This window comes from Vigna radiata, chromosome 4 (assembly GCF_000741045.1).
Source record: "Vigna radiata var. radiata cultivar VC1973A chromosome 4, Vradiata_ver6, whole genome shotgun sequence".
In the NCBI taxonomy this organism is placed as follows: Eukaryota; Viridiplantae; Streptophyta; class Magnoliopsida; order Fabales; family Fabaceae; genus Vigna; species Vigna radiata.
This window is the reverse complement of record NC_028354.1, coordinates 20,739,812-20,810,132: the sequence shown is the minus strand read 5'-3', so window position 1 is coordinate 20,810,132 and position 70,321 is coordinate 20,739,812. Positions and strand designations below refer to the sequence as shown.

Here is a 70,321-nt window from a genome sequence, read left to right as displayed (position 1 = left end):
TTGTATTTTAATATTTTAATTATTTTTATAAATGATTTTATTATTTTAATGTGATATTTTCTCATTCGTAATTATGAATACCGATAAAAATAATACACTAATACGTAAACTTGTTGGGCGTCGGATGAAAAGGAGAAAATGATATGGAAGATTTAAATAGTCATAGGAGCTAGACTTTTTTTCAGCCCAAAACTTGTTGGACCCAAAATATTTAATCCTAAGTTTTTGAAAAACATATCACAGCTTTATTGACTTATGCGGTTTAATTAAGATAGCTTCACGGTTCTCTGGTCTTCATAGAAGTAATCATCATTGGTTAAGCATTTCTTAAAAANCTTTCGGTTCTTCTTTTGGAGATGAATCTTTGAAGAAAACTTATCTTACCCATCAAAGGTCGAACTTGTTTCTTATTATGAGGAACTCCCCAACATATATCATAACTTTTTGCTTTCAACACTAGGAANAAATTACGTGATATCAACACCTTCGTAACTAAAATATTAGTTGATAAAAAAATAATCTAATAAATGACAATCAATGTACCACAAACATGATTATAAACAAGTGGTGGGGAAGAAATTCATGGCAAGACAAAAAATAAATAAATGTAACAAATTCTATCACTAGGCTCCAAAGACCAATTATCTCATCATCTTCCACAGCTAAAGATTCCAATAAATGTCATACCATTAGTTTGAATTTGTTGCGAACATTGGTGGAGCTTAAAGATATTTTCAAATTAAATTCAGGTCTCATCACAATATTAAATAGCTAAATTACTGATGAAGTGTCAAGTAAAATGAAGGGCATCTAACATTGTGAAATCCACCGAATAACTGAACAAAAGTCTTATGATTTTGTCATTGACTTCTCCATTAAAAACTTCTCTATCAACCATATATATACGGAGGATAAGAGCATTTTAATGTTCAAGTTTATTCAAATAAAATTATGAATAGTAAGTAAGGTTCCTGCGTTTCAAGACATCTTCAATCAACTATTTTCTTCAATCAACTATTTTCACTCAAACCATAAATGCATAGGACCCAAAGTAAAATGGAAATACACATAAAAAGAAAGGTAAGGTGAAATGGCATGGAATATTCAAACATGACCAGACACTGAAAAATAACTTTTGTATTTAAGTATTGTCAAATNATAGACNGAAGAAAACCAATCTAAGAGTCAATAACAACCATACAATAATTCCTCTAGTGAAAATTCTCGTGTGGCAAACTTTAATGGGCTCCAAAATGTAGATAGGAATTCGATCTGCATGACTAGTAACCTGGATTCTTCCAATTCAATCCACACGTCATTTTTTTTTCTTTGTTTCTTCTTTTCTTTACCTTGGTTGACTACGGGAAAAAAACAATACAATTTTCAAGAATTGGAAAAATGGTGTTACTTTGCAAGCAGAGTTGGACATTTTTGAAAGTAAACGTTATATATATGTTTGTCACAAGGGGTGCTTTCCTTCCATGAAATCACTAACCAAACTTTTTACGTAAGAAATTATCAAAAGAATCNAAGCCACCAAAGAAGTGGATACATGTGAAAGCAAAGAGCAAGCAACCATTCTACCTCCGCAACACCTTGCAAATTTCCCTCGTATATACTACAAATGACCATAAGGAAAGCCCTGCTGAAATGTAAAGCAAGACAACACCAGATCCTACCAAAATGGCAGGTCCTCCACGACTGAGAAAGTATGAAACGGAAACAGGATCAGTAGTTTTTCTTTTGATTGCAAATAAAACAGTTTCCTTGAAATGCAAGGAAAATAAATACCTGCAGTCCCGCGTAGCAAGGAGGATAATTAACGCCAACATCTGTGTGGCTGTTTTCCATTTCCCCAGATTATTAACTGCAACAACCTGTAAATTTTGCTTAATTATACAAGCTCATAACTTGGGATGTAGAGCAAGCAATTGATTCAAGAGAATAGGTAATAAAACAAACCTCTAGAAGCTTGCTACCCTGGGAAGCAGCCCATTCCCTCAGTGCCGACATGGTTATCTATTTGCATGTTACAAGAAGAAATTGTAAAACATTTGTTCCCAAATCACTGATTATAGCAGACAAGGCATGATGACTTGAAAGGAAAATCAAATGGAAGATGAAAAGGAAAACACAAGTACTATACAAAACTAGAATCGTATATAAACAAATACGTCTGCATACATGCAAGCTAACATGCACAGACTCAAGGGATCTAGAATAATTACCCCTCCATCTTGGATAAGCAATAGCCCCCAGATGTAAGAGCGCTATCTGGACTATTCATGATTACGAGTCTTAATTTTATCCTGAACTCAGGTCTGGGGTCTATACATGTGTTGCAATTCTACACCCGAGCAAAAAACAATCATACTAACTTTCCTGGTAAGGTGAAATGGGAGTACATATACACACAGAGTAACACCTAAGTTGATATTTCCTTCTATTCTCACGTTGAAGAATGGATCTGAAAGTCAGAGACAGGTTTGGTGGCTTTTGGATAATGATTTAAATCATCAACACAAATATTAAAGATATTTTGCACACTACAGAAAGAAGATGGGATACATTATCACAACATCATTGATTCTGTCCTCCGGAGNTTCAAGTAGTCTCAATGGTCATACCATGAGAGCGAGAACACGGCAACCATAAGTGAAGCGAAATTTACAGACTCAGAATTATGCTATTGATAAATAAAGCAATAGATTTGCCTGATATTCACGCACAGAATTTGACCAAACCTATGTTTTAGCGCATTCTAGTGTGATAAAATAACCATTAATAATTCAGATTCCATGGCAAGTAGTAGAAACTGGTTTGAGGCTAATTTAATAACAAAGAATCACATTATACAGTAAACAAGATAGAATAATTTAAGGAAATACAATAGAATTAAGATCTATAAATTTCATTGCCTGAAAGGTTCCACAAGTAATCAATGTCTTGAAATTGCATATACGAGATATGCAAGCATTACCTCTCTACCAATTATGGTGATTGAAGGTATGATCAATAACCATGGTAATTGTCCAAACACGGCAACTTCCAAAGGTCTAGTACATAATAAGACCAATGTGGCAGAAACCATGAGCTGCATTCAGTTTCAGCAAAAATTAAATTCACATATTGGTGAGAGAAATTTGGAGCTAAAGAAAATTACCTTATCAGCTACTGGATCTAAAAAGGCACCAAATGTAGATTTCATTTTCATCTGCATTGCAAGTAAGAGACATTGTTTTAATAAATTAGTAAGTTGAAAACCGAAAATGCTTCCTACGTTAGGTGTAACAAAAGGGAGGAGAGAGAGTATGAAAAATTAAGAGTAGGTACCTTACGAGCAATATAACCATCAAGCCAATCTGTAACTGCTGCAGCGGTGAAGATACTTGTAGTAACAACTGTTCCTCGCCAACCATCCATGAAGAAGGCTAAGCAAAATATAAGGGAAAAATTTGATTTGATCACATGAAATCGGTGCACAATATAGCATTGTAACAAGTCATTGAATCAAGAAGACGGAAGCACGTGCAATTTGGGAAAAAAAATTAGGAAGAAACAGTTTGAATAGCATCGTTTCGAGGTAGGCAAAAATTCAATTATAACAAGCAAAATAGAAAACCAAACGTACTGGCGACAAAAAGAGGTATTGAGGCGACACGGCCAAGAGTCAAGATGGTGGGCAAAGTAAGGAATTTGGAATTGGCAATGGCAGGCATTGAAGTACGGTCATTCTTAGATATGGACAATTCACGGACATTCATCTCGGCAACCATGTTTTTCTGTGATGCCGACCCGCACCGACAACCCAACTAACCCGATTTCGCACTCACAATAACAGACAGAGTACAGACGCTGCGCAGGCGAAAGACGCAGGTAGTGTTGGCTACCAAAACCAAACCCTTGTGATTTTGTTTTCACAAATAACTACGTGCATTTCTAATTTCTAATTTCTAATTTCTAATTTCTAATTTCTAACTCTAAGGATGTTTGTTCATCACTTATCGAATCTCACTGTACGGTTAGATGTCCTTTTTTGTGGCTTTCACTAATCGCAATAGTTTGGATGTATGTATTTTAAAAATAGATTCACCTACATTTTAAGTCATCTGAATTTCATCCAATTTTCTATATTATTTTTAAATAATTAATATCAATAATTACAATTTTTAATTTAATTACTATTTTATATGTCTTAAGTTTATCTAAATATCACCCTAGTTAAATTTAATTCCTTAAAAGAAATAATTCAGAACTCTTATATTTGTAGTGTATTTTTTATTTATCTTTAATTAAAATTGTTTAACACTAAACATAACATAACACAAATAAAAATAGTATTTTAAAAACAAGACAATTAACAATTATTTACAGAAACGCAATTTTATTAATTAATGCAATTAATTATTTTGGAAGAAGAATATTCGTATATTTATTTTTTAATTATAAATATAAATAAATAAATTTGCAGTACTCTTATTTAATAATAATTACCTTTTTTCATAAAATATTATTTCAAATTTTCATTGCATATATTATTTAATTTTATATTACGTTATATATTATAATTTTATGCGTAAAGAATTATCACCAGCAAAATGTATTTAGAATATTGTAAAAATATATTAGATTGTCATTACATAAATAAGTAATTTTAAGATCAAAAAAATATGTAAAAATTAAATTATTATTGTATATCCCTTTTAATCAATAAAATTTCATGAGTAAAATATTTAATACAAAAGAATAATTTCAAATCAATGAATGTTATGTGTAATTATATTCCTTAAACAATATTTTTGTGAAAAAAATGAGTAATTGTTTCTCGAAAATAATTTAAGCCTTAGTGTTCGTAATATATAAAAATTAAAATATATATATATATATATATATATATATATATATATATTAGTTTTTATTTTTTTTAAAAATACACCTCCTCTTGACTCACATTTCTGAAAAATAAAATAATTTAAAATTATGTTAGTGTTTTATTATTTTGGTTATCGTAATTAATGCTTTTCATTTCAACATTAAAGTAGTTGTGTTGGTTAGAATAAGGACTTAAAAGGAAAAAAAAAAATATTAAGATAATTGGAAAATTTTAACTTACAATCTATCGTGTTTTCACACAATAAACTTTTACTAAATTTGCCTATATACACTCAGTACTTTAACTTTGAATGTTCTCTTAATTGTTTTTTTTTACTTGATTGTATATTGTAGTTTTGTGTCCTTCTTTATAGACTTGTCATTCATTTTATAATAATTAAAATGATAGAGGTTAGAAATTCTAAAATCCAATCTATTTTATTTGTCATTAATATTTTTCATTATATTCTCTTTATTTTTTTTATAAAGAATAACGTGATTGCTCTTTTCATATACTTTATTCTTAGTTCTTATATTTGTATTTTCAACTCATTTAATATTTATTGTTTTCATCATAACTTTTCTATAAATATTGTTTTTTTCTAATTCATGTTGTATAGGATTTTAAATTCTCAAGACATCAAAATAAATACATGGAGTACTAGATTTCTACTTTTGTGCTATTTTCTAAGACTTTTAAAAGATGAGACAAATTTACTGTAATTTTGTGAAAGAACTCTAAAGATTAACTTTTCCTTTTATTATCTTACCATTTGTAATTGACCTTATGAAACTGATTTCAATTTATGATTAGACCCAAAAATGTTTCAGCTTTTTAGAGTCTGTATATATAAGACGTAATTTTTCTTATGTCTAAAAAAGAAATTATTTACCAACTTTCAAGAGTTTTAGTTTTTCTTATTTTTCTCTTTTATTTTCTTTTTATCCTTTTCATCTTCACTTTTATCATGCAATTTTTGTGCTTGAATAATAGAGAACTAAATTTCTTATTATCAATTCACGGAATTAAAATAAATCAACATAAAATGACATTTGCACTAGTTATTCTTTGTTCGAGTTGTTCTTTTCTTCCATAAATTCAATTTTTCTCTTTAAGATATTAATTTGTGTTTCTAAAATTATAATTCAAACCAATTGAACAGTGATTTGATAGTTAAATACAAATTAAATTGAATGATATTGAGATTTAATTTGTATAAATTGATTAACTTGATTAGAAAACTAAGTTGTTCAAACTTGACGTGAATCTTTGAAGAACTATGATTTTCATATTGTTTGTAATTGTGGAGTGATTCATTTTCCTTTTTTTGATTTTTCTTTTAATCTTTCAATTTTTGTTTCATGTTTTTCAATCCCTAAACCCCAAATTAATCTGTACAAGAACAATAATGAAGATTGAATAATATTTAACATGTATCTTATGTGACTCAACCTAGGTTGTCTTCTTGCAAAAAGTTAAAGAAACATAGTATCTTTGATTTCATTTGAGAGAAAACATCACATAAGCCCAATTAAAAAGTTTTTAAGCTAATAAAAAGAGAATTGGACATGTATGAATTCATTTACAAAATTTCAACAAATTTCTCTCAACTTCAAAACATCATAAAAAAATAGCAATTAAGTTCAAACCTAGATAATGTGTCTATGTTCTTGAAAATGTAGAACTCAATGCTACTTAAACTAGTCATAACTAATATATAGAAAAGCTATAACTAAAATAATAAACAAATGTCATATTAGCTGAAAATAAAAAATTAAAACAAATATATACAATGAACCAAATTATTAATATTAAAAATCACCACAAAAAATTATTAAATAATAAATAATTTAAAGAAAAAAATAAATCATTATATTAAAATTTAAATTAGTTATTAACATTAGTTATCAAACTATTTATATTAAATTTTAAAGAAGCTAATTTAGAATATAACTGACAAGATCGTGGACTCAATATACTTCTGAGGATAGAGAGAATGTTCTAAAGATTTAACTAATTTTTATTATTATTAAATAATTAGATTCTAAATTAATCTAGTAAACAAATGAAGACTCGTCCCTGGACGATTTTGGTCATAAAGTAATCTAAAATAAAAAATAGAACTACATATGAACTCAGAGGTTGAATCTCTCGGGAGCAGATAGAATATTTTAAGCAGGAACAGTAAGCATGTTTGATTTGAATGTTTTGCGTGATTATGATGAGTTGGGTCGGTTATTGAAAGATTTCAAAAAATATAAAAAAATAAAATAATATATAAAATTAAAGATTTATTAATTTATTGTCTTAAAATTTTGAATAAAAATTAATATTAATTTTCTATGTAATTAAATTTAAATTGTATTGGTATTATATTTTTCTAAAAATTCTTTGTTGATAGATCGAACCAGTGATACCAAAGTATAATTTGACTGAGATGATTGATATTGTATCTTCTGAATAAACTTCCCTTTTAACAAAGCCAACGGTGGGTGTGTAATGTGGTGAGGAGAAAGGAAGCAATGGAGTTGGGTCGCCTTCAAGAGATATAAGCGGATCAATGGCGAATCTTGAGAATAGGGTAGCTATAACATGGGACAAGACCCAATTAAGAATGATATGTGCGGAAGCTATAACACACAAGACGAAGCAAAGCAAGGGTTATGTTATGCCCCGTGATTACGTTTTTCCTTTTAACCAACATTTGTGAGGAAGTAGCTATAGCTAGCAGCATATAATGAATGAGCAGCAGCCTGAGGCTGAGGTTGACGGTGCCATTTGTCTTTGACCAACTGAACTATTGATATAAAGTAAATAAAAACATTTCCTTTTCTCCATCTATCTCTTTCTATCTCTGCACAACACTGCTGCCACTGTCACCACAGCCTCTATCCATAGATTCCCCACTGTTGTATAAAAGAAAAGATTCCTTTGTTTTCTCAGACTCCAGCTATGCCTATGAGACACACCCACAGTCCTGTCCTTTTGGACCTCCCTTCATCTGCATTCTAATTCATTTCGAATCTTTCCCACCCGCGGGCCTCCCTACACAAGTACAAATATTAATTAATACATATTATTAAATAAATAAAACAACACAAACCTTCTGAGAAATTTCTCCCATTTATGAAATAGGCTTAAATGTTTTCTCTCTCATAAATTACTATGCCTAGATTTCTTTCACCATCACATTTACATAATCTATTCGATTTATTCGCTTATTATTAACAACTCTGATTAAATTCCACAAGTTTAACGTCTTTGGACGCTTACTTACTTATTACTTCACTTTCATTGTTCCTCATTATTTCTCACCATCAAATTTTCCAATTTTAAATTAACACTGATCACTGTAGGTCACAGTTACTATGTCTCTGCATTGTAAGGCCCAATGACCTGGCGGTCGAAAAATAAAGTAATTACACTTTTTAATATGATCATATGCTACTTATTATTTTATTAGTTTGTGCTTAAGTATTTATTATCATTAAAAGTGGAAGATTGCTGAGATTTATGTTAAAAAGTGAATTTTTAAAATTTATTATATTTATTTATATATTTTAAATAAACACAAACATAGACGAAGGTTTAAAAATATAGAAAAAATATTTATATATCGTAATTTTATAAAAATAAATTTTAATTATTAAAAGTCTATTTATAGTTTAAATTTTCTATTATTAAAATATTATGGCATTTTATTATTTTGAAACCATCAACTTTTAGATTTCTTCTACAGGTTCTTACATTTTTTCTAATAAAAAAAACATCGAAAATTTATTCATTAGAAAAAGATTATGATAAATAGGTCTCTATTTTAATTATTTCTAATTTGTCCTTCTAAAAAACTACTTACACAACTCTGCATTTATAATTTTTAATAAAAAATTTCTTTGTAATACTACGTCTCATTAATATAAACTTTGTCCATGTCACATAACTAACAATTAAATGGCCGTTTGTCTAATTTGACGGCAGACCCTTGATTGTTTCAATTTTACAAAAAAAAAAAAAAGACTCAATTGAGACGTTGAAAAGAAAGGAACTATTTGAAATTCCAAACCAAAATACGTACCTACAAATACATTAAACCTAAAACTATCTATATCTCTTCTAATTCCCATAACAAAAGTATCACATTATTTAAATACTAAACCGGTAAAAATGAATATATTTTCCCTAGAGACTTACGTAATACTAAATAATCATACAATTAATAACTAATATAAATTAAAGAACAATTCTATAATTTGAGATTATGTGCAATAAAGTAAATTTATGTATAAAGGGTAAAGATGAACTTTGGAAGTTACAGATACTTAGAAATGAAAAAAGGCTATAAATAGTATAGATTGATATTCTCGAGACTAGATTTCATCGACTTCACTCTCATGCATATAAAAACTCGCATCCTCAACATTAATATACTAATGTCAATCCACAAGTCTACTCAAACCCTGATTCCTCAAAAGAACGAGCATAAGTTTCTTTATTATGAGTCAATCCTTTGAACTCCTAATAAGCAAACTGGCTTTATGAATTGGAATTTAAGACAACTAATGGGTTAAGTTTCATCCCTAGATACAAACTCCTTTAGGTATCTTGTTCCAAGTTTATGTTTCAAAAGATATTTTTCAATACCCAATGAACCAAGCATCAAGCTATGAATGGTCATATCAAAGCAAACATTAAGTACAAAAGAAGAGTACTAGCATTTAATGGAAAAGGCATAAATATATTCAAAGCATTTGCAAAATACAAAAGAGTTTAATGGTTACATCTACCCCTGACAAAAAAAGGTTTAGCTCTCCATTGTCATGGAGAGCCCAAGCTTGCAAAATGGAAGAAGATGAAGATACAAATATGAAAAATAGATTGTTTCCACAAGTTCTAACAGTTCTCCAAGTTCTCCAAAGGTGTGTTTTTGCATATCCAACAACCCAAAATGCAGTTTCCTTCGACCCACAAGAAGAAATAAGGCAAACTTGCTACATCAGCATAAGTGTTGTTGAGTGCAACCTTTAGACTGCTCAATGCCACAATGTGCAAACCGAATAACTCTCAACGTTAGCTACTTGGCGCTAAACGTGACTTTTGCCAACAGAATTACGCTCAACATTGTGGTTCTATTGCTCATTGGTGGATGTTGAATTTCTAGGGTTGGTCTCTGTAATGTTGGCACTTAACGATAAGGAGGTGGTGCTCAACAACAAGAAGGTGGCACTTAGCGACAAGGAGGTGGCACTTAACGTCAAGTGAACTTCATTTTTTGTTATTCATCTTATTTCTCCTTGGCTGTTAATTCTTTGGTTTGGTACAAAAGCTTCTTGTAACTGAATTAGATACAAAAATTGGGGATTAGGTATATAAATGAATTAGTGTAACCCAAAATGTATTTATTTACAAAAACAAGATAAGTGAAGGATAAAAAAGGTTAAAAGTTAAAAAAAAACATGATTTTGTTAATAAAATAAGACTGAGATAATGGTAAAAATTAACATTATAACCCTCTGAAACTTAGAATCTTGTTTGTCCTCAAGAAAAAGGTAACTTAGTCTTGAAAACATTTAATTTATAATGGTTTGGCAACTCAGTAAAACAATTTCAAACAATCACAATAAATATCAATCATGCTTGCTCCTCTTAAAAAAAGTCTAGAGAAATTGTGTTTCTTTTGACAAATCAAGCTTCAACTATGGTGTTCACAAGCAAAATTGACTAAGCAAATGTAAGAGTTTTATGAGGGGTCAACAATCATGGCAAAATATTTTCCTTAATCACATGGAACCATTCCTTACTCAAAGAAGTGTTTCACTAAAGCACACTGGTGTATAAGTATGTGTGCCATTATCTCTACCGTCATAATTTCACACAATTCAACTTTTCTCTTTGTTTCAGCAATGCTAAACATATTCACAAGCATGTTATCATCACAAAGGCTTTTAAAACTTGTATTGTGATTGAGCTAAGAAGGAGATTTTGTTTTTCTGGATAAAAAAAACACCTTTATCTAATAAAGCAAACATAAGTTTTAATTTCCAAAATGAATAATATCTCAGTTAAAGTGATTAACTTATCTCTACAAACTTGAGGTCAGAGAGAACTTTCAACTGAAGAGCTTGTTCTAATACATATAATAATTGTACTTTATTTGAGAGTTAAAGTCAATAATAATTTAAATACATTTTTCTTCTTTTATTCTCAAATATGTCTTTTTAAAAATAAAATCATAATAAAAAAATTTTAAACACACATATTAGTATAGATTTTTTTTTTTGGTATGCTTTACATAAAAAAAAATTAGTGTGATTTGCATAATTGATAGATTAAATTATTTAATATGTGGATTTAGGAAACTAATAATATTTAGAACTCAAGTAAATAGTATAAAATTTTATATTTAAAGTTTCAATTAAAATATTTAATATATTTAAAATTATTATTTATTATTTATAATATATTGTATTGTAAATGATGTGGACAAATATTCAAAAAATAAAAATTTGGAAAAACTACATCATGACCAGGATTAAATATCACATACAAAATTTATTGTTTTATATTTTGCTATACAATTTAGTGTTCAATGTACTTTTAATTTAAATTTAAACTTTCTTATTTAGATGTAAGTCGAAGTTAAACTTTATTTTTGTATACTTGAATATATTTCGTATCATATTCTAACAGGTATTTTTTTTTTTTGGTTTGCAAGTCTATCCATGTATACAACTTTTGCACTTTCAAGAGAAATGAGGTTCACTAAAATATGAACTACACAAATTATTTTAGTGTATCCACCTTTATAAATGTTTCTTTAAGAGCATTTTAATATGACTTGTTCAAAATATGTGTTTATAAATATACTTTTTCATTTTAATATGAATTATTAAAAACAAAAATTTTACTGTTCAAGTGATATTCTTTAATTTTAAATAACTTATATTTACCTATACTAAAACAATATTTTAATTAATAAAAAAATATGGTAAACAACTAAAGAAGTTATGATACAATGGGCATTTATCACTTTGGTAACTAATTTTGTTTTATGCAGAGTTGCATGTACTACATAATTTTGTTTTTATTAAAACGTGTACTAATTTTTTATAGATTAAATATGTTTTGTAATTTTTAAACTTGATTATGTAAAATTAAAATTTGTTTTTATTATAAAATTTGATATATTTTAATTTTAAATTATAATTTATTTATTATTTAAAAAATTTTAAACATTATACATAGTAATTATACAAGAGAATATTATTTAGTTGGTGTTCATATTAGGTTGTAGTTGTTTTTTTCTAATGAAAATAATATATTTTGAGATGTTTTATATCATTTAAATTTATATAAAGTGAATGATAGTAATTATATAATAAAGTTAAGATTCATAATGGTTAGACATTTAAAGTTAAAGACACTTTAAATTTGTATTTAAATTTTCTTATATTATTGTACTAGATTTAAAAATAATTCAATAGTTTAAAAGACCTAAATCAAACTTAAGAATAAGTTTTTTATTTAAAATTTTTTTGTCAACTTTTTTTGCCAAATTATATATTAAACTATCGTAACTAATTTAATTTTCATCTTTCAATTACAATTATTGTTCATGGTATATTTTACTAAATATTTGGTTTCCATTATCTACCAAAAGACTAAAAATTAACTTTTAGTTCATAATTCTGTAATTCAATCTAAACAAAAATTTCAATTCTTCATCAAAATATATGAAAAAAAAAAAACTCAAAATATCCATAAATCGAAAAGTTAAAAAAAAAAAATCAGACAAAAGAAATGCTTTCTGATCCTAATACAAATTCAGTAAATAAAAAAAAAACAATAACACATACAAAGAAAAACACACTAACAAAAAATAAAAATAAAAAAAATTGATACACATTAACAATATGAAATTAAAAAATGACATTTGTCAAAATTCTTAAAAAGAATGTTTATAGAATACACATTAACAATATGAAATTCAAGAATGACATTTGTCAAAACTCTTAAAAAGAATGTTTATAGAATAGAAAAAGTAAATAGAGAAAAAAAATGAAATCAATAGATGAAAAGTTACATAAAGATAAAGAAAGAAAATAGAAATCAAAATTTATTATAAGATAATAAAAAAAACTAATCATTCTCTTTTATCTAAAAAAAATGTTTTAACTTGTTAAATATTATTTGAATACCAATACAAAATTAACAAATTAAATTTTATTATTAATATAAAATTATAATTAGTTTAATAGAAGTATATTAATGCTAACAAAACTTAAGACTTTTTTTCTTAAACATAATTTTATGATTAATTTATATTAATACTAAAAGAAATTTGAAGATATTTTTCTTTAAATAAAAATTTATAATTAATTTTATAAAAGAATATTAATACTAAAAAGGAATTTCAGAGACATTTTTTTTAAGGTTTAAAGTAAGTGTATGTTTCACTCTTAATCTAACTCTGAATTGAGTGTTATGAAATTTGAATTAAATTCTTATTTTAAAGAGTGTTAGTGTATTTGGAATCAAAACACATAAGAAGTTTTCTATATATTATAAAAAATAATAATTATATAATATTATTAAAAGGATAATTCTGGAAGTAAAGACGTTTGTAACACACACACACATATATATATATATATATATATATATATATATATATTATCAATTTTTTGTCTTGAAGCAAAATAGGAAGATACGAATTTGTTGAGGAAGCTTATTGGTAGAGATGAAAGGAAAATATTGCATTTGTTTTGTGGTTGTCTTGGGCAGTGAAAATGTGATATGTTTGATTGGGGCATTCATGGAAGTAGTGATTGCATGTTTAAGATGGCTTGGAAAATCAACATATCCCTTTTCTTTTACAGGACTAGCCCGATATCCTATGACCAATACTTAAAACCTCTCCTCAAAAAGGAAAAATGTCGGAAAAAATGTAGAAAACGAAAATATAGCCCCAATAATGTATGTAGCTGGCCATGGATAATTGAACAAAAAAATCAGAAATCAGAAATGGTTTCAAATATTCATAGATATTAAGTTATTTTAATATTAACCGATAATTGATTATTATAACTATTATTAATGGATTGTGGTTAGAATTAATATTATTTGGAATAAAAGAAATTTTTTATATAATAAAATAATGAAAACATGTTGAAGAAAAACGTAATAAATTATAAAATTGAAAATTCAAAAAGGTTTATTTTAAAAAACATAAATTTCATTCGAATTCCCAAATATTTAGGTTTTAATATAATAAATTTTTTCAACAATAAAAACAGCTGAAAAGTATATTTCTAAGTTTCCTCAAACATGCTATAAATATATAATAAGGGATTATCCTTGATATTTCACAACATCGTAAGATTTTTACATAATAAAGTAAAAAGGAAAATTTTCATACTTAAAACAATTTATGTACGATGAGAAATTTACCTTGGAAGTTATTTTTATTTATATACATGAAATAAATTTACCCGTAATCAAATGTTGAACAATATATAAGTTTAATTATTGAAGACGGTGTTATGTGGCAAGCTTTGTTGAAATAATAACACACTTTTATGTCATATAAGATAAAATAATCATAAAATAATTTATATATATATATATATATATATATATACATACATACATATATATATATATATATATATATATTAAAAAGAAGAATAAAAAATAGGAAAAAATAATAGTAAATAAATCCGAAAAAAATAATGTATGTGAAAGTATATACTTTTTTGTTGTTCTTAATTTCGTAGTGGGCAATGATTGAATCACACCAACTCACGACTCAGCCACCACCATCGCGAACCCTCCTTATGTTAATCTTCTTCTCCTACTTTTTTATTCAGAAAGTTCTGTCAAACACGCCTAAGCAGTTGACCAGAGCGAACCCTTACTTTACCAAAAACTTAACTTTAAACAATGCCACTTTCATAAACGGCGACTTTGATCTAACGTGTATCCTATCAATCACATTCCAAAATAATCCCTGTAATTAGAATACATACATTTGAATTTAAATCAAACCCTGCTCATTCGGCGAGAATATCGAATATGAGTGGAAAAAACTTGCTTTGTTAGGTCAAATGTTACCAATTCTAAATCTCTCTACTCTATTTTGTTGAGATAACTTATTTTATTCACCAAAAAGAATGTTTCAAAATCCTTTCAAACTAAGTGCACGTGTTAAGCATAAACGTTCTTTTTTTTTAATATTATGACTTTTTCTTTCTTTTTATTTAATTTCACTCTCGAGTTACCCTGTTAAAAATATTAAATAATACAACGATAAAATAAATAATTCTCTTAAAAATATTTTGAATCATGCATATGATATATAATAATAACAAAAATGATATAATAAACTAATGGCGCTAAATAACTAAGGTGGACCTAGACGGTAAAACAAAAATCTACAAGAGACAATACATTGATTTAATTTTTTCTAAAAGTAATATAAGAAAAGGCACGAACGCTACACGTCGCAATCATTACAAATATTATTCTTTCGTTCTTCTAAAACTGACCTTACTGCCAGCACTGTAGATATTGACCGAATATATGTCATTTTATTTATTGAGGACCGAGAGAAACACAAAATGTTAAAGTAATAACAGTAATTAATAAAAAAAAGAAAAAGAAAACCTATGGTGAAGATCGAAGTGCAGAAGGGTCTCTTAGTTGAAAAGATTGAAAATTTCATCTAAAAATAATAAACAAAAAAGAGAAAGAACTATAGTTTCACACTGATAAGAGGAGAGAAAAAGACAAGGAGAAGGAGAGGGGGAAGGGTGGAATTGGAACAAAAAAGAGAAGTGGAAATCATGGAGAGCCATTTTCGGATCGATCGAAGTGGAGGAGTTGACCACTACATTTGGGGCAGTCTTCAACCTGCTTGGGCACCATGAAATACATGAGACAGCCCTTGCACCCAGCCACCACCAAAACATTCTGTTTCTCTAACGAACCCTGATAGTTCTCCTTGGATGAAGAAGGACATGACTCCGATGAAGACTCTTCGCTGTCGTACCAGCTCTCTTCTTCGGATTCACAATCCCTACTTACACTATACTCTGCCACTGCTGCTCTTGGATCCTCCTTTGCTTTCATTCCGTTCCTCCAGTTAATGTAATAAATTTCCCCCGTCTGTTCCATATATATGTTAACTCATCAATTACTCATTCACATACACTCACAAATTCAGAACGTACAACCTTCTTTTCACCAAATAACAAATTCAAAACAAACAAATGAACCAACCCAAGGAATCACGGAAATAGAAAACAAAAATAATAACACACCCCTCTTACCCGGATCAGAATTACAAATAGCTAGGATCAAAAAGATATATTAAAGGAAAAATCATACTGTTTCCCCTGGTCCTTCTCTTCTCCAAGGCTAATGACTAGAGAACATACATACATGGCTCTCTCTCTCTCTCTCTCTATATATATATATATACACACACACACCTGGTATACGTATTCACAAATTAAATTCCCCAATAACAGAAAAGAAGAAATAAATACTGTCTATGACTTGAGGATGGTCTAACTCGGAAAAGTTGCATCTTGCTTCCCTAATAGAGAGAAAAAGAAGGAAATGAAAAAAAAAAAAATCGTTTTTCTAGGGTTTTGGTGGTAAACATGTGGAAAACTGTTGTCTTGGAAAGAAGGGCACGGTATACACAACAACAACAACAACGTAGACAGGCTCCAAACCTTGAGCTAGAGGCAAGATCCAGTTTCATGCAGGGAGTATAGGTTTTATGATTTGTTAAAGAGAAGAGAAGAGAAGAAAAAAATAATAAATGGGGAGGGGAAAAAGAGAAAGAGGAAAGGGGGATTGAACCTTTAAATCTAGGCATTGTTCCCAGTGATAAGGGAGTGAGATGTGAGAGTTGAGCTCTAAGGTGGTGTCGGAGTTAGAGTTATGATTATTATCCGTGTCCGGGACATGGTCCGAGGTGGATGAGATTCCTAAGCCTGGTGGCACTGCTGCATCTGCGGCTGACCCGTTTTCCCTCCTGCTCTGGTGGTTATCGTTGTTTAAAGAACAGTTTTGAAGAGACCTCTCTAAGGAAGCAGTGATCGCCTCCATATTTTTGGATTGGAGCTGTCATTGTTGCCAACAACAATTAATGGAAACCACAACACAAAGCTAGCCACCACCATATATATATATACATACTTATATATATAAATTAATTAATTTATCTGATCGGATAAGATGCGCCGTTATTACCTGCGACTGCGAAGCTCGCCAGCCAGCCAGCCAGCAAAATCAAATGAACAGCTGCACCAAAACTAGTTGTACTGAACAACGCACATACCCCCCACAGAGAGATTTTGGAAGCAATACAAATGAGAACTAACTGGCTACGGAGGGAGGCTTGAGATATTGACATTGTTGTTCATTTAAGGGTAGAAATACATACATCTCACACGCTCTCCCCGTGCGCGTGTCCGACGCTCATCTTCACGATGTGGGGTAGCAGCTGTCAGCTCCAGGGAACCACTGTGGGTTGCATTTTGTCTCGCTTCGCTGCTTTCGCTGCAAACTTCACGCGCTTTTCCACCTCCCTTTAACTATCATATATAATACTCCCATACCATTCCATTTTTATTTATTTATCTATTTATTAATCTAACAACTCTACTTCATAATATCTCCATCCATTTCCACAACTCAAACCTCATCTTTTGTGTGCAAATCTTACTTCACTATAATTCACTACATCATCAAAATCACAAAAATTACCCGTAATAATGTTGAGGGGATTGGGAAACATTGAGATTGTCCAAGAACTGAACATATATAATACTGATAATAAAATAACATAAAGTGGAACTAGAATCGTGGTTACCCATAAGAATGCCGGCACTTTCTTGAAACCGTTTATAATCTTTCTTAATAATTTCTTTCAACATTTGAATTCTTTAATATTTTCCTAGTTTTCATTTGAATTGAATTTTATTTAATTCATGTATTTGAACAGAACAGAATTCCAATCATGTTAAGTATTAAAAATAAATCATTTTCATAAAACTATTTTGCAAATATCGTTTTTTATATCTCACAGTATAATTAAACTCATTTTCTTAATATATATTGTAGAAATTAATTGGTGAGAAATAATAGTTAAATTATATGATTCCCACTTTAAGTGTGAATTTAAAATAGTTTTTTAAAACTAAAATCTTTTTGTATAGGATAATTTGTAATTAAATAAGACTATAAAAATATTAATTATTTGAAATAAATATATGACTTTTGATATTTTGTTATCACATTGTTTCTCTGATTTTATATCTTTTCATTAATTTATTTTAAAGTAAAGTATATGTTCTTCCATGATGACTTTTTACTAAAGCGGAACTAAAAAGTTGAGGTTTTAATTAGGAATCCGGGGCTAACAGCTTTTGTTGAGAGTTGTTCTTATATTTGTTTTAGTATAGTAGAAAAAAAGTGATAAAAAGAGTAAAATTTGTGATAGAAGTGAGTTGGGTTAGAGTTGCAATGGTGGAAATAAAAAAAAAAGAAAGAGAGAGAAGAGAATTTTGGGAGTGTGAGAATAAGAAAGTGCAAGAGTGGGACGCACAGAAACGGACAGGAGCATGGCCGAATGTATCGGGGCTGGTGCTGGTGTGGGTGGTGGCAACTAATAGGTAAACTTGAGAAACACACAAGAGAAGAAGAAAAGTGAGAGAGAAAATACATGGGACAATTAGGATAGGATTAGGATAGGTGGGAAAATTATTCATAAACATCTGTACTGTTAAAAGGAAAATAAAGATTGGATTGGAGCCGTTGGATTAGTGAGAAAATGCTAATGCGTGGCGGAGAGGCCCAATGCACATCCGTCTGCACTTATTCTGTTTGTGGAATCTGTTCTGAACTATTGCGGGTCATCTGACAACAATGCCTCTGTAATGCCCCCACTCTTCTTTCTCTCGACCCACTTTTTTTTACAGTTACTCTCTCTTCAAAACTTTTTTCATTAACACTTCTTCTATTCAAATCACTCATAAACATATCGCAATACATTATTTTCGAATTAATCGATTCAAATTCACATTTTTCCTTTTTAATAGTTACTTTTTAAGTTTAGAGAGAAATAACATCGATCATGGTTGTATTTTTGAAAATATATTCAGTTCAAAGAATTTTACATTTTTCGTATCATTGTGTTGATAATTTAATCAGTTTATTCTTAATTCATAGATAACTATAGAAATAGTTTAATATTTTATTTTTTAGATTTTATTTATAATAAGTATAGTTATATATATATATATATATTATTTTTAATCATTTAGATACATGTATAAGGAAAAATCAAATTTAACCAATAAATTTGTTTATTAAAGTTAGACTATATTTATATATATAATAGGTAGTATATGACTCATCCTGATCAAAATGTACGGGTAAAATACCTAGTTGAAACCGTCTTCAATCAGCAAGTATCTACATTAATAGAAATGGTCTGAACTTAATAATTGATGTGTTAGCATTAATAAGAACAAAAAAAATAAATTAACAAATGTTAATTATTCTGTGTCAGTGCAAATTTTAATTTTGTCCATTTTTTCATATAAAAATTTAATTTTCCAAGTCACATCAAAGGTAACAACACAAAATTAAAGGACTATTCTTATTGAATAAATTATAAATAAAGTTCTATCGAGGGGTTAACTTACAAGTAAGTTTGATCAAATGATTAAAAAATAAAAAAATTAACAAAATAAATACACCTTTAAGCTCGGTGAAATGGTCAAACAATATAAGAGTTTAACCAAACAACCAATTTACCTGCAAACTTAACCGAATAATTGTAAGTTCGACCGAATGGTTTGTAAACTTAGCCAAATTGTTGAAAAGATATATAAGTTTGGTCAAATAACTAATCTCACTTAAAACTCTACTTAGTCTAAAAAAATATATAATGATATTTAGACAACATTTTTTGAAAATATTTGAATATTGATTACGTGTTAATTTGTGATTGATAAAAAATTATTCGACAATAATTTTATGATTATTACTATTATTAATTGTGGAATAATTTTTTACCAATCACATATTAACACGTAATCAATGTTCAATTGAAAAAGAATATTATCTAAATATCATTATCCAATAAAAAAATGGTTACAACATGGAGTCTAATTTAAACTTATGATTAAAAAGTTTATATGCATAACCAACCCAAATATTTTAGATAACGGACTCAATAAGAAACTATTACTAAAATCTCAACAATTTTATTATATTATTTAAGAATTCATTAAATATCTTTTAATAGTATATTTTTAATAAATATATTTTTAATTTACATCACATAAAATAATATAGGATGATAAATCACACATGATCCTTGACATAGACCCAATGTCCTATAATATATATGTATTTCATGGTGAAAGACATCCTGAGACTCGTAATTACTTTTAGTTTCTGTCAAGTTTTTTTTTTTTTTTTTTAAACAAGGTTTCACAATTTTCATCACCATAAACATCTTCTTTCGGGTTAACAAAAGAAGAATGTTATCTGGAAAAAAGAAGCAATTTCTTGGTATTTTCCTCTTCTATGCTTACCCATGAGAATTTGTGGTGCGCTGAATTTTCATTTGACGGAATTAAGTTACTAGTATAATACAAATGACCGGTGTTTATTTTATATAATTAAAATGTACATTAAATAAACATTTTTAAATATATAAATATATTATGTTTAAATATAAAATATTGAAATAAATACTATTTAAATATAAAAGTTGTATTTTATATCTGTGATAAATAACTATACCAAAAAATAATGTCATTTTTCACAATGTATTATAATTCTACTTTAACTTTTCAGCTGTGATTTTTATTATTCTATTTTTTTCAATCTTAGTTTCCATGTTTTTAAGAATTCGTAATTTTAATTTACTATTTAATCTTACATACATTTAAATGTTTTAATTTTTAATTAATTAAATTGATTTTATAACAAATTAAGTAAATAATTTGATTTTAACATTTAATTGGAAAGATAAAATAAAAATTAAAGATTTGATGAAATTTACAACTTATTTTTGAAATTGTGAAAGCTTAAATTACGAAAGAAAATAAATTTTATAAATCAGGAGTTAAAGCACAAGTATCATTAACTTAATTTTAATCATTGATAATTTTGAAAATATTTCATTTAACTTAAACTAAATATAAAATAAATTTATAAAAGATTAATAACATTTGAACTTTTGGCGTGCCGGACAGGTATTTGTTCTAGAAAGAGGAAAAAACGCGTTGGAATAATCCCATTATTATTTATTTATATAGATATAAATTTCCATAACATTTTTGGTGTATATTTTTATATGGTTTAATATTTACTCTTGGCACATTTTGGTAGAAGAGAATGGAGAAAAAGGATGAAGTGGTGGTTGGTGTGCCGGTGTATGAAAACGAATACCAGAGGGGGGTGATTCCTCCTAACGCGGTGGTCGGAGATCCCAAGGGCATCCCCATCCACCAGACCATTTACAGAGACACTCCTGCTCCGTTCAACTGCCCTTACTGTGGTGCCACCGCTCTCACTACCGTCAGGTATGCTATTCTCTTCTCTTCAATTTCCGATCAAATCAAATTTGTTCTCTATTACCCGATCAAATTAGAATTTCACGAAACAATTATGATCTTGTTACTTATGCTTAGGTTGGTGTTGTCTACTCATCCAATCTCGTTTGAATATTTGTTTTTGATTTTTAGATTTTAGGTTTCGAACTAACTTCACATTGACTTCACTGCCAATTACTCAATTTGGGATTTGATAATTTCGGTTTCATCTTAGAACGATTTTCTAACTTCTGTTCATTCCCAACATTCACAAATTTTTACATACATCACTTATTGTTCTGAATTTTGCTCCCAAAAATAGATCGAAGCCCAGTCTGGCTGCATTTGTTGGATGCTTGATGCCGATGATGCTTGGAGTTTGCTTTCTTTGCCCCTCAATGGACTGCCTTTGGCATAAATATCACTACTGTCCTAACTGTCAAGAAAAGGTACCTACCTCTATTGGATTCTCTGTCTCTGGCCTTAAAATCAATTGATACCATTCTTCCAAATGCACGTTTGCAACTCCATATCTTTACTGGAAATGTTCATCTGTAGGTCGCTGACTTTGAGAAATCAGATCCCTGTGCTGTCATGGATCCACCACACTGGACTCAGGAGAGCTTTGCATTGGCTGGGTAGGATCATATTCTGCTTCTGCCTTTTGTGCTTGCATTTTCTGCAACCTGTAACATAGTCATATCTTAAGAATTGGACAAAAAATGAATACTTGTTACTTACCGTTCTCGAATTTCATCGAAATTAGAATTATCTACTTGTACGTCTTTTGTTGCACAGCTATAATAAACTCATGTTTTGTTAATATTATACTTCAAGGAGAATTGCTGGCATCCATGATCCTGCATGCTTTGTTTTCGCCTATTTAAGAAAATATATAGTTGAACTCAGTTGCTTGGTGATGAGGAGATTGAACCGCATGCTTATAATAAAGCTGTGGCCATGTTATGTAACAATCCAAGTGCTCATGTTCTTTTGTATACCTAAAAGCAATTTATATCTCAGCAACTACTACCCTGAAATACCAAGCTATAAAATATTCCATTTGTTCATTTTAGTCCAGTTAGATAGCAACAAAATAACTAAAAATCATATGATTTTTTTTTTGTCTCCTTTTTTAAATTCATCATTAAGAAATAATAAACTATTTTTTCTTGAAAAATGATTTGTTTGGCTATGATAGACAACTTTTATTTCACAGCCCTTTGTTTCCAACATTGTTCCAGATACATCTGTTTTGGAATTAGTATACTGAAATAACCACTACTGCTATAGGAGGTACTTTAAGTTCAAAACGTGTTTCAAATGTATGCCTAATTTCGTGGAGCAGTTCTGGCATTTCCTCTTGTTATTATGGAAAGCTTAAGTTTTCAATTTCAGCCCGTTTGCCAATTAGAATAACTTGGAGATATGTAATGAAACTGTTTGTAAAATCATACATAGCCAGAGATCCCTTAAATTTTCTGTTCTTAACCCACCTTGCTTTCCTTTTTTTTTTTATTTTGTTTGAATATTCCTAACTCCAAGAAAACTTCATCAAAATGGATCTTGAAACTTAAGATCTTCCACGGTAAGCTCAAGAATCAAGATAAAAACAAGTAATGAAGGATTAATCTTATAAGATTAATAATGGGATTAATCTTATAATCATCCATGACAATGAATAATAGAAGAGAAAATGCAAAGTCAAAAAAATTAAAAAGTAAAAAAATGAGTGAAACTTATGATATATATCTATATAAAGGAATTATGATGTCTCGATTAATTCCTTAGTAACTAACAAATACTACCAAGATTTGTACCAACATTTTTTTGGGCTCAAAGGCCCACCTATAGAGCTCCTGATATAAAACTGAACTATAAAGAAATCTTGTGTTAAGGCCCGTTCAAAGAGTTAATCTCTTTTATTTGCCAATAATTGAAACTCAATGTCTATGAGAGCACATGACGATGATATTAAAATCCCTAAATTGCATAGCCATTGATAACGAACAAAAAGTCGGTTTCGAAAAGATGTTGGATTGAATTTGATTTGAAGAGATCAATGGCGGGAATTGGGGTCCATTGATGTGAACATGCATGACAAGCGTTTATTCCATCGTATACAAATACCTTAAAATATAATGACATATTTTTACGTACAAGAATAAAGTAGTCTAAAAAAAAATATTTTTTTGTATTTTAAAAAAAAAATAATAAAAAATTTATGTGTAAAAGTATCACTTTTCTAATACTTTTGCATCCTAAAATCAATATTAACAATCTTCCTTTGTTACTCCTAACCAAATGTTCACAGTACATAATAGAAAAATAATTCATTTGATATTATTTTTTTTTTACTTTTTAATCTCTTTTTCCATGAAAAAAATATAAAAATTCATTCATTTATCACCATTTTATCCTTATAATATATATCAAAAGAATGTAAAAATGTATCATTCTGTCATTAACTTACATAATATTACAGAATAAAGGTTTTAATTACTTTCTAGTTCAAAATTTTGTTCCCTCCCTTTCCCCTTTCTTGAGCATAAAAAGAAAATTGGTGGGGCATAATATTACATCTTTCTAAATGTGGTGGTCAATGGTCAAAAGACCATTATAATTTCTTTTACACGTGAGGTGTTGATTATACACTCAACCATAATTATGCGTATGGAAAGCTTTTATCGTTTGGCCGAAGAAAGAGAGACTAAGTAGAGAGGGCTTTTTGTTTCGTACAGTAATACTATAATAACTTTTTCCCAAGCTTATGGTTGGTGAGTGTGAGAATGAAAAGGAGTTAACATGATGCGGTCTAAGTCTGAAATCTCCAAGTCACTTCTTTTAATGAGGAGATCATTGCATTATCTGTCTAAGATCACACAAAGGAACTCTTTCATGCTTTTGTGTCCCTCCCACTATCAAAAAAGAAGATACAAAGTACAGTAACTTCAAACAGAACAAACCATGCTGTCAACCAATTCAACCCATTGAGCCGTCCCAAGTCAAAACTATAGTGTTGGATTTGGACCCATTAACATAAAATGCATTAAAAGACGAGTATTTCATTTGCATCTATAATCTTTCTATTCACTTTCTTCATTCCTAGCTAGTGCCTTACTTTTACGTGTCCAATCACAAAGCTTACTATGATGCTTCCAGTTAACTAATTTGCCATCATGGTTGACTAATCAAAAACCAATTTAACTTTATCATCTTTATCATTTTATTACTTACAGTTTTCAATACCATTATTAATATTCCTTGCTGCTTTGTGTCAGAGATAATTTTTTCTAATAAAAGAAAACAGAATGAATAATTATTCTCCTTCTTTGAAATCACACCATCCATCATCGAATCTAAAGTATACATTTTTGTTTATTTTGTTTTCAAATACAAGCACACAAGAGGAAGAACAACGATTTAGTTTAGTCTGTGTAATTGCGTAAAACATTCTTTGTATTGCTACTGCGATAGCCTTAGGCTCTATTGCTTGAATACTGAATAATCTAATTGATATCGTACAGTTTATCTTTACCTTTATCGTATTTTTTTTAATCCTTTTCTCGTATACATGCATTCCAGAAATGCTCCTTTAAATTACAAAAATAATAATAATGAACATATCTCACTTTTAAATGCACGTAAATATTTTCCTTACTAAAAATTCAAATAGTGTATATAGACTTTGACCTAACTAAATATATCGAGAATAACAATTTTAATTATCTTTTGAAAAAGAGTAATGATATTTACACGTACGACTACATTACTAGTTGAGTGTGAATAGACAAACTAAAGAGGTAGCATCTCATATCCATTTACGGGCACTATAAAATTCTCCATATATCTGTGATTCCATTCCAAAAGCATAATTGCATTAAAGAAAGAGGAAGATTTGGTCTCTATTACATGTTTTTGTTATTAGTATTATTACTATTAGGCGCACTTCGACTACAAATAGAACCATCTATTGGTGTCAGCCGGTGTGAGGGGTGAGGCTCTAAAATCTCTACTCCAGTTAAGTCTCTCTCTACCAACTTTCAGGGCTGCTACTTCATGGAGAGGAGCATGAGGGTACCTTTTTACGTTCTTGCCATTTTTCTTCTCCTATCAGACCCTTTTGCTGTTATAAATGCAAACTCTGAAGGTAAACCCACCCTTTTGTATATATGCGTTCCATATGTATCCAGCCACAAATTTTGAAGAATCTTGTCACAATAGTATATTCTGCTTTTTTGAACTTGAAAACGAACAGGTGATGCTCTGTTCGCGTTCAGAAGAGCTGTGAAAGACCCAAATAACGTTCTGCAGAGCTGGGATCCAACTTTGGTGGATCCTTGTACATGGTTCCATGTTACCTGTGATGATGATAAGAGAGTAACCCGACTGTAATTAACTCCATCTTGTCTTTACATTTTCTCACGTTTTTATTTGGAATATATTCTTTGTATTTTTATTTTATTATGTATTCTTTGTAACATGTTTGTTTGATAAGTGTTGATTATTTCACTGGGTTGGGTTAAGTCTGATAATTGCGTACTCATGCAGGGACCTCGGACACGCAAAACTGTCTGGTCATTTGGTTCCAGAACTAGGGAGGCTCCAGCGCCTTCAGTTTCTGTAAGCCCCGTAGCGAAGTTTGCATTTATCTATTTTCTGAAAATGTCTGACAGACATCACTAAAGATCAAATATGAGGGTTTATTTCTCCAAAGTTCCTTTTTGAATGTGTTATGCAAAAACAGAACGTAAGATTTGGTTTGCCAATGTGCAGAGAACTGTACAAAAATGATTTGAAGGGTCCAATACCAAAGGAACTTGGAGACCTCAAGAACCTGGTTAGCTTGGGTCTCTACCAGAATAACCTCACTGGCTCCATTCCCGCCAGCCTGTCCAACCTCTCCCACATCAAATTCTTGTAAGTTAATTAAAATAAATAGCAAGTGGACCGTTCATCAAGCCTAAGCCTTTTATGATACAATATTACAGGCGGCTCAACAGCAACATGCTCACTGGAAGAATACCGAGGGAACTCACTAAGTTGGAAAACCTCAAGATCTTGTGAGTCTCTCTGTCCTACACTTTTCAATATCACACCTCTTTTCATTCTTCTCCGTCAATTCTAATTTCTCACGTTTAAATTCGTTTTTCTTATGTTATGCAGAGACCTATCAAATAATGATCTGTGTGGTACTTTCCCTACATCCGGCTCTTTTTCCAAGTTCTCTGAACAAAGGTGAGTCCATCTAAAACTTATTAATCTGAGTACTTCACAAGGTCGACTTCGTTACTACTTGCACAAATTTTGTCATAGATTCTGTAAATAAGTTTAAGCCGCTATATCTGCTGGGTGATAACAGTAATAATAACAGATGACTTGAACTCAAATCATTGGTGACAAGAAATTATATAAATACCACCAAAATAGGAAAATGGCGATTATAATTTACTTTTTACTTTTCGATGCTGATCATTTGTAGAATTTAGCTATTACTTATATAACATTGATAATGACATTCCCCTGTTATGATTTCATGCTTCTCTTACCTCTAGATCCATGCTCGAGTAGTTGATTTCAATGTGTGAGAGCATGAGCTAATAGTTTATATTCCTGCAGTTTCAAGAATAACACAAGACTTAAAGGACCAGAATTAATGGGATTCGTCAGATATGATACTGGAGAAAGCTGCAAATGAAAGACTATATCTACCAAATAACGAGGAGGAAGCCAATCTCTATCGTCCAAACAGCGCACATCGGAAATGTCTATTTTCCTTGCACCGTTCCAAATTACCAATATTATGCATTGCATTCGAATTAGGACATCGGCAATTCTTTTCTTGGTTTCCAAATCTGTACAGATAGTACGGATGGTTTGTGATGTCCATTTGTAATATATAGATAGATATAGATTAATTATAATGATAATGACAGAAGCCGGTTAAATTTGGGTATTTGGATTTGGCATACATGTTCTAAACAAAATTACCCCAATAAGTCCACAACAAGAGTACCCATTTGTCTGACTTAAACCAACTCTACCAGTTCATAGAAAATGCCACGGTACCTAGCTAGTGATTAGCAACTTCTAGAGTGGTTTCACACCTGCTAGAGCATAATTGCACGAAGGTCCACTTCACTTCTCCCTTTTTTATTATTGCAACGTGAACGTTTTATTAACCAAATAATGGTTCAACAACAAAAGCGACATTGTTACATTACATGAATTCTATTCTCTCTTCTCGTCCTGCTCCACCAGATTGCAGACAAATCAAAAGCATGATTTATGAATGCCAATCCAGAAATGAATCGAATTCTCCGAGAATTGATTTCATGTGTTCATAGAAATGTTTAGTTAAGAAAACATATGAAAGCAAATTGCACTTACTGAAAGGTACACAGCTTAATTACACAGTTGGATTGCTCGTAAAGGGGAGGCGTGATTGATTGGCTACCGTCATTGCATAAATGCATATCTCAACAATAAAGCCAATGGGCATTTATTTCGAAATAAGAAAACAAAAAGCCCATAAGGTTGAAATAACAATGATTATGACAGACAAACGAATATTAGGTAAAACGAATATATACATCTTTGCAACTAAGCAAAATTTAACCTAAGTTTTCTTGGCCCTAAGCTTCATTTGCCAGGCCGTAAAGGCTAACTTCAAACGTAAGTAGAATTAGTCTGCACAAGTATCCATTGACTATACCTGGGTTCATCGCATAACATTAGACAAAACATGCACATACACATCCCTGAAAAATAGAAAATGAAAATTAAATCATATGTAAGTTAAACTAAACTTTCTAACAGTATTGGTAGTAGGAAGAAGGAACAATAATAAAGCAATTTCTAAATCTCACAATGGTAATATCAATTAGTTTGGAATTTAAATTTCTCCAATGTATTATAAAAACTGGCCTATCATGTCGTAAATTATTCATCCCATCAATTATAAACACTTCCACCTATTGCACTGCTATTTTAAGGAGAAGATGAAAAAAATAGCTATGAAGTGAGTTTCTGCATGTGTGACCTCATTGTAAAGTACTTGTACATAATAAAATGTTAAGTCCATTTAAAATAGATGATGCTTGCACCAAAAATATTCTCTATCCCAACGTGCATTTCCAGTAGAGTATTTTGTATGAAGATTACATAGTTTATTTTGTCATATGCCAAACTATTCCAAAAGTTTAAACGGTTAGATGAAAACAAAATTTAGAACGCATCCCTTCACCCAAATGCCCTTTGGGTAGCATGGATAGTACATAGGTCCACATGCCTTGTGATTAAATTCGACACTTTATTAGAAGAATGGGAGTAGCTAAGAGAGATTAAGGTATTGCCGGAGGAAAAGGAGAGAATAAAAACCGAACATTATGACATTAGAATTGACTTCATATGATATGAAATATCATGTTGCAATCGCAATACATAGAGCACTAACCCTTATTTATCCTAATATTTTATCATAATCCTAATTAATTAAGTCTAAAGTGATAAACTCACATACTCCAAATTACACTAAAGATACAATAAAAAGTATTAGATATTTTTCATTTGACAATTGTATTCCACAAGGGGGAATCGGAAATCATTTATATATTGCAAGAACTTTGAAGATAGAACTCGCTCAATAATAGGTGTCCTATACACAGGCTCTTACAGGTTCTTGATGTCATAGAAGTACGTACTAACCATCTCCATTTTATCCCATTCCAAACCAGGCAAATGTAGACAGAGGTTTTGCCATCTATAAATGAAATTTCAACACTTTCTACGTTGTCTAAATTTCACAGTTAAAAAAAAGTTCAAATAAATCCAGGAAAACAAAAATAATAGAAAAAAAGAAGAAAAAAGTAAACAAAAGGCCCTGGTTTAAAAAAATACCTCTGGTCTAAATATCTAGACAACAGCCTCAGCAATCTGATGATGGCTGACTACTAGATAATGCTAGTGGTATCAGAGGAGAAGCAATAGTCTCAGATATAGATGATCCATGAGAAGAATCTAGAGTTCTAGGAACATGTAATGCTGCAACTCTAGCCCCACTAGAAGGTATGGAGAAACTACGAGCCATGGCCTGAGGTGGCATTGGTAATGGAGATGCAGCAGTTGATGCAGCCAAATTATTTGCAGAGGAAACCTTTTGACCTCCAGACAACAAAGGACCAGAATGACCCACCAAACCTAAAAGCCTTGAATTGGATGGGAAATTGGTTGGAGGCCTAGGAAGTTCATGAAGCTCACTTATTTTGGGTGAAGACACTAGAGTGGGAGAAGCAGTGGGAGATACTTTTGGAGATGATGACCGAGGCTGAGGGATTGAACTTGGCAAAAGAGGTCCAGAGAACAGTTGAACACTTTCTAACAAAACCGGCCTGGTAGGCCCAGGATTACTTGTCAATGGGCCAGAAAAGGCATATCTTTTAATCTTTTTAGAGTGAGCGGAAATGTAATCACGGTTCGAGGATAAAAGATTATCTGCTAGAGGAAGAGGCAATCTCGTGGAGGCAGTATTACTGTTACTTTCCTTGTGTACCGACTGAGCACTTCTGACAATAGAACCAGAAAATTCATCACCGCTATCTTTTTCATGTTTCTTTTGTTCTAAGGGGGATGAATGCCACAAGTTCTTTGTAGGTTCACTTAGATTTGCCTGCACTTTGGATGGTTTTGGATTATTTGAACTTGAAGAGATTGAACTCTTAGCATCAACGGGTGTGGGTAGCACATATGAACTAAACTTCCGAGATAAAGATGGGCGCATCTGCCTCAGTTTTTCAATTGCATCAGGTTTATCAGCAAAAAGCGGGGCAGATTGGCTCCCTGTCCTAACCCTAAAGGAAAACAAATTCCTTTGAAGTTTGTCTAAGTTTTCCTGCAAACAGAGCAAAAGATTCATTGTGCATGCCCTTACGTACTTCAAATTTAGAGGCTCAAAAATAAAACTGAAGATAATAGATGTCTTTTTTACCTTGGCAGTTTCGGATGTAAAACCTCCAGGAGCTGTAACTTCCACTTGATCCAGCTGAAAAGAGGTGAACACGGATAAGCACCATGTCATCAAGATGAGTAATATAAGCTAATTGTAGTGTTTTATAAACTTTGAAAACTAAAACTATATATATTGTTCAGAACCAAAATCTTCAAAATCAGAAGTTCATTACTGAAAACTTCCATAGCATTTTCATGCATTAATCAAAGAAGTTAAAAACCCGTAGTTTACTTGAAGAGGTTCTTGCTCAATCGTCCATCTAGCGGCATTCTAATTAAACTGTATTACTCGTGTGCATAGAGCAGTTAGTCACAATTAAATAAACAAATATGCAAAACTTTTGAGCTTAAGACCGTAAAAACAACTTTTCCCACAACATAATCTCTCTCCACGAATGTAGTCATTCACTCATTAATTTTGATTTCACACATATACAGCATGCAGTAGGATTCAAACCCTTCAACGACCACCACATGAGTGCATAATCATTCACCTGTTCCCTTTTGCGTGTTAGTAGATGTAATTTTCCAGCCTTCACTAGACAACCATTTCTAAATAAATTCAAAACATATAAGAGAAGAAAAAAATTGAAGATCCTAGTTACTTAAGGTAGTCACCTCCATGGAGTTTCGTGACGTAGAAACATCTCGGTCTTGTTCAGTTTGTCCATAGTCAAAACTCAGCTCACCATCATCATTGTCATCATAACCACCACCACCATCATCTCCATCGTCACCTTCATACCCATCCTCCTCTTCAAGACCACTGAACTGGTAATCAATGTGCTGCTGTTCAGTTACAGATTTTACATGTGGTTCTACTGTCTCAAGGGACTTGACTGCTTTCTTGAAAAAACACAACTGTTTGGGCACAAAAGAAAGCAATGGTAATAATATAAAAAAAAAAAAAAGGAAACTCCAATTCTTACAAGGAAACAGGGGAATGTGAAGAACCTGAGAAGCATGGTGACGCGTTGCCTGTGTTAGAAGACTACGCGATTGTCCTTGCTTCAGAGATTTCAATCGGAAAACAAACAAAGTAGCCTCTTCATCATATTCATCATGAGCAGTTTGCAACTGCTGCAAAGAAAAAGTTTCCCCTTTCCCGCCTTTAGACCTGCCTCCTTCTCTGTATCTTGCTACCATATAGTCATATACGTCTCTGCATATCATATGACACAACAACAAGAAGTATATCAGTGTGACAGTCAAAGATAATACCAGATCAAAAACATCATTTCAAACCTTTTCTCATCACATTGCCGCTTCATCTCCTGGTCCAGTATTAAAACAAAAAGAAAAAAAATGATTAAAATTAAAAAAAGGTCATCCATGTAGAATATAAAAATAAAGGTATTCTCAGGTTACTGCAATAAGAAAAAGTTGAATCTGAAAGTTGAAGGAGAGTGATGCATGACTAGGTTTATGTAAGAGCAATAGATAGAGATATAAAAAAGATTAGAATTAGAAACCTCAACAATTCGAAGTTCATTCAAGAGAGATTCCGAGGGAACGGTAATTGTCTGGATTATATGAGAACGCTGGAAAGGGAAAGAAAAGAGTGATGAAAAGCATAGAAAATAATTAGTAAAGATAAAATGGAAATAGAGAAAAGATTAGGAAGTGACGTAGTCATCAATTAGTTTGTGGAGTTTGAACTGAATTTTGCCAAGCGTGAGGAGAAGTTTTCCTGCAATAACAGAATGGAAAAGAACAACGGAAGGGGTTAGGGAAGAGAAAAAATGAAAAAGGTGATGAAGTGCGTGCAGAAGTGGAAGAAGAAGAAGTAAAAGAAGAGTAGAGTGCCAGTTTCATCTGCGTGGTCATTTAAAGCGGTCTTCTCGAGGAGACAAGAGCCCATGTCTCGCAAGGACTCAGAGAATTCTGTAAGAAGAGAATAATAGACGATATGAAAAGCATGAAAGGATGAAGAAAAGAAAGAAAGAATGAATGAACGATATTCCAACGTCCCAACCCTACCATAGGCACTGCTGGCGGTTGCAGCAGCGGCGGAAAGCAAGGTGTCATAGCAGTCCCTCATGTCTTGCATATCCTGAAGAGCAATTCCAAATCAATTCCATCCGTCAAACCCTAAAAGTAGAGATGTATTGTATGATAGGGTAGGATATGTTGAAGAAACAGAGATGGAAAGAGAAATGCGAATGTGGAGGCGTGCGTGCCTGGGTGGCCCGAGCAAGCTCGTCAAGCTGGCCCAAAGGCTGAATGGAGTTGGAGGAGTCATCCTTGCGAGTGCGGTTGTGGTTGTGATTGTGAAGCGCCAGACCTCGCAATTTCTTCAGAGAGCTCTTCATCGATGTCTTGCAATCGTTTGTTCTAATAACTTTTGCTTTGTTTGTTCGTAACAATGAAGGATTAGAGTGAAGAATAGCAAATGGAAATCGCCGCCAACAACGACAACGAGGAGGTGGTCAAATCCCCTTCCCCATCCCAATCAGACCATTTCTTTCTTCAACCGCTTCCTCTGCTTACGCCACCAACTCCTCCCACGCAAATTCCACCACCCCCAACCTTTCATTATTTCTATTATTATTATTATTATAATTACTACTATTATTTATTTTTAATAATATTGTATTTCTATTTACCATTACTATTATCCCTAACCTTCTCCTATCATCACTTCTTCTTCCTCCCTCTCTCAATTCTCTGCTTCTAATCATTGAATTATACTATAAAACTATTCACTAAAAATACTTTCGTTCACTTGTCAAAAGTCAAGGCCACACCTTCCATGCATACAAATTTTTCGATTTCTTTTTTCTCCAAACAAGAATCAATACAAAATGTAAGCTTTTCGACTTTGACTTTTAAAATAACTGCCAAACTATTTTCAAAAATTATGCTCCCTAACTAAAACAAAGACACTTTTTTAAAATTAAAATACTTCGGACACAGAAGATATAAAAAGGGATACCGAAGCTTCTAAAATACCATTTGTCTGCAAAATCAACTATTTATCACATTTTAACTCCACTCCAAGAATAATGTAATCGAATTTGATATCATAGCTTGCTTTGCGAAAGTAAAGTCAACTTCATATATAGAAAATAATGGTTTACATTTCAGAGCATATTTTGCATGTAATTCTCGGCTATTTTCTAATCAGATTTTATTTATAATTCCCCAATTTTACTTTCAGGAAATTTTGTGCTTTCTGAGATTTTGTTCTAAAAAAGTATTGGAAACAAATAACATGCAAAATGAACTAAGATAACATATTTTGGAATTTATGAAAGATTTTTATGACCATATCATCCACCTTAAATTTTTGTTGTGAACCTAATTACATACATTACAATCAGCATATGTGAATTGATGTATTCTTCACTTTAAATTTTAAAATTCTTTTATCGTCATGTCTTTAAATACATAAAAAAGTTAAAAGAAAAAATATATTTAAATGATCATTCATGCAAACTCTTAAATGATTTAAGATTATTTAATATAATAAAACAAATGTTAGTTGAGGTCTTAAGGATCCGAGCGTTTATATTTGAAACTACTTTTTTCAAGTTAAGGGCTAAGAAAAGCAGAATTTGTGTTCGAAATAACGATTTCATACTCACATACAGCATTAATATTCTAGTAAAGCAAAAATAAGAACTGAACATTTTATCATGTCAAAACAGCAAACAAAATAAAACTGAAAAGTTATGGATGAAAATAAAAGGAAAGAAAACATTTCATTTTCAAATTCAGAAAATAACTTAACAAACAAAAAAAAAACAAAGTATTAATATACTTTCCTTCCATTTTAAATATTTATCCAATTATATAATATTTTGTACGACTTACAAAATCAACACAATCTTTTGTCCTTCAAAACGACCTCTCAAATATGATTTACTATTGTCAGTAACATAATTTAGAGCATATAATTAGGTTTACGACATCAAATTTGCCAAATTATCTTTGTTAATACATTGACATGATACTAAATGAAGTTGACAAACAATTATATCAAAAATCAACGTCCAAGTGCTTTCTCAACACATGATTCACGGTGAAATTTCCCCATAGATAAAAGTTAAACTCGTTTAAGCAAATGGAGAAATTTCTTCGACTGACATTAACAGGAGACAATATGATTTCGTGGGTATTGCTAACCGAAGTTATATAAGTAATTTTAGGGAGTTCACGGTGACTAAGACCAAGCACAATCCACAACACCAAGTACCCATAGCCTTATTCTCCCCGAGGATACGGACCTCGTATCAAATCAAATATCTCTAGCCTGCCAAGTAACAAACAGTAAATGGGATTGAATTAAATAAGTAAGCTAGATCTTGCATAGAACTGGCCCACTGGAAAGAAACTCGATAATGTATTCAAAAAATTGACTACTTAGTTATTGCCAATCAGAAACCAAAGCACAGAAGACTTCCGCCCTGTGTTATTGTTTTCCAAGTTATTAAACTTAACTTCCTCCCATATATATGCTGGCTGAGAATGGGGAAAAAAATGTATGGCATCTGTGAGTCCTGAAAATTAGGAATATACAACAGAATTTTTTAACCAAAGCCCAGCATAACCCACGAGTTAAAACCAGCATTCTTTGGTTGTAATTTCTTCCTGCTGTTTTATGGTGGAAATTTGGGGGAAAATTGTTTTTGGTACATCAAGGATTACCAAAGAACTAATCAGGACATGAAAGTTTTCCAGAACTTTCAAGCAGCTGCAGCCAAAGGCACCGATCTGTGGCATGCTCTCTTCGCAGCTCGAACAATATCTTCAATCTGTCCATCCACATATACCAGAAAACAATCAGATTTAAATTCTCAATACACTTGTACCAAAACCTTGAACAAATTAGCATCAATACTCGTGTCACACAAGACCATCATGTCCAGGCTATCACTACTCCCATTCAAAATAAAAGTACATTTCTGGATCAAAATAAAGATAACAAATCTTCCAAAACAAGTTGACATATTCAGAACAAACACATAATATTCTACAATCATTACCTGTGGAACAGCCAATCTCTCCAGGTTAGCTGCGTATGGCATAGGAACATCAGCCCCAGCAATTCTCTCAACAGGTGCGTCAAGATAACCAAAACTCTCCTCAATGACAGATGTGCTGCTCAAGAGAAGTATACACTCACATAATTGGCAAAATTTAACCAGAAAGATACAGAGAAAGTCAATGCAAAGAGACAAACCAGATTTCAGCCCCAACACCATGCTGAGGAAACCCTTCTTCAACTGTCACTAGCCTGTTGGTTTTCCTGACAGAAGCATTAATTGTTGATCGATCCAATGGTCGGATTGAACGCAAATTAATAACCTATGTGGATAAACGTCATTAACCATTATCATAACCCAAATGAAGTTTTGGAGAAAGAGGGGAAAGTTCATTACTAACTCTTGCAAATCTTACCTCGGCACTGATTCCTTCTTTAGCCAGTGTCTCAGCAGCCTAAAACACCAAGAGATATTTAAGAATGTTGTCTACTTTGGTAGTACAGAAGGGGTTAGAGATTTTTAACTTTTTAGAACAGCAAAATATTCATATCTACACCACAAAAGGATCTCACGGTAAACAAACCTTGAGAGCATAGCCAACCATTTTTGAATAAGCTGTAATAGTTACATCTTTTCCTTCCCTCTCAATCTGTTAGTGATAAAATGCGTGAAGCAAACATGGATTCAGTGAGAATGCATTATTGTGTAGTAAATAACTAAATATGGCTCTAGAAACAAGGATTCGTACACTACAGATAATTAACTACCTTTGCTTTTCCTATGGGAAGGCAAAAACTGGAATCAAGAGCTTCAGCCGAAACAGGGAATGACTCACCATATCTAGGGGACATAGTGTACAAATTAAATATTTTTCGGAATAATAATAATAATAACTGGTGTTAAAACTATGGCAACTTATTTCTCGGGCAGGGGGTTGTGTGTGGGTGAGAATAAAGCAGCAAAACTTACAGTAACTCATTTTCAAGAAAAACAACAGGATCGGGGTCCCTTATAGCAGCTTTAAGCAAACCACGTGCATCTTCAGATGAATACGGAGACAGGACTTTCAACCCAGGGCATGAAGCATACCAAGATGCATAACACTGCATAAAAGCAAAGTTGTAGATACATAGATGAAATCTGAAGTATTTATCAGTTCTCCACACCTCTAAAGCAGAGTAAATTCAAGGCAGAATTTAACGAAATAGTGAAATAAAGTTTGTACATAAAAGAAAGCAGCTTTGAGAACCATACTTGAGAATGCTGGGCACCAACCCCAGCGGCAGCACCATTGGGTCCTCTAAAAACAATAGGTACAGATATTTGCCCAGCAGACATGTAATTGGATTTTGCGGCAGAATTAATAATATGGTCTATTGCCTGCAACAATAGTTAAAATTCAATGAGTGGATAGAAGTTAAATAATTAATCAGCAAGCTAACAAACCAAAGATGACACAGCTGGATACCAGACAAATGAAGCTAAAAACTAAGCATAATTACACATGTTGATACAATATTCACTTGAATTTATTAGTATTCAATATTCAAGCTACCAGCGGCCAACATTAAGATTGCAAACACAAGGCCCTACTTCACGCAGAGTATTGTCAAGTAACCAATTTGCAGCAAAAAAGCCTGTCATCTAATAAACTAAATTGATTTGTATGGCATTGATGTGATGTTCAAACTATTATTTAAAACACTACAGAATTGCTTTATTTTTAAAGTCAAATATGATTGCCACTGTTAACAATAAATTGAATCCCTCTTTTGTATACTGAGATCGGCAGCTTTGCCCAACAACAAATCCTTAGGTTTATATCTTTAACAGGGTAGTCAGACACAGAATATTAAAAACATTAAGTATGTCATCCCTGCAATGCACAGAGAATCACTTCAGGTTTTCATAAAGCAACAATCACAAGCCCAGAGCATGTAAAATCTTGATCACTATTGGTGATTTGTCATGTGACTCCTCAAATTGTATGCCATTTACTAGCAGGCATTGTTTTCACATCCCCGCCCCCTCTAGTTTGAGATTGGCTATTATCCATTGTTTGCTGTTGTTTTCCAGCAAACTGCTGGTGTTGAGTATTATCCATTCCTGTCACCTCGGTGCACACTTGGACAACTCATTTTTGCTTTGATGTTCTCTCCTTTTTGTGTTGACTAGTTTGCACTTCAGAACCCACATGATGTCATCCCTCCAACACATCAGAGGCTCAAATTTGTCAAGGTTTGGCACGATACTCTTTTCGTCCTTAAGATCCTTTGTTGCCAATAACTTATTAATTATTAAAAGTTATGCCTAAGAAAATGATGATAATATTTTGGACTATCATCATGACTTCTATTTATGAATGATGACAATGCTTTTTACAGAGTAATTTTTATTTTTTGAGCATTTATATGTCTAATAGAAATTAATTATATCATTTATCTTATATACTCTTGTGCAAAGCATTTTTGAGTTGGGTAGGCACACCTATATCCTGATTATTAACACAGCCTTACAGGCAAGTCGACATTTATCCTTGAGGAATCAATCATCATGTATTGAAAAACTCAAGTCAGTTATTCCTATCACTAAAGAGAAAACTCATACAATGTTATCTAATCATCTTCACTTACAGCCAGGTTCACATAACTTTAATACACACAAACTTGCATAAACTAAGTGCTGACTCTGTAAGAAATGTGACACTTAACTCCACACTAAATTTAACAAAGAAATTATGCAATAAAGATATAATCCTACCTGCATGGAGAAGTTAAAAGTCATAAACTCCACAACAGGCCTTAGACCATAGTAAGCAGCACCAACTCCAATACCAGCAAACCCAGCCTGTATTATATTTCACAAAAGATTATGTAAATCCAACATATGCAACTGTGTATAAGTCCTGTTCTTTTTTGGCCAGGGATAGGCAGTTAAGTTCAATTCATAAAAGTCAGTCTGTTAATCTCATTTTTAAGATGGAGAGCCAACCATGGTATTGAAAACATTATTCAAACACGGATATTAGATTACAATGTTACAGCGAGGAGCTGAAAAGATTAATTTTTATGTTCAATAAGCAATCTGTAACAAAAAGTGAAAAGTGGCACACATGAAGAACACAAAACCCAAAAATAACATTCCATTCTAATTCCAACGAATGAATCCCGAAGCCATCATATTATTAAAGCTTCAATTTGTTTATTTTATAGGTTGATTCCATTAATGACTCTTTCGACATATTAAAGTTGGACCTTGGCAAGTTCAGAGAGAAATTCAGAAGTGGTTACATGCCAAAATATTACAAAATTCATTTGGAGAAGATTCAAGGTGAAACACGTGTGCTTTATCGCAAACTCTAACTCATAGCATTGTGCTTGGGTTAGTCATGCCAGCATCTTGCTAATTCAGAAAATGAAGAATAGCAACAAATAACATTAAAGGGTCTACTTAATGTATAGTTTGAGTTCATCATTTGTTTTATAATCAAATATAGGTTTTTAACCAAAAATTGAATACTTATGAATTTCTCAATGCGAAATTTTTTTTCTTTCTTGAATGGTACTATATCTAATAGACACTAAAACTGGGATAGGGTTAGAGCCTCAAGAAGTACCAAATGTGTACCAGTTTGCAACCATTGTTACCTAAAAGTACATACAGTGAAGCGGTGTAACGAATGTAAGGGAGAGACGGAAGGAGATGGTAAATAAGTTGCAAACCAAATGGGTGGATAAGTATGAAGTATGAAAGAGATACGAAATGTGCGCAAGGAAAATGACCTCAGTGATTGGGGTATCGAGAACCCTCTCAGGGCCATACTTCTCGAGCAGCCCCTTGGATATCTAGAATGAAAGAAGAAAGAATGTTAAGAGGTAATAAGTAATGGTATCCAATTGTTAAATCCAGAGGTTGGCAAGACAAGTAAACTAACCTTGTATGCACCCTGATATTCCCCAACCTGCACTTAAACAGAAGGAAAACGAAGGACCAAACTTAACACAAGAGGGCAAGGGCGAAAAAACATTAAAAAAAATGTAAAAAGGAAAGAGAGAATAGAATAGAATACAAATGGATGACCTCTTCACCCATCAAGAAGACTTTAGGATCAGCTGACATTTCCTCATCGAGTGCGGTGTTGAGAGCCTCTCGAACAGTGATCTGCAGCGAAAGACGTGAATCAGAGAAACGGCGGGTTTGGTTGATATCTGATAAGAGATTAGATGAGATCAATAATACAAACCTCTTTGGCGGCAGAAGAAAAATGTCTGATAGCGGAGAAGGCAGGGCGAATGCTCTGAGCCTGCAAAAAAGAGTGTGCGTTCTGTTGTGTTCATCGTATAAAGCACAGCGAAATGCAATTGCAATCAGAAAAAAAGTCATACCTTGTGCTTTATTACACCGAACATCTTGCTTATTTGATCTTCAATCAAGCAAACAGAAACAAGAAAGTCACAAAAAGTCGTAATCTATCAACTAATTTCATTTTTTTACATTAAAAACTAAAAAACTAATCGACAAAATGCGCGAGAAGCAGATATGAACAAACATCTATGGCGGAAACAAAGACCCTAGAACTAAGTAAGAGGCAGGCGCGTGTGAGGATTGAAAGAAAGATCTGGAAGACGATGCAGAAGAAGATGAAGAAGAAGCCGCACCTGTAACTGTAGCTGGATCGGATCGCCACTAGCTTAACGATACCCACACAAACTAGTATGAACCAAACCAAACAACCCCCACCCTTTTTCTCTTGCCCTTCCTCCTTTCTTATTCTTTTCAATATAATTATTTATTTATCGTTACACTTTTCTTTTTTCTTATTTATTATTCAAACTCCGTTATATTTGAATATTGTAAAATAATTTAGAATAAGGAAATTTCTCAAAGTAGAAAATGATACTGATAAAGATATTATATTTACTAAAAATCCAATATTACATTCTTCCACTTTTAAAAAAAAAATAACAGTTTTTGTCCCATTGAGATTTGTTTGTATAATTTTAGAATAATGCTTTTAAATACCCTTACAAATGATCTTTTAAAGTATTACTAAAAAAAGAAAAATCAAAGAAAAACCTTAATTATAAAAATTAATATACTCGCCAACCACATGGGTCGTGCGAGGTAGGTTGGTGAGGCAGACACAGGCTGCTGTTCCTCCTCGCTCACCCACAACAACCCCATTCGATAAACAACACTTGTAAACTTCACATTAATAATTAAAATAAAATTCTTAATAATATATTTTTCTTACTAAATCAATTACTTTTGTACTTTAAAATATTCCACTTTTAATTTCGAGAAAAATAAGTTTGAAATATTTGGTAAGTTTGAATATTTTAATACGAGTCTCTAATAAAATATTTTATTTTATTAAATACTTAATTTTTTATAATTTATTAATTAATATTTGTTATTTGGTTTTTTCATGAACTGTGATTTTTTTATTACTTTATATACTTATTGTTTATAAGTATATGTGTATTCATATATAATAAAAAGAATAACTTAAATAAGTCATATATTTCTTATAGATTTGTATATTTTCAATACAATCTCTACTATAGAACATGTATTTAAAGATATTTGTAACATTAAAGCAAAAGTAAAACCTTAACATAGTATCTATGTTTGAATACAAATTGTGATTTCAACTCATGTAAAATAATAATTTGATATAAATTTATGCAATATATGAATATTTTATATTTACATTGTTAAGTTTATAAAATAGTTAGTAACTGTGAAACTCATTTAAAAAACTTACTAGAGCTTTCATATTATAACAATACACTCAAACTTCAAAACATATACATCAATTTTATCATAGCACGCTATGGACTATATTTGTTGTTGTTACTTGTAATTTTTTTATTAGTATTTTTATTAACCTACTTTTGTGTGTGTTAGAGACTGAGGTGTGAGAGTGCAAGGTCATACTAAAATTTTATTGTTCTTTTAATATTTATAAAAAATATTGGATTATTCTTATCCTAATGTAAATATGCTTACATCATTGCTGAATTTTCTTCATTACTTTCTGTTTTATCTTATTATATTTTTCTAAGGTTCTTTCTGTAATACTGATATAGTGTTTATAGATTTGTGTGTTTATTTTAATTTATATGGTAATATTTTTCATTTGAGTTGCTTATATTTTCATCTTATTTTAAATATATGCTCAATAATCTATTTACATGATCATTTGTGTTGCAAGGTTTGTGCATTTACCTTGATTTTTGTGACAGTATTTTTCATTGGGTTATATATGTGTTTACTCTATTTTAACTATAAGTTGAATGAAATATCCTTATTTTGTTTTAAATACAATTAATAACAAGTTTATTTTGATTATGTGGTCGTACTTTTTATATGTTTACCTTGATTTTCGTAGCAATATTTTTCATTAAGTTGCTTGAGTGCTCATTCTATTTTTAATACAAGTTAGATAAAATGTTCTAATTATGTTTTAAATACTTTAAGTAATATATTTACTCAGATTTTGGTGGTAGCCACTCTATTTCATTACAAAGATAATTTTTTTAATGTAGATTTAATTTTGTTTTAAAAATGTCCTGGTGAGTTTTGTATTGGTCTTTATATGGACCTATTTTTTGTCATCTAGATATTAAAGCAAATATAAGAGTTTAGGGTTATAATGAGATTAAAGGAAAAAAATAAGAGTTAACATAATATTTTTTTTAATACAATTTGTTATTTTATCATTTTTTTTTTCTAATTAGACGGTTTTTTTATTTTTTTCATGTAAGTTTATTTTATTTTAAAAACGTATTATTAATGCTTTGATGTTGTTGCTTTTACTATCACATCGTGGTGATGTGTGTATTAACCTTAAGATCTTTATGAAATTAATGTAAAAGTTGAAAACTAACATACTAGTTATTTTTTAATATAGTTTGTCATTCTAACACATGTATAAAATAATGTTTTTAAAGAAATTGTGCATTTATATTTATATTATTAAGCATGTAAATAATTCTTAACCATCAAACTCATTCAAAATATTTACTAGGACATTTATACTATAGTAACATATATTAGACTTTTAAACATACATATCAATTATATATATATATATATATATATATATATATATATATATATATATATATATATATATATATGTATTTATTTAGACTTTTTTAATAGTGTTCATATTAACATGTAAGTTTAAGACTAAAACAAATGTTATGATCTTAGGAAGATTGAAGTAAATGAAAAAGTTTATGGTCTCATCAAAAAAAGAAAATTATCTATGATTAAAGTTTGTCAATAATAACGTTTATAATTTGTTGATAAATCAAAAACCACTATGTCACATCTCATAAATTCTCCATCTTAGTGGAAAACACATGTCACATCGTTCCAAGCTTCCCATGACAGTGGAAGACAAAATCTGTACGTGTATTTAATTTCTCAATCATTGGAAACCGTGCGGCAACAAAAAAGGTGAGATGTACAGGAAGTGGAATCCAAGTGGCAGCCCATGGAGTGCAGCAATTCAGGAAGTGGAAAACATGTGGCAGCATGAGACTTGACCGTTTGGTTTTTGGAGGTGATATAAAAGCTGGAGTTTTAAATCTGACATCATTTTCCCTACATGCGATCTTCTTCTCCAAAATTTCAGAACTCCATTTTCTCCTCCTTCTCTCTAAAACCCTTCAGCCTCCTGTCTAGAATTCTAACCCTTTCCCCTCCTCCGATCACCTGATTACTTTCAGATTAATTGTTCTCGTCGTCAAGACCTTCACTTTGCACCGGTCCAATTTCCGTTATGAATCGGTAAGTGTTTTCTGGCCATTTAAGCTTATTGGTATTCTTGCATGCAAGCACCCTTTAAGCTTGCATGTGATTGTTAAACCATTTCCCTAAAATCGGTTGTCTTGTAATTTGACTCTAGACCTTGGGAACATTAGAAGAGGTAGTCAGTGCTAAAGGAACCTTAGAGGCCTAGCTGGAAATAGAGGTAAGGGAAGCTTATAAATTTAATTATGATTATTTTTGTATGCAATATTTTGTGAGTTATGCTTGCTGAATGTATGATCTTGTTGCTGAGAAATGCATGTTTGATTTTTTGTATGAAATATGTCATAAAGTTATAAAACTTAGTGAAAATATGAATCTGTAATCGAAGGGTCATTAGGACCGTTCGGTTTCCTCTTAAAACAATTGATCTGGTACCTTTGTGTTGAAACTTAAATATCTTGCTTGGTTATCCGTTCGGAATTAACCATTAAAGGACGTCCGGTCCTATACTGAACGTCCGGTCTCTAAGTGCTTGGTCATACACTGAGTATTCGGTCTCGTATTAACTATTTAGAACGTTCAGTCATACACTGAGTGTTCGGCCTATATTGATAATGTTTATTAAAAGTGCTAAGTCTTATACCAGTGCTTGAATTCTAAGAACGTCTGGTCATAAACTATACGTTCAATCATACAAGTGTTTGGTATTAGACTGACACTTAACTTCTGAAGCATTCGATTTCGTATTATAATTACTACTCATTTTAAGAACATTCGGTCATAAACCCAGCGTTCGGTTTTACAAATATGATATTATGTTTGACTATTTGGTCATAGACTAAGTACTTGGTTTGGTGTTAATTATCCTTCTTGGGAAAAATGTCCAGTTTATAATAATATCTATTATCGGTCTTACACTGACACTTGATCCCTCACAGAGTGTTCGGTTTTGCACTGACACTCGTTTTACTGAAAAGAACTCTAGTTTATGTATATTAAGGCATTCAGCCAAACTGTAAAGTACTGGGTCTTGTTAAAGGTAACCTATTGTTGAACGTTCATTCATTTCCTTGAATTATTTATTTTTCTTTATCTTCAAACAACGCTCGGTTTCCTTCCTTGCTTGACCGTTCGGTCCCTTACTAGAACTTCTTCTATGTTGTTTTTCTTAATTCGATCCGACCGTTCGGTCATCTATTAAGTTTTCCTTGGTACTCCATTTCCTTTATGTGTCTTACCGTCCGGTCATTTCCTTAACCTTGTGTAGTATTGATTTAAGTAAGAGTATTCCAGGGAGGAATAGCTCATGATTGGACTTATATTGGTAAAGTACGACCGTGGCTAAGGCTCAGGTTCCGCTCTATCCTGATATTTCGTGATTTTGCCTTCTCATATAGAGGAGGAAAAGTCATGCGTGTGAATGGCAGGAGGTCCATGATCATAAGACCAGGTGATCGTTTTAGGACTAACCTCGGGTGGCGGTCTGATGAGTTATGCTAGCCAGGTCCACACTGAGTGCAGAGAGCGGCGAGCATACATGGTTCATACCATATGTTTGATTGATGGTGAAGTAAGAATATGGCCAACTTTGTATTGGTGTTCGTCCTGATATTCTAATGCTCACTAGCGCTAGTGACCATGTGGTGAGAATGGCAGGAGGCTCTAGCCTGGGCGGTGTGTACAACCTTGACCTAAGGTGTTTTAACAGGCTAACCTCGTGGGCAAACTCAAGGGTTATCCATGTTGCGGTAATACTGATGGTTTATTCCAGGTTACCACCCACAGATGCAAGGATAACCATAGCTACATATTCCTACAGTCCGGACAGAGTCATAATGGTCGGTCATAATGTTTTATATGTTCGGTTATTATATGAGATGATTTGAGTGATGTATACGTTCGGTTTTATTGTTATTCTTATATGATGATTACATGATTGAGATATTGATGTATGTGATTATGTGTATGTTTTGAAAAATATATAGAAATGATTAATTAAATTTACATAAGCTTACCCTTATCTGTTTTGTCTTGTCTATGTTGTCGTTCGATATTCGACTGTCCGGTTTGTTCTCTTCACTGCAATGATCATCCGTTTGGGTGTGAGCAGAGGGTGCTCTAGAAGATACTTTGGAAGATGCCTTGCAAACAGAACAACCCTTGGATGTGATGTCGGAGACTTGTGCAGGACCGTCCGGTCCTTAGATTAGATTTTTCATTTGCTTAGTGTAATAACCGTTCGGTTCGTGTTTTGTAAGAACCGTTCGGTCTAGTTATCCCTTTGATGTACCATTCGGCCTGGAACTTGTCATATGACTGTTCGGCCTTAAAGCTACCAAACTTCTATATTTTTGTACAACTTTAAATTCTATATGAAATCTCATATTCTCGTTACTCTTAAGTGCTTATCTCCTACTGTCCTTTATTATTGTTTATGTATACCCCTAAAATAAATTATAGTTTTCAAGTTATATTTATTGAGATGTTACACACTACAAGTAAAAAATTTATCCATCAAATGTTCATCACTAAATTTTATCAACAGATTCGAAAATTTGTCGATAATTATTAATAATTAAAAATTCTTTGAATAATTATTCATTAATAAAATTCATTGGATAATTTTTATTTTTATTAAAATTTATTGATAAATATTTATCTTTTTCTCTCTTTTATTCTTATCATTATTTTTGCAATTATTCTTGAAGATGATGAAAATTTTATTTTCCCGACGAATATTGAGAAATTAATTTATTAACATATTTTGTTAGTTTGAATGAAAAATTTGGTACCTTATCCATAAATTCATCGACAAATTTTCAGTAATAGATTTTAAGAAAATCAGTTATCGACGAATTTATTAATAAATTTTATCACAAATAAAAAAGGAAGTGCATAATCTTTTATCAACATAATTCACAAATAGAAAAGTTCCTTGTAATAACAACTGTAAATTACTTACGAATTTACTGACAATTTATATTTTTATCAAAATTTTCTTTTACGAATATGTTATTGAAAAATTAGACAATTTTTTTTTTCTTTCGGATTTTTTTACTAACGAATTTATCAACATTTTTTTTTATAATTAAAAATTTATTTTATCGAAAAAAAATTATCAACAAATATTAATCAATTAATTTATAAATATTTAATTAGATTGAGTGATAATTTTGATTCCTAATTTATTGGAGGAATTTTTCATCAATAAATAAATTTTTATTTGATGGATTTTTACTGACAGATTTTAAAAATTTTTATAATCAACAATTTCACTAACAAATTTTAGCACGAATCAAAGTGGAAAATGTAGTGCCCGAACATGATTTACTAATAAAAAAACCTTCGATAACAATAATTTAAGATAACTTACATATTTTATTGAATAATTTTTTTCGTCAATAATTCAAATTTTTATTTACAATTTTTTTTTGTCAAAAGAAAATTATAATAAATGTTATTTTATCAATGAATTTATTTTCATAGTAAGTTTTTATCTATAATTAAAAGTATTTTGGAATTTCTCAAATTTAAGTAAAGGATAAGATTTGATATTCTAATTATTTTTTAATACAATTTATATTTCTTGCACTTCTTTAAAATTGTACGATTCTAACTTTTTTTAATTATATGTTAATAACTTTTTATAATAATATTTTGATAATAGTTATTATTTTATTAGTTTGTATGAATTTATTTTTAATAAAATATTTGAGATGGATCATTTGCAAGTTTCTACATGGACGTTGTAGAAAAATTATTAAAATAAAGTTTTTAAAAAAATATTTTCCTTTTTAATATAAACTTATTTTGTTTTAAAAATGTTTTAGTAATATATTTACGTTATTGTTATAGGACTTTTGTGGTTGGGTTAATTAGAGGACTCAAATATTAGAGTTTAAAGGCTCTGTAAAATCAAAGCTAAATGTAAGAGGGGACATATTAACTACCTTTGAATATAGTTTATGATTCTTGCACTTTATTGTAATTTGATAATTTTGGATTATTTACTAACAGGTTTATTCCGTTTTAGAAATATATTAGGGAAGTAATTAAAATATTGTGTATCTTTTACTCAGATTTTGTGGAAATGCTTATATTAACTCGTTTTTGTGAAATTGAGACAAACAAATCAAAGGATTTAAGATCTTTATAAGTATGGAAATGTAAGAAATAATGTAATAGCTATTCTCAATGGCATGACAAGTGCAACTAAAAATAAGTCATTATTATATTTCGTATGCTAATATGATAATGTGTTTAGATTATTTTTTAATGTATCAATATTTGGATTTTGTTTATCTTCAACATCTGATTAGGAAGTTGTTCTTTTTCTTACCTTTTAATTACTTTAATTATATTAACATATGATTTGCTTCGAGTACTTAATCATTGGTTTCAAACACATGTTTATGTCTTCATTATCAAATTTGATTTATATTATATACATTTAAATTTTTTGATATTTTTTTTTCAGATAAATAATTGGTTTAGTATGGTGAGTATACATATATATTTTATTTTTAGTATAATAATAAAATTATTATTTTAGTACAAATACTATGATTCTTTGATTTTGTTTGAATACAAAAACTAATAAAATTAAAGAGTTGTTGTACTGAAAGTGTAGTTTTCTTTTTTCTTGTTCTATTAAAAATGAAATCTATCTATAATTATCCTAATATTATTTTTTGCTATAAATACGTTTTTAATTTAGGTAAAATTAGATTATTAGGATACAAGAATATAAGAGACAGAGAATTGGAAGAGTGGAAATAGTAAAATGTGAGAATGGAAATAGAAATGGATAGAGAGAAAGAAAGCCCAATAAAATGAAAAGGTTGAGCCCAAATTGGAAATGAGAAAAAGGGGTGGAGGTGGTGGTGGTGGCTGGGCAACGGAAAGAAAGAGATATTTGGTATCTAAGGATGGGTGGTGCACTGTGGGGGACGCGGGTGATGGAGATCGTGAAGAAGCCAATGCTGAGAAGCGCCTCCTCCGCCGCGTTTGGCAGGTTTTCCATCTCTCTCTATCTCTCTATTTCTCCTTTTTAGGGTTTCTTCTTCTTCTTCGACAACCACATCTCTATTCTCTTCTTCTGAAATCCATTTCAAGAATGAAGCTGTCTTCAAGGCATGCTCTCAATCATCTCTTGCATCATTGCAGGATCATTCAATTACTCACTCCTTTTTTCCTTCAAATCCTATTTGTAACCCTCAAATATCCTACTCCATCTTTACTTTTACAGATTGCTTTCTAATATATTCTATGCTTGAATTCTATCTCTTATCAATCTAGCTATGCCGTGCCTGCCATACTCTTGTTACATGCTCTTCACTGTTATTTTTATTTTCTTTTATGGACTGTTCTTACCTAATAATTACACAATAATGCCATTCTTATTTTGTTTTCTATATAACCTCCCTATAAACTCTTTTTTCTTTATCTAATTTCTATAGGCAACCATAAACACTTTTTAACTTATTTCATAGAGCTCTTAATCAAACTATCCTTTCGTGAAAACTTGTTCAAGAGGTGCTCTATCTCATTTTTGTCAAACAAACGAGTTCTTATTGATTTAGTTATCATGATCGATGAGATTTGATATATATATATATATATATACACACACATATATTTCCAAAGAAGTTGTAAAAGAAAATTGCCAATATAGGTAACAGTGGTAAAGGAGGGAGAATTGTGTTTTGGGCCGTAGTGTTGTGGGGGCCCTTAATTTATGGCCCGTGAACTTGTTGTAGGGCTGAAATGGAATTGGCTTTTTGACGTCAATGCGATGCAAGCCAACTTATCCCCAACCGGTTGACTCCTTAACGCTTTGTTTTTCTTTCAATTTGGTTTTATTAGTAGAAGCAAAGTAGATTGATCTGATATATCTGTTAAAATATAATTAAGGTATTTATTTATTTATTTCATCAAACATCAACTAAAATTAGAAAATACTATTATAAAAATAGTAAGCATAATATATACAATTAGACAAACAATGAAATCCTATTCAAATAATTTAACACTATTAGCATGATTCTAATGTTAAAGAAGATCAAAAGATCAAATTATCGACTTATAGTAAATAATTATAATAAATGACATTGTTAGGCAATAGTAACACAGTTTATTTTCAATTGAGTTTGAATTCGACGAACCTGAGTTAGTTCAGTTTGATTCATGTTTATTTTATTTTTTTATATCTCAACTCGAGTTGAACATGTACTGAGTCACTCACAATTTTAATCCATTTTTGCCTTGGTGGAGAAGAGGACTTTGGATCTCTTTTGGGAATTGGGGCCCATGTACTTAGATTTATTTGGTTAGGAGAAGAAGTAAGAAATGGACACGTCTTGTTTGTTTCAATTGTACTAAGCAAACCTTGTAAAACCCTACAGGCAAACAACATTAATAGACATAGTCACAATTGATGGATGGACATGTTGCCTTCTGTGCAAGACAGTTTTTGAAGGAAAAATAATAATTGATAGGAAACCTTCTTAACCTGATTGACCTAATCAGGTGAGCCTACTACCAAGTTTAGCTTGGATTGGAGTGAATGGGTCGGGTCATGTGTGACCATGATAGGCTACCCACGTGATTGACAAAAGTTTGCATTGTTCTACTAAGTCAGCAATTCACACAACACTCTTTGTCATCCTGTATTTTCTCCATGAAAATGAAACTTAAATAGAAAAGGTGACGTGAAGAACTCTAATACCCTTATTAACAACAAACTCCGCTCGCCAATTAATTCTTTTTTATTTCTTTCATTCTTAATTCATCTTTTTGTTCCTACCGCTCAACTTTTATAGTCTTCTCTAGTTTAATGAATTCAAGAATGTTACCAAACACACTTTTAACATTTCTTCCCAGCACTCTTTTACTATATTAGCTATATTTATAGGGACTTGTGAAATAGTGAATTTCGTTCTTATAGTCAGTTCCCTTGATAATTTTGAGTCCTTCAAAATTTTACTTCATGATAAAAGGGTGTGATGATAGCCCTATCTTTCGTAATATAGAGTTAGTTAAAGTGAGAGAAGTCTCGTACATTAGGCAAAGTTTAATTTTTTGAAATATAGTTAGACGGAAAATATGCATCCGAATTTCAAAATCGAACTTAAACATGTTTAAAAAATATACTATTTTTGTACTTGAATAAAAACTATGCTGAAAATACAGAAGTTCTTAACAATATTTGCAGTTGATGATGAACTAGTATTTTTCCTTCTTTAAATGTTCGAGTACTAACACTTTTAAGTAATTAGAACTGTGATTAAATGATAAAATTACTAAGTAAAGGGGTCCTATATGACATATGTCCAAATAAATTTGTCTTTATCATGATTGGCTGATGTGGAATTAGGATGTGACTTTATATACAGTTTTAGTCTAACCATAGAAGTTAAATTTTAGAAACAATGATTTAAGAAGAATTTCACTTGACTTTTCTTCAAAAGTTAATTCACAGTTACTATACGTGTTAAAAAATAAAAATATTATTTTAAAATCCAAACAGTTGCGTTCATCTTTTTAGATGATAAATTCCTCTAAATAGATGTCTGTTTCATTTGATGTTTCAGAGGATATGAACCATTGATGCATCGTCCAACAGATAAACTAAAGTAAATGTTCTAATGATTTATTGTTGGCCTATTTTATTCTGTCCTGTGTTCAAATAAGTTAGATGAGGAAAATTAAACACAAAGAACTTAGGCTAAAAATATTATAAATTGTATTTTACCTAAATTTGAATATAATAAATATCATGGGTACAAAGCAACACAATTATCTGATGCTATAAGATAATCCACGAAGGCACAAACTATGTTTAATTGAAAAAGCCCACCAATCTTAAAACACAGGAAGAATTGTATTGAAACGAATTGTTTGAAAAATTCCAAACTGTTAACAACGAGCCTCAAAAGATTATAGTAGAATACTCTAATCTCATACAGTATGAAGATTTTGGATAGATTCCCAAAGGGGTAAGAACACATACATGATAGAAGAAACACAAACGTGATAACCATAGTTCTAGATTAATTCCCAGATACAAGATTTAAACTCATTAATCTTAAAAGGATAAGAAATTAATCCATGTGAAAGCGTTATAATCTACTTTATAATCTTCTAAACCTTTAAAATATAATGCTGAAACTAAAGTTCAGATTCATTTTTTAAATTGAAAGTGCTCTTAAACTAAGTATGTTTATTAAAATGTATAGATGGTAAAATATATGGAATGTTCCAAGACTGCACCCAATGTCATTAAAATATATATATAAAAAACTTTTGAAAGTAAAGAAAAATTATGGTTAATTATTATAATTTTTTAGTAACTTAATTAATAATTATTTTTTATTGTTAATTAAATATTTAACTTTTAATATTTATTTAATGTAGATGGTAATCTTATATTCAGCTCATTTCAATTGTAAATCTATATAATGAAATAAAGATATGAAAATTTTAAATAAGATTAATGTTAGAATATAGTATTTCTTTTTTTTAAATTTGTTTATGTACAACATGGTAGTCTGCCATTTTTATGCACAATGGCATGATTGATCCAATTTTTGTGAGCAAAATACCAAAGAGTCAAAATGCGATGGGAGGGACAGTATGATTCTTAAAATATTTTCACTGTCTCTTCTACGAACTTACATTTTTACTTACTTTTATCTTTAAACTATCTATTTATATATAATAGAAAGTGTAATGTTTTCTTAAAACTATCTATTTATACATAAAAGAAAGTGTAATGTTTTCTTATTAAGATGGACGTAGAATACTTGTAATTGTAAAATTCTTCTAATATTAATTAAAAGTAGTTGAACAAAATATTGTAATTGAGTTGTAACTAAAAACCCCCCTATAAATAGTAAAGAAGTAAGTTTTAATTATAAAACAAGAATTAATATAACATTTTTTTCTATAATTTTTCTTCTAAAATTGTTTTAAGACATTTAAAATTAGATGAAAACACTTTTGCTACAATTAGAAAAATAAAATAAATAAACTTGCCATTCATTTTCAGACCAACAATTTTTGTAATTTTCCTATTTAGTTTTGCCGAATTTTTTTTAATATGATATCTAACTATCATTCATTATATACTAAAACATAAATTCAATGATCATGATAACATTGCCTCTAGAATTCAAGTCCTCTTTTAATAGATCAAATAAATAGTTTTTAATTAAAAAAAAATGAACGTGTAGTATAACATTATTACATAATCATACATGTATTGAAATATTGATTTTTTTATTAATATAAGTGTTACTACTTTATCTTTTCTCATTCTGGAAAAAACCAAATCTTTACACGTATAATATATATTTACGTTACATATTTTTATCATTTCGTGTATTTTTTTTTAATTTATTTTTAAAATTTTGTGAAGAAAACTGTGATTTTCTTTTGCTCTGTGAAAGCTTTTCCTTTAGGACTGAAAATCAGTAACTTTTAAGCAGCATTGCAATTGCATTTGCATCATGAAGTGTGTTAGAGATTCAAGTAAAAGTAAGAACAGATTGAAGTAAAAATAAGAACTGGATTACACACTAGTTTTAGTAGCATACTCTCCAGACATAGACTACCCTTAGTGCCGGTTGAAAATGAAAAGATAATTACAGGGAAAGACAATAAAAGAAAGAGGCAAAGCTTAGGTTGATCTGAGATGGTTGTAAAACAAGTAGTGGTGCTAGAAATAACTAAAGGGACTCAAGGTTTTCTTCTAACATAAGGGAAGGTGTTGGAGCTACTACTCTCTTCATTCTCATCTGATTCGTGGGTAATTCCACTGCCGGCAGAAGATGAGCAATCAGTCTTGTTCTGCGCCAAAAAGTCATAAAAAACCATCTTCAACTTCCCCACCTTCCGGTTATCCACTCTGCCTCTCAAACTCTCCATCTCCTTCTCCTCCCCGTTTCTACAACCACTTCTCCTCTTCAAAAATATGCGACACAGAACCCAGTTTTCCATGGGAACCTGAATACACAAACAAACCAAAAATATTGTATGAATAATTAATGCGTGCGCGAGGATAATTGTGAGTTAATTTGCTCTCTCCGAATCCTGACCTGAGACGGAGGGTTAAGGAGGCGATACTCATGCATGATCCAATCGGTTCTGGATCCATGAGGTGGCTTTCCTCTGTAGAAAACAAGTGTCTTCTTCATTCCCACTACTTGGTTCCCTTTTGAAGTTAAAATTTGTTTGTCCAACCCAGTGGCCTTCCAGTAACCTGAACTGGTGGCTCTGTTGGAGCGGTTGCCGTTGGGATATTTGGGCTCTTTGGTGCTGAAGAAGTACCTCTCTTTCTCTAAATCACCTAAACACACCATCCACAAGGCATTGCAATTAGACTTAATTAGTTAAGAAGAAGAGAGAGGAGAAGAAGGGAATTATGGAAACCTGGCAAATCCCAAGGATCAGACTTGCAAACATCAAACTCAGGAATGACGGAGGCTGGCAAAGGGAAGGAGAAAACCTTCCGCTTTAAGTATTGCACAACCAATTCCTCGTCGGTTGGGTGGAAACGGAAGCCCGGAGGCAATCTGAGCTCCCCATTTTTGACAAAATTCAGTTTCTCCATTCGACCACGCCCTACTTCTTCTCTGTATATGTTTAGGAATATAGTGAGAATAGCTCTGTGTGTCCGACTAGAGCAGAGTAGGAAAGTTGGGTGGGTGACAATTGAAGCACTCGTGGGGGTTCTTATAAGTCCATTAAAGCGTTGAGGAAAATAAAGAAAGGGGCTGAAGAAGAAGGGGAAAGGAAAGAAGAAAAAGGAGGGAAAAGGGGGTTATTATTATTGGATAAAGAAAGCAAAAGGGTATGGAGTAAGATGCAGTGTGGCTTCTTTTATAGAAATGGGTCTGACAGGAAGGAAGGAGAAGAATAAGACGACACATTTTGCGTAAACCAGACTCAACCTTTCTTTTACTTTGACGTTATATTAACTGTGGTTTAAGGTTTTATTATTATTATTATTATTATTTTGGTTTGTTCGTGAGAAAAGTTCGTGAGACCAGAGTGGCTGCGGCTGCGGCTGCTAATAAGAAAACAAAGCCTAGTTCCGTCGACCTCTTGTTCCTTGTGTTGTGATTGGAAGAGAATTCCGTTGGGTTTATCCAAAACAAGCACTCCTCGGTCCCTTCCTTGGATAAAACAAAACAAGTTCTCCATTTTTTCTTGGAAACAAAATTTGTCTTGAGTTTACTAAATTTTGATTTTGGTGGTTTTACTGTTGAAGTGAAATGAAGAGGTGCATGAAGTGAGGTTTTGTGATGGGGTACAGCTGGAGGTGACCCAAGGCAAGACAAAGAGGCTATATCAGTGGCATGGCACTGATTTGATGAAAGTACACAACTAACCCTCTCCCTCTCTCACACTAACTTGTTTCTATTTCTGTTCTATCCCTCAACGGGGAGCAAACCAATATCAATGAATACAGGAAACTCAACTCTTTTGGTTTTGTTTTGTTTTGTTAGTTACTAACTTCTTCACACTTCAGACGCATCCTATTCTGTCGGTGTTACCTTTTCTTACCCTCCCTTTCCACTTTACATCACTAATATTATTCTTATCTTATTTTTCAAATCCCCTTTCATGTTTTCCAAACAGGATTTTATGTTCAATCTTTAAAGTTAGTGTTGATTTAATTATTGTAACAATAAATACTAATAAAAAGTAATTAATTATCTAAATATTAAACTTATATTTGGGATATTCTTTTGATTAATATTAGCTTAATTATAATTTAAATAGTAATAATTTGATTTAGGATTATGTAATTATTCTCGTTATTAATTTTGTTTATAGTCTAACTGATCAGTGCATCAATCATCTTTCATAATATCGAAAAGATTGTTGACTCCTCAGTCTATTGTTAACGGGACATCCATGTTTTACAAAACTTTGTATTAGTTAAAGTAAATTAATTTCTTCTAACATTATTTACTATGTATAGGTACTTAATTCACCTTTTAGCTTTGATTTTCTTAAGGTTTTAATTTTTAAATGCAATTAAGGTCCACGCTTGTTCAAGATCCTTTTAGATTACAAATAGTTAATTATGTATCTGAGACACTTTTGAAAATTGAATTTATTGCATTTATGAATTCTTCTGATACCACATTCATTTGAGGAGCCGTGAACGTAAACAACATACACTTGCGAAATCATTTTCAAATCAATTAAAATATTCTGTTAGCTTTTCAATAACTTAAGGGTCTAAATCACGCTCAAATCGACTAACCATACATATTGGCATATATTCTTATTAAAGCTACATGCATAAAAACTATGGCCATATAAAACCAATGAGAAAATCTATTCTATCCCAGACAGACATGATCCTATGTATTGCAGTCTCAATTGTCATAATATATTTCTATGTGGGCCTAATTTATTTTTTATTTTCCCACTAAATAATGGAAACGTCCACGTTACTTGGGAGTGTAGAACAAGTGTTTTTAAATTCAATTAAGTACTAGTCAAACACTCTCTCTTTTTATTAAAAAAAAATTCTGTGTCGGAAAAAAATACAAGTTGATTAATTCCTTTATTTCACAAATAATAAGTTATCAGGAAATTCTGTCTGATTGTGGTGAACTTTTTTAAAATTTATTAATTCAAAAAACTTTATTTGGATAGGTCACTAAAAATAGTGTATGCACTTACGTTGGTTCATGTTACTACCTGCTTTATTTTATAGATAAGTAATTTCCATCGACTAAAATTACTTTTGATTATACACATTTTTTTTTTTTAAATTATTGATTGAAAATTTAAATTGACAGGTTAAAAAATAGTCTGTTATTTTTGTCAGATGACCGTAACGTTGACCTGAAACATCCATCTCTATTTTACTGATGTCTAATATAATTTATGCGTAGTTACAATTAGCAACGTGTTCTTTAATTATATTTCTTTCACAAATTCAACGTTTTAATATATTTTTATTTGTAACTAGATTCCGGCTTTAATTTCCTTTCATTTCAACAAAAGATGTTCTAAAAAATACTAGATGTATTATTTCATGTCAATGGTAAGTGTAAAAATATGTTCTTTAACATTCTAAAACATCCAAAGTTTAGTTATATATCAAAAACGTTGTTTCTTTTTATTCCTTCTACTTATGAAGGCAGAACTTTTCATCGTTCGAACGTTGTCTAGATAATTTTGTTTTTTTATAAAACGTTATTTAAATTCGAAGGATAAAATGATGCATTTCAAAATCTAAGTGACTGCAAAAAAAAAAAAGACAAAAGAATTAGAGGAGCTAATATATCGAATTTAGTTTTTATTTTTAAAAGAAACCAATATATATACTTTACTCTTTTTTATTCAAGAACCAATTTGTTGAATATTGATAAAATACATCGACCTAGGTGTGCCGTATAAGATTTTGTGATTGTTGTTATATAAGCAACTTACAGTTGACCGGTTACTTTTAAAAGACTAGTATATAATATGAAAGTTATTAAAAAATTATTCTAAAATGTAATTTTTGGACCTATTAAAATTATTAAAAAAAAAAAGGTTTCATGACCATACTATTTTTGCATACTCATCGAAGAAAAAATAAATAAATTTATTTTGAATGTGTGCTTTGTTTATGAGGTCTTTATTAGAATACGGGATTATCATTGATGTCAATTTTTTAACATATTACCTTGTCTCTTTCAAGGGAGACAATTATTTTATGTGTCATTCGAACAAATCGTGTAAATAATAAAGAGATGATAAAGTTAAAAGAACTCATTTTAGAGTTCAATTTAAACAACTAAAAATTGTACACGTTGCTCTCTAATTGCTGCACAGTATGTTAAAAATGGAATTGGGTTAAATGCTAATCAATAATATCACAGGTCACATCTGCACACCTTCAATAATTGAATTTTGACTAGTTTTTTAAGTATTTTTGGATTTTTAGTATTTTTATTTGTTTTAAAAAGCCACTAATTTTAATACTTTTCAACAATATAGATGTTTAGTTAATTACGTATAAACATGTGCAATTGATTAAATATGAAAAACACGACGATCTCTCACAAATGAAAATTGAGATAACTTGGTAATATTAGTTAGTTAGCAAAACTTGATTAGAATTAAGGTAAGAAGTTTGTAAAAGGGTTGCCGCTATTAAGGAATCGTGGAGAAGTGTGTGAGATGCTCAAGTATGTTGTGATTGTTAAGTGACTTGTTTTGTTTATCATGAAACGCACCATAACTTTAGAGTACCATGAAAAAAGATAAGATGTTAACTGATAGAATTATTTATTTTGAAAAAGTGGTTTGATAGTGAGGGAGGTTGGGTTTAAGAAAGAAAATGAAGAACAAATGAGGTAGTATTTTAGAATGAAAAATTGGAAAAGGTGGAGGAGAGATATATAGTGTAATAAAAGGAAAAATATATTTTGATATACACATTTTTTTATATTATTTGACATTTTTTTTATTATTATTTTTTAAATATAAAGATTTATTCTTTTATGATATTTTATAAATGGATGTAAAATTGTGTATTGAATAAAAATATAATAAGAAAATTAAAGGAGAAAGGTGGGTGAAAGAATAAAGGTTAAAGGGACCCAGTTGGTTGGAAAACGAGGGGCAACCACGTCGGACTAAGGGTAGATGACAAATATGGTACCTTCAAGTGATGCCCCAGTTGAAGATTTCCACGATCTTCTTGTCTCACTGTTTCCATCTCATCATCAAATATTCAATTCTTTTTATCAATAACTGCTATTCCTTCATGTTTTCTCGTTTTAGAAAAACCAAATCGTTACATGCATTGGATATTTGTATAATTCCGAGCAATGCTTTTTATGTAACTACTTTTTATAATTGTGAAAAAAAGAGTGAAAATCGCTAACGATAATAAAGTTTTAATTGTGCGGTCCCTTCTTTCCCCGAAACAGGGTTCGTATGTTGGATTGGTGTTTTTCGAGGATTGGGTCCGACACACTCTGACTAAGTGGCCTTAAAAGTGATGTCTTATACCACTAAATCGTTATCAATACATAAAGTAATTGAGAGTTGAACTATAATTTTATGAGTGTCTGCATTAGTTTGTTGGAGATGATTACAACACGCTGGTAGTTTATTTATTCTGCATATTGTATAATTATTCCTATATTTTATTTTATTATTTTGTAAAAGGTGCAAATTGGATCAGTTGTAGTGTTGGAATTTGGGTCAACTCCAAACTGAGGGTAGTGGCAGTGGTGTACAACAGTGTTGTATACAATAGGGAAACGTAGCTCTCATGCTCTCTATATAGCTTAAAACTAGACGTGTTAAAATTTAATCCCTTGTTTTGAAATTTTAATGTCGAGAAATGTTAGGCTAACTCACTTTGCATTTCATATATACAGTATTTTATGGTTAACCTGACAAAAGAAAAATAACTGTGATTGTGAACGATCGAGTGATATATATGTTGGACAAACAATTATCGAATGTTTAATAAAGTCAATATTGGTGATTTGGAAAGTTGGAAAAAAAATATCAACTTGCGGACTTGTTAAGAATTACAAGTAGAAAGGAGATATGGATAAGATACGCATAGTTGTGAAGGTGGAAATGGAATAAGGTGAACTGAAGCTATTATAGTTTATTTTGTAAGAAATTATTACCATGATGATGTGCAGGGAATACCCTAAAAAAACAGGAATTTAGGTGGATCCGACAAGAATGACCATAGCTTTGTTTTGCAGCCTCTTCTTTCCCTGAAGAAAAGGAAGAAGAGCCCGGTAGTAACTAGTGCGACGCTGATCTGGCAAATGTTATGTTCTTATTTTGGGGATGTTCTCCTGAAAACGGTCCTTTATTTTTGGACATAAATATATATGTATTTTGAACCTCTTTTGTTATGCTTTCCATCGTGGATAATTTCTCTTTTGCTCTGTGAAAGCATCTCCTTTGGGACTAAAAATTAGTAGCTTTTAGCTGGTTTAGCGAGCTAAAAGATGCATTGCCTTTCCATTTGCATGATGATGAAGGGTATTAGAAATTGAAGGAAAAAAAGAACTGGATTACACACTCCAGACCTAGATTACTACCCTCAGCGCCGGTGGAAAGAAGATAATTACAGGGAAAGACAATATAAAAAAGAGGTAAAACTTAGGTTGATCCGAGATGATTTGAAAACAAGCAGTAGTACTAGAATTTAAGTGGAGGGTGTCAAGGTTTTCTTCTAAAATAAGGGAAGGTGTCGGAGCTACTGCTCTCTTCATGCTCATCTGATTCATGGGTAATTCCACTGCCGGCAGAAGATGAGGAATCAGTCTTGCTCTGTTCCAAAAAGTTATAGAAAACCATCTTCGACTTCCTCACCTTCCTATTATTCACTCCGCCTCTCAAACTCTCCATCTCCTTCTCCTCCACGTTTCTACAACCACTTCTCCTCTTCAAAAATATGCGACACAGAACCCAGTTTTCCATGGGAACCTAAACACACAAACAAACCAAAAATATTGTATGAATAATTAATGCGTGCGCGAGGATAATCGAGAGTTAATTTGCTCTCTCTGAATTCTGACCTGAGATGGAGCGTTAAGNAGGCGATACTCATGCATGATCCAATCGGTTCTGGATCCATGAGGTGGCTTTCCTCTGTAGAAAACAAGTGTCTTCTTCATTCCCACTANTTGGTTCCCTTTTGAAGTTAAAATTTGTTTGTCCAACCCAGTGGCCTTCCAGTAACCTGAACTGGTGGCTCTGTTGGAGCGATTGCCGTTAGGATATTTGGGTTCTTTGGTGCTGAAGAAGTACTTCTCTTTCTCTAAATCACCTAAACAAACCATCCACAAGGCACTGCAATTAGACTAAATGAATTGAGAAGAAAAGAGAGGGAAAGAAGGAAAAATGGAAACCTGGCAAATCCCAAGGATCAGACTTGCAAACATCAAACTCAGGAATGACGGAGGCTGGCAAAGGGAAGGAGAAAACCTTGCGCTTTAAGTATTGCACAACCAATTCCTCGTCGGTTGGGTGGAAACGGAAGCCCGGAGGCAATCGGAGCTCCCCATTCTTCACAAAATTCAGTTTCTCCATTCGATTTCTACTTGTTCTTCTCTGTATATAGTAATAAAAGTTGTGTGTCCGTGTAGAGCAGACAGTTGAAGGCAGTGGCGGGGGTTCTTAGAAGTCCATGAAAGCAAGCGCAGGGGAAGAAGGGAAAAAGGGTTAATATTAATATTATTATTATTATTATTATTATTTATTATTAATATTATTATTAGATAAAGAAAGGAAAAGGGTATGTATGGAGTAAGATGCAGTGTGGGTTGTTTTATAGTAAGATGGGAGATGAGAGAGAAAGAGGGTCCATTTGAAGATTTGGTCGATCTTGTTGTCGCACTGTTTCCATCCATGGGAGAATTGTGGAATGTGGGTAGAGAAGAGGGGTGCTTACGCAATATGGAAAACCTGGGGGATCATGGAAACGTGGGACGGTTCACATTCTTTGTCTCTTTCTTCTTAAGCCCGAGCCTCAAACATTGACAATGCACTCACTAAGCCCAGTTCCGTGGGGAAAGGGGAACCTTCTCCGCCTCAAAAATAAATAATTACAAAACGGAAGCTGTAGGAAACTAAACTTAACTTCACGATGCTCCTCATATTTATTTATTATTTATTAAGATGAGATTCCCACAAGAAAAATATTGCCAACCCACTTCTATTTTATTATTATTATTATTACAGAATTATGTGAGTAGAGAAAAAGGGTTTCGTATGCCTCATTGCGGCTCTGATTTTTCCCATTTCATGTTCCCTACGTTCTCTCTCTCTCTCTCTTCCTATAGGGTCAAAGGAGTTTGCGTGTGGGCATTGTCATGGCCGATTTTTAATATTACAACACAAACGTCAAACCCTCCAATTATTGTGTTTTCAGTAAAAATACTTCTTCATTCCATTCCTCTTCCCTTCTTTACGAGTTTTATTTATTTTTATATTTATTATATTCCGTTTCTTTTACACTCATCTCATCATTTTCTTATCATATTTATTTCTTTTCTTATATCTCTTCTGTTTAAAAGCTTTCTATCATTCCATTAAATCATCCTGACTCACTTCACCCTCTCACATCTTCACATATGTAAGGAGACATAACAACAACACTCCCCAATTATGCTGATATATTGAGCTCCCGTTCTTCTTTTCTTTTTTTTCGGCTAAATTTCTTTCTTTTAGTAATAATATAAATCTTGTACAATATGACCTTTCAGTGAGTAATGGATTGAGCTGTCAACGATCTTTTCGATTCTATGAAAAATAATTCATGAATCGATTAGTTAGATTATAAAAAAAATTAACAACAAAAATAATTAAATCAATTCTAAGTCACGTCATTATTGTTTGAATTGTAAGTAGGTTAATATTAATTAAGAAACTTATCCAAAAATCTATAAATACAAATTTAATATTTAAATAATTTGTTACTTTTACTATTTATTCATTATTACAACAGATAAATATTAACTTTCAGATAGAACTGAAAATAAACCTTAAATTTAAGTTTGAAATTTGAAGATTCTTTGTAAAAAAAAAAAACTTAACCTCAATCCTATTAAACCAAAACAAATATAATTAATTATAATGTATTGTAAGACAACAAAAATCTCATCATCTCTTTCGCTGGCAAATAGAATAAATAGTGGTAAGGTTTGGCGTTCAAATAATAGATGATGGTGTGCATGTTTGGTTGTTGGTTAATAAATTTCGCCGATGTCTTTTGTTTTATTTATTCGAACAAATTGTGTAGGTTTTGTCCTTTTTTTTTTATGGTTTATGTTGGACTAAAAACCTGTTGTTAGGAGCTGTCGAAGGAAAAGGAATTGTACATCTTACATGTACCTGATGACTTTTTTGAAATAAAAAAGAAGAAACGAAAGGGTGCGGAACACCTCAGCCTAGATGTTGCCAAGCAGTGACGCACGGTGCTCTATTTTACGCCTAGAGAGGAAAATTTTGTTTGGGCATCAATTGCTATGTTTGAAAGTTGCTTGTTAATCGTACTCATCATAAACTTTTGTAGGCAGATGATATGATTTAATTATTTTGGATTGATTGAGAATGAGAACAGAAGCGCAGCATTTGCATGATGTGTGATGCGTATGAATATCTGAAAATGATCTAATATTTGATAAGACGGTGGATATTTAGATTGGTGTGGAGTGGAAGAAAGTAGAAAAGAAGATATGAGTGTAGAATTTGGGATGAAATAAATAAGAGTAGAAGGAAGCAGCGATGTCCAATTAGGAGATTGTGTAGAACAAAAATTCAAAAGTCTGCATTGATTTCAAAGTTGACCTCGGTATTATTTGTTTATTTATTTATTTATTTATTTTTTTTTGTAATTGTGATGATGATGTTGACGCATAGAGATGCCTTGAGAATGTGGTCCTTTGCTTTGGTGATTGGGCACTTGAAAGAAGGAAGTTCCTTGATTTTGAAGCCAAATATTTGTCAACTCGGAAAGCCAAATTTCGCAAAAGGGCGAAGGAATAAGATATGTGTCTGAAAACAAAGCAAAAGTTGTTACAAAAAAGCAGGGATTAAATAGTAGTGGTAAATATAAAGATGAAAGGGTTTTAGAGATAGGAGAATGTGAAGATTGTTAATGATGTTTTTTTGGCAAGGAAAGTTTGAAGCAGGAGTAGGTAGGTAGCTAGAAGGAAAGTTCCTGAAAAGGGACATGGAATCCCCTGGCATGGGTTTAGTTTAGTGTAAGATTTTAAGATTTACAAAACCCAACTTCTTTTTTTGTTATATTTTAAGTGAAAATAAAAAGTTAAAAATAATATAAAAATTAAAATTTGAATGTAATGTTAGTCTTTTATATATAAATTAAATTATTATTATTGTCGTGTCTCCTTGTTAAGTTAATACTCTGAAATGAATTATCTTACTTTTACCAAAGTAAACAGAATTCACTTTCTGTAAACGAATTACACATGTAGAGATCCAACTTTATTCTTCTTTTTCAGCTGAGCTGGTAGCCATTTTTATCCCCTCCATCTCCAGAAGAATAAGAATAAGAATCAAAATAAAAAAAAAAAAGAAGGTAGCGTAACCGTGAAGACAACAAATTCCAAGGAGGTCAAACAAAGACCACTGCACTCACCTCTTACAAGTTACCACAACTCACTTCACACTCCATCTTCTATTTACTTATTTACTCATCCATCCATTTCTCATCAGAGTCATTCTTTTCCAGCACTACACGTTTTACTTTATCACTCTTCTATTTCCATATAATAAAATCAAATAATACCTCTTTCGATTCATAGGATCGTTGGTTAAGTTTTAGAAGAATGATTTTTTACACATTCAAATTTTTTACATTCATTTAACACTATTTTTACTTACTTTTTTTTTTTCTTTTATTTCTTGAAAAAATACAAAATTTTATATTTTTATGATATTTTATCCTTATATTCTGTGTCACAAAGGTTTTCAATGTCACATTTTTATCTTTAGTTATTTTTCTTTATTATTTGGTTAAATTGAATGTTATTTACAAAAAACATTATGATGCTAAAATTAGTATTTGTTCGAATATTGTAACAAGTAAAAAGTAATCAACTATTTAGATATCAAACTTATATTTTTAGATTTTGAGATGAATTTCTGATTAATATTAACCTAATTACAATTTATACATTAATAATTTAACTTAAAGTTAATATAATTATTTTTGTTACTATATGTAAATCGATTGTTTCTTATAAGATTGAAAGAGTTATTGACCATTTTTTTCATATTATATAATACACATAACTTTCAAAATTCAAAATTTACTTTGAAATACCATGAAATCAATTTAATATGCTTTGTTAAAGTTAGGTAATGACGGATGTAATTTATTGACAATTACAAAATTGTGGACAAAAATCAACTGAAAAAACATCTTCACTTTAATCTCTTTACTTTCCTAATGAGAAATTCTTACCATTTCACTTTCAAAAAAACCTACATTTCACACACCTTTTTCTCTATTTCATGATTTTTTTTTTCTCAATCATACGTCTTTATTTTTGTTTTTCAAATGTCTATCCATTTTCATTGAATACAATTTCTTGTCATAATTTAGACTAGTTATGCTCAAGGATAATATGGTCTCAGTTTCTTACACGCACATTTGATCTTTACATTTTCTTTTTCAGGATGTTAGTCCTTATAGGTTAAAAATCGGTCATTTTAACTCAATCCTCAAATAAGACACCATAAAAAAATGTTAAATAAATTAATAAAATAAAATTACTAAATTTATAAATTCGAAATCGCAAAATAGCGTTAGCAACTCAAGCTTACGGATCAAGAATTAAAACAGAGTTAGAATTATAATTTAAATAATTATTATTTTAAATACGACATAAATTTCATCTATGTAAATTTTTCTTTATTGTAAATTATAAATTATAAATATAGTGACTCAAAATAAATATTTATCCTAGACCAAAAAATTACTTTTTTTTTATTACAAAATAGTTTATCTTCTAATTTCTGAACCCAGCCCATCTCTGTTGTCGCTTACGCAGGCCCACCTTACAATCAAATTCCAATGTCGTATTTCTTTTTGCACTCCCATTCTTCTCATCTTCACTCTCATAAATATGAAAATTTCCAATTTACTCTTCTGATTTAAAGTGTTTTTTTTCTTCTTCTGAATTTTTCAATACGGAAACACCTCATATTTAGGTTGTCTCATCTAAAAATCAAAAGTATCCTGTCGATTATACAATTTAGAAGTCACTTTTTGCATATATTATTTTTTTTCAATTTTAAATTTGAGAAAGTACTTTTGACTTCTAAATTACTAAAATTGAGAGGCATATTTTACATAAAAGAACTAGTTTGAGAGATGTGCTTACGCACGGGCCGGTTATTTTTTTATTTAATATTTTGATTAGAAAATAAATAATATAAATATTATTATATTTGAATGGAATACTTATTTGTCACTAAAAGAATATTTTTTATTATCGGTTTAATTTTCTTGGATACGTTAAAGCGCTAAAAAACTTATGAGTTCTATTAGTTTATATTACCCGCAACAAAATTCTTTACATTATTTTAAGATTTTTATACATAGCCTTCAAATATTGTATTATGGTGAATGTAGGAACAGAGGAGAAGGATGAATGAAAGAGGAGAGAGTGTGTGTTTAATCAATGGTTCTCATTTGTAAATAATAGTCGTATTCTAAGTATAACTGAACATATGCAGAAATTGTTAGATTGAATGCTGAAATTGTTAAGCCTCCTAAGGATTAAACTGACCGGGGAGTGATGGTGAATGATGGCAAGTCAAGGTTTTCAATCAACGGAGAACCAAATATACACTCTAGTCCATGTTGGTTGTGTTGCCAAGATCAACCCCACTAGCAAAGTTTGTGTTCTCAGCTGTGGAATCTCACCGGGTTATAGAATAACTACATTATCCTCTTTTAGTCATTTGTAGACTTTCTCTCTAAATTAACTCTTGAGAATCCAAATGTGAGTTTAAATTCCAAATTGATAAAAATCAGAAAGTAGAACAAACATATAAAGAAACATATAAAAGTATCTATTAATTCATTGTTTTAAAATCTTGAGTAAAGAGTGATGTCAATTTCTTATGTGATTATTTTTGCCTTTAAGATGAAGATCCATTATAACTAATATAATTGCATGCAAGCCAATAAATTGACTTTTGCCTTGAGTCAAAGCCACAATACCATTTTTGGATAAAGAGTAAACTTGAGTGAAACCTCTTTATTTTTGTGATCTTGAGAAACATGTAAAGTTTGCTATTTGATGACCTATTTGTTTGTGTCATTTGTAACAAGAAAATGATAAAATTTTCATTTCAATATTTGGCTTTCTTGTTTCTCTTATTTTGTCTTGATAATGGATATGTTATAATTGTTTTATAATTGATGATGACTAGTTAAGGGTTACAAATTTACTGGTTGGATTGTAATACAAAGTCGTGTTCATATGGATTTGGTTTGATAAAATAATAATCAATAATCTATATTCAAGTTTGTAATAACATAGTGATAAATGTTTGATAATTCTAAATAAAAGTTTAAATAATAATAAAGATAAGTGATGCTGATTAAGATACTGAGATCGAATTTGACTTTTTTCACTCAACTGCATGCGCACTATTCTTGATTGTCTATAAATCGTGTTCTTTATATTAATGTTCCTAAAAGTATTGTCAAATGTAATTCTAAACTCATTCCTATAGTATAAGAACCTAAGGATATGAGACACAATATGACTCTTCACTTGGGTGGAGTGACCTTTGCATTAGTGAGCAAGATTCTTTAAACCAATTAAAGTTGTAGTTCCATTCTTGGTATCTACCAAGCATTAGGAAATTTAATTGGATCTAAAAAGTAAACAAATTTCCATTGTATTTAGGTTGAAAAATATGATGATTGACCAAGTCATCAAAGCAATAAAAACAAATTAAATAACAAATACATAAAATAAGAACATAACATATATTGAATTAAGTGTAGTATAAAGAGTTTAAAAAAGTTACATTAAATCCCAACCAGAAAAAAGTTAGTTGCTCGTATTGATCTTTAAATCAAGTACACGGTTTAGCTTTCCTCCTTCCATATCTTTCTAAAAGTGTTATAATATATGCATAATCACTCAATTGAGTTTCTCTCTAAATGATAAAAAAAAAATCAGCATACAAATTACTTAGGTATGCTATGTTTTTATAGAAAAACTAAGTGATGCTTTAACTTCAATCAAGTTCCAATCAAGTTAGTCATGAGATTTCCTCCTTAGGTGAACTTCCTCCATGCTTGAGCTTTTAACTTGGCATTTCAACAATGTAGCTTTTCTACTCAAGTGTTGAAGCTCAATTGTCATTTTGGAGTTTGAGGTTTATTTGGAGGGAAAGTTTCTACTCAGGTGTAGCTCAACACCAAAATTGTTACTCAACTATAAGACTTATATTTTGAATATTCATAAACTATCTTACATTGCTTAACAACAACTATGAGGTTCAACACAAACTTTTTAATTTCTTTATTTTACTTGCAAAAATAATATAAACATATCAAATTTTACTTTTTATAACATCGTTACTCCTCGTTCTGTATTCTAAAGTAAAAATGGTTGTTTTACTAATTTTTATGTGAAAATCATGAAAGATAAGTGTTTAAATAATATGCTATATTAGGTAAACTAGACATTTGTCAATAACTTATATTGTTATTTGTGATATGTAAAAAATTGTGATGTTTAGGTTAACTAATAATTTAATTATTAATACTATTGTTAAATTGCTTGAGTTATAACATTTTAGGAATGAAAAATGAATAAGTTTTCATAAACTTATTCTGATTTTAATGAAAATTTTCGGAATTGACTAATGTAAACATGGGTTTAGTAATATTTAATTTTTTAAATTGATTATTAGGCCAAACTAAATATTTACATATCTACTACCTTATCGATTTCACTGTCTATCCTAGTTTGATTCTTATACCTATTCCTATCTTAAATTAAGAAAATACTTTTAGTTTATCAGTTTAGAAAATTTATATAAACTTTTCATTTATTCTTAATTTCGTAATTTATTTTTAAGACATAATTTATCATCAAGACGTCTTAGGTGGCTAAAGGCAAGGAAGACATGTCAGAAAGGTTAGTGTCTCGATCCCATAAAATATTTACCGAAACATTTTGACGCCTACCGTGGGGTCGAACGGCAAACCCAAATGGTGACCACGAGAAGCATGGAGGAACAACAAAACACAGAAAGACGATCAAAAACAAAGATGAGCGTTCGGTCTCAACATCACTATTTCATATCAACACCATAAACTTTTATCAAAATGAAAACTACATTGCGTGAATCATCATCTCTACATGAGACGTCATAAAAAAGATAAGTATTTTTGAAATATGAATATTTCATAAAATATGTAATTGATAATAGATATTATAACAACTATTTTATACCGATGTTAAAAATATATATAATATAATCAATAATATATTATGTGATATATGATATATTATTATAACCGAAATATTGTAAAATCTCAATATGGTTTTGATGCCTTGTTTATTATATTTGGTGCAATTCGTAATACATGGTAACCGAATCATTTATTATAGTAATATACCATAATATATATCATCATGAGAATTTTACATCTTTAAAAATTTATATATCAAGGCATGTAAAGGCCTTTAAGGCATGCTTCCATCGTGACGGGAATGAAGAAGATATATTTAAACGACTTCAAGTTGTGGGATCTTAAAAGGATTGACATGCCATGTCGTTGGCAACTTCACTTTAACTTTTTATCTTTAAAGCAGGTCCACTCCATCAAGTGCAGCCCACTGAAAATTTTCAGTGCAGTAAATAATCTGACAAGGCGACATTACTCAACCAAAGACCGAACCATCTTGCCTATATTTTTTATATTATGTATCTTCCAGATCACAAGGTTATAAAGTAGTTACTTTCCGACCATGAAACATCCTAATATGGATTCTTCAAACATTCAACCAAAGACTGAACGGTCTCGCCTATATTTTTTTTATTATATATCTTACAGGTCACAAGACTAAAAATCAAAGAAGTCCCCCATGGACTATAAATCAAAGAAGTCTCCCATGGACTATAAATCAAAGACAGTCCCCCATGGACTATAAATCAAAGACAGTTCCCCATGGACTATAAATCAAAGACAGTCCTCCAGAAAGAATCTGAAGTTAAAGACCGAGCCGTAAATCCCCCTCGGTCGAGAGGTAAATCCCTCTCGTTGATGCTGAAGACCGAGAGGAAAATCCCTATCATCAAAAGTTAATGAAGAAAACCGAGAGGTAAATCCCTCTTGTCAAAAGTTTATGTTGAAGGCCGAAGAAGTAAATCCTTTCGGTTCAAGTTTAAAGCCGAAGAGGTAAATTTCTCTCGGTTCATTTTGAAGGTCGAAGAGGTAAATCCCACTCGGTTCGTGTTGAAGGCCGAAGTTGAAGACAAATACCGAGAGGTAAATCCCTCTCGTTGAAGAAAAACCCGAGAGGTAAATCCATCTTGTCAACCAAAAGGTTGAAGACAAAGACCGAACGGTAAATCCCTCTCGGCCGAGAGGTAAATCGCTCTCGTTGAAGAAAAAACCGAGATGTAAATCCCTCTCGTTGAAGAACAAATTGAGAGGTAAATCCCTTTCGTCAACCAAAAGGTTGAAGACAAAGACCGAGCGGTAAATCCCTCGGCTGAGAGGTAAATCCCTCTCGAAGAAAAAAGCGAGAGGTAAATCCCTCTCGTCAACCATGTACTAGTACAAAATATGATTATAATAGTTATTATAATCATTTTTTGTACTAGTGCACTATTATAATCATATTTTGTACTAGTACATGGTTGACGAGAGGGATTTACCTCTCGGTTTTTTCTTCAACCTTCTGGTTGACGAAAGGGATTTACCTCTCAATTTTTTCTTCAACGAGAGGGATTTACCTTTCGGTTTTTTCTTCAACGAGAGCGATTTACCTCTCGGCCGAGAGGGATTTACCGTTCGGTCTTTGTCTTCAACCTTTTGGTTGACAAGATGGATTTACCTCTCGGGTTTTTCTTCAACGAGAGGGATTTACCTCTCGGTCTTAGTCTTCAACTTCGGCCTTCGACATGAACCGAGTGGGATTTACCTCTTCGACCTTCAACATGAACCGAGAGAAATTTACCTTTTCGGCTTTAAACTTGAACCGACAAGGATTTACTTCTTCGGCCTTCAACATAAACTTTTGACAAGAGGGATTTACCTCTTGGTTTTCTTCATTAACTTTTGACGATAGGGATTTACCTCTCGGTCTTCAGCATCAACGAGAGGGATTTACCTCTCGGCCAAGGGGGATTTACGGCTCGGTCTTTAACTTCAGATTCTTTCTGGGGGATTGTCTTTGATTTATAGTCCATGGGGAACTGTCTTTGATTTATAGTCCATGGGGAACTGTCTTTGATTTATAGTCCATGGGTTTGATTGGTTTGAAATTAACTAGTTTTAT

At 31.1% G+C, this 70,321-nt stretch overlaps 8 protein-coding genes and 1 long non-coding RNA gene across 14 annotated transcripts; 3 read left to right on the top strand and 6 right to left on the bottom strand.

Moving 5' to 3' along the window:
• Positions 1-1,103: 1,103 nt before the first annotated feature.
• On the bottom strand, positions 1,104-3,984 carry LOC106758707 (CDP-diacylglycerol--glycerol-3-phosphate 3-phosphatidyltransferase 1, chloroplastic-like). Of its 3 annotated transcripts, XM_014641667.2 has the most exons (8): positions 3,632-3,981; positions 3,334-3,431; positions 3,164-3,214; positions 2,981-3,094; positions 1,963-2,019; positions 1,792-1,877; positions 1,585-1,701; positions 1,104-1,358 (listed from the first exon to the last, which is right to left on the bottom strand). In XM_014641667.2, exons 1-8 carry the CDS (start codon positions 3,774-3,776, stop codon positions 1,346-1,348), a joined length of 681 nt encoding a protein of 226 aa, XP_014497153.1. In that variant the 5' UTR covers positions 3,777-3,981; the 3' UTR covers positions 1,104-1,345. The 3 variants fall into 3 exon arrangements, with proteins under 3 accessions (XP_014497153.1, XP_014497156.1, XP_014497155.1); XM_014641670.2 differs by lacking the exon at positions 2,981-3,094 and having other exon boundaries at positions 3,632-3,984; XM_014641669.2 differs by having other exon boundaries at positions 1,104-1,701; positions 3,632-3,978.
• An 11,455-nt stretch (positions 3,985-15,439) lies between these two features.
• On the bottom strand, positions 15,440-17,450 carry LOC106758617. Its single transcript, XM_014641548.2, has 3 exons — positions 17,135-17,450; positions 16,742-17,005; positions 15,440-16,036 (listed from the first exon to the last, which is right to left on the bottom strand). Exons 2-3 carry the CDS (start codon positions 16,988-16,990, stop codon positions 15,713-15,715), a joined length of 573 nt encoding a protein of 190 aa, XP_014497034.1. The 5' UTR covers positions 16,991-17,005; positions 17,135-17,450; the 3' UTR covers positions 15,440-15,712.
• A 3,806-nt stretch (positions 17,451-21,256) lies between these two features.
• LOC106759179 (GSH-induced LITAF domain protein) lies at positions 21,257-22,469 on the top strand. The gene is made up of 3 exons (XM_014642215.1): positions 21,257-21,486; positions 21,818-21,944; positions 22,054-22,469. Exons 1-3 carry the CDS (start codon positions 21,299-21,301, stop codon positions 22,135-22,137), a joined length of 399 nt encoding a protein of 132 aa, XP_014497701.1. The 5' UTR covers positions 21,257-21,298; the 3' UTR covers positions 22,138-22,469.
• Positions 22,470-25,523: 3,054 nt separating this feature from the next.
• LOC106759178 (leucine-rich repeat protein 1-like) lies at positions 25,524-27,451 on the top strand. Its single transcript, XM_014642214.2, has 7 exons — positions 25,524-25,645; positions 25,754-25,886; positions 26,047-26,118; positions 26,272-26,415; positions 26,487-26,558; positions 26,662-26,733; positions 27,115-27,451. Exons 1-7 carry the CDS (start codon positions 25,555-25,557, stop codon positions 27,191-27,193), a joined length of 663 nt encoding a protein of 220 aa, XP_014497700.1. The 5' UTR covers positions 25,524-25,554; the 3' UTR covers positions 27,194-27,451.
• LOC106759177 (uncharacterized protein At2g33490) lies at positions 27,255-33,042 on the bottom strand. Of its 3 annotated transcripts, XR_002667609.1 has the most exons (12): positions 32,682-33,042; positions 32,482-32,554; positions 32,308-32,385; positions 32,130-32,191; positions 31,974-32,042; positions 31,747-31,775; positions 31,456-31,663; positions 31,120-31,362; positions 30,482-30,535; positions 29,395-30,385; positions 28,211-28,256; positions 27,255-27,350 (listed from the first exon to the last, which is right to left on the bottom strand). XR_002667609.1 is itself a non-coding variant. In XM_014642212.2 (11 exons), the coding sequence occupies exons 1-10, from the start codon at positions 32,811-32,813 to the stop codon at positions 29,423-29,425; spliced, it is 1,911 nt and encodes a 636-aa protein (XP_014497698.1). In that variant the 5' UTR covers positions 32,814-33,042; the 3' UTR covers positions 27,958-28,256; positions 29,395-29,422. The 3 variants fall into 3 exon arrangements, 2 of the variants coding, with proteins under 2 accessions (XP_014497698.1, XP_014497699.1); XM_014642212.2 differs by lacking the exon at positions 27,255-27,350 and having other exon boundaries at positions 27,958-28,256; XM_014642213.2 differs by lacking the exon at positions 27,255-27,350 and having other exon boundaries at positions 27,958-28,256; positions 32,482-32,592; positions 32,682-32,815.
• A 1,727-nt stretch (positions 33,043-34,769) lies between these two features.
• Positions 34,770-40,271, bottom strand: LOC106759465 (pyruvate dehydrogenase E1 component subunit beta, mitochondrial). 2 transcript variants are annotated; one of them, XM_014642646.2, is made up of 15 exons: positions 40,148-40,271; positions 39,875-39,912; positions 39,733-39,792; positions 39,570-39,650; positions 39,424-39,450; positions 39,272-39,334; positions 38,250-38,336; positions 36,744-36,869; positions 36,459-36,592; positions 36,257-36,329; positions 36,073-36,138; positions 35,905-35,943; positions 35,687-35,811; positions 35,490-35,604; positions 34,770-35,258 (listed from the first exon to the last, which is right to left on the bottom strand). In XM_014642646.2, the coding sequence occupies exons 2-15, from the start codon at positions 39,896-39,898 to the stop codon at positions 35,190-35,192; spliced, it is 1,089 nt and encodes a 362-aa protein (XP_014498132.1). In that variant the 5' UTR covers positions 39,899-39,912; positions 40,148-40,271; the 3' UTR covers positions 34,770-35,189. The 2 variants fall into 2 exon arrangements, with proteins under 2 accessions (XP_014498132.1, XP_014498133.1); XM_014642647.2 differs by having other exon boundaries at positions 40,039-40,161.
• Positions 40,272-48,043: 7,772 nt separating this feature from the next.
• Positions 48,044-48,582, top strand: LOC111241506. Its single transcript, XR_002667608.1, has 2 exons — positions 48,044-48,270; positions 48,423-48,582. It is a non-coding gene; the product is annotated as an uncharacterized LOC111241506 (long non-coding RNA).
• A 4,200-nt stretch (positions 48,583-52,782) lies between these two features.
• On the bottom strand, positions 52,783-54,138 carry LOC106759562 (NAC domain-containing protein 83). Its single transcript, XM_014642786.2, has 3 exons — positions 53,688-54,138; positions 53,354-53,604; positions 52,783-53,261 (listed from the first exon to the last, which is right to left on the bottom strand). Exons 1-3 carry the CDS (start codon positions 53,866-53,868, stop codon positions 52,995-52,997), a joined length of 699 nt encoding a protein of 232 aa, XP_014498272.1. The 5' UTR covers positions 53,869-54,138; the 3' UTR covers positions 52,783-52,994.
• A 4,999-nt stretch (positions 54,139-59,137) lies between these two features.
• On the bottom strand, positions 59,138-60,547 carry LOC106758034 (NAC domain-containing protein 83-like). Its single transcript, XM_014640927.2, has 3 exons — positions 60,161-60,547; positions 59,828-60,078; positions 59,138-59,735 (listed from the first exon to the last, which is right to left on the bottom strand). Exons 1-3 carry the CDS (start codon positions 60,339-60,341, stop codon positions 59,469-59,471), a joined length of 699 nt encoding a protein of 232 aa, XP_014496413.1. The 5' UTR covers positions 60,342-60,547; the 3' UTR covers positions 59,138-59,468.
• Between the last annotated feature and the right edge of the window lie 9,774 nt (positions 60,548-70,321).

Bases quoted from the DNA above. Each gene is read 5' to 3' on its own strand.
- LOC106759179 (XM_014642215.1), top strand. From the start codon at position 21,299: ATGGAGAAAAAGGATGAAGTGGTGGTTGGTGTGCCGGTGTATGAAAAC. The intron at 21,487-21,817 runs GTATGCTATTCT...TCCCAAAAATAG, and splicing joins ACCGCTCTCACTACCGTCAG to ATCGAAGCCCAGTCTGGCTG. The intron at 21,945-22,053 runs GTACCTACCTCT...GTTCATCTGTAG, and splicing joins GTCCTAACTGTCAAGAAAAG to GTCGCTGACTTTGAGAAATC.
- LOC106758617 (XM_014641548.2), bottom strand. From the start codon at position 16,990: ATGGAGGCGATCACTGCTTCCTTAGAGAGGTCTCTTCAAAACTGTTCT. The intron at 16,037-16,741 runs GTTCAATCCCCC...TATATGGAACAG, and splicing joins AACAATGCCTAGATTTAAAG to ACGGGGGAAATTTATTACAT.
- LOC106759178 (XM_014642214.2), top strand. From the start codon at position 25,555: ATGGAGAGGAGCATGAGGGTACCTTTTTACGTTCTTGCCATTTTTCTT. The intron at 25,887-26,046 runs GTAATTAACTCC...GTACTCATGCAG, and splicing joins GATAAGAGAGTAACCCGACT to GGACCTCGGACACGCAAAAC. The intron at 26,734-27,114 runs GTGAGTCCATCT...ATATTCCTGCAG, and splicing joins TCCAAGTTCTCTGAACAAAG to TTTCAAGAATAACACAAGAC.
- LOC106758707 (XM_014641667.2), bottom strand. From the start codon at position 3,776: ATGGTTGCCGAGATGAATGTCCGTGAATTGTCCATATCTAAGAATGAC. The intron at 3,432-3,631 runs GTACGTTTGGTT...TATTTTGCTTAG, and splicing joins AATACCTCTTTTTGTCGCCA to CCTTCTTCATGGATGGTTGG. The intron at 1,878-1,962 runs GTTTGTTTTATT...CAAAATTTACAG, and splicing joins AGGGTAGCAAGCTTCTAGAG to GTTGTTGCAGTTAATAATCT.
- LOC106759465 (XM_014642646.2), bottom strand. From the start codon at position 39,898: ATGTTCGGTGTAATAAAGCACAAG. The intron at 36,139-36,256 runs GTAGTTAATTAT...TATCACTAACAG, and splicing joins TTCCCATAGGAAAAGCAAAG to ATTGAGAGGGAAGGAAAAGA. The intron at 35,944-36,072 runs GTTTGTTTACCG...TTGGTGTTTTAG, and splicing joins TGGTTGGCTATGCTCTCAAG to GCTGCTGAGACACTGGCTAA.
- LOC106759177 (XM_014642212.2), bottom strand. From the start codon at position 32,813: ATGAAGAGCTCTCTGAAGAAATTGCGAGGTCTGGCGCTTCACAATCAC. The intron at 32,555-32,681 runs GCACGCACGCCT...ATTGCTCTTCAG, and splicing joins AGCTTGCTCGGGCCACCCAG to GATATGCAAGACATGAGGGA. The intron at 31,363-31,455 runs GTTCTTCACATT...GTGCCCAAACAG, and splicing joins CGCGTCACCATGCTTCTCAG to TTGTGTTTTTTCAAGAAAGC.
- LOC106759562 (XM_014642786.2), bottom strand. From the start codon at position 53,868: ATGGAGAAACTGAATTTTGTCAAAAATGGGGAGCTCAGATTGCCTCCG. The intron at 53,605-53,687 runs GTTTCCATAATT...TGGTGTGTTTAG, and splicing joins TGATCCTTGGGATTTGCCAG to GTGATTTAGAGAAAGAGAGG. The intron at 53,262-53,353 runs GTCAGGATTCGG...TTGTGTATTCAG, and splicing joins TCCTTAACCCTCCGTCTCAG to GTTCCCATGGAAAACTGGGT.